The following is a 72,089-nucleotide window of genomic DNA, read 5'->3' on the forward strand; positions in this document are numbered from 1 at the left end:
TTTCCTCATCAATCTACACACAATAACCCATAATGACAACGTTTTTAGAAATGTTTGCAAAAATGTAAAAAAACAGAAATACCTTATTTACAGAAGTACTCAGACGCTTTGCTATGAGACTCGAAATTGAGCTCAGGTGCATCCTGCATCTTGAAAAGCGGTGATGTCGAGGTGCGTGAAATAAGTAATAGGGCAGATATATGTTTGGTGCTGTCAATAATTGATGCTGTGAAATTTGGGGAATAGCTCTCAGATTAGCAAATGCTGTCATGATCACTTGGTTGGTACAGGTGAGCACATCAGTGGTGGAGTTTGAATGTTTGCTCTCTGTCTCATGGCAATGGTTGCAGTTTTTAGCTGTATATAGTCAGCTAGCTAACTAGTTGGTTGTTTTGTCTTGTTTCTACCGATGTAATTCACGTGGAAACGGACCAAGCTGCTTGCTATAGCTAGCTAGCTAGTTAGTCTGTCAGGCATGAAAAGATGTGTGTAGCGGGAATTTGGGATGCACTCACGAAGCGTCAACCTCAGCTATCACTGGATACAGCCTCTTTCACAGTGAAAAGTCGTGTCCGCCTCGGTGCCATCCTTTTCAAGAAGCGAGTCTTTAAAAAAAAAAGAAAACGACTGCATACCCTGTTTCCGGTTTCTGGTTGATAACAACAGCTCTGCAAATACCACAACAGGTTGTTTGCAAGTAAATTTTGCCATATTGACAGATATTATTGTTTGAAAAACAAGGCTGTTCGCGGTGTCTACAGTAATTTTTTTAAAGGCTGTCGATGGCTGCTATGGGTTCTAAAGAGTTCAATTGTATCAGTTTTTTTAATCAAAGGTGGCAACATAACATTTTGAATTGTTTAGACAGTTTATTGCAACTATATGTTTTTTTACTTACATTTTTGAATGAATTTTTTTGATGGCCATAATGTCAACTACTATCAAAATCTCAATATATCAACCCTTTAGAGTTGACCTTACAGATGTACTTGATAATATGCACACCTATATAGAACCTTTTCGTTCTTTGGTTAAAATGGAAGACCCCTTTTCATAAAAAGGGACTAGCTACGTTGCCGCTGAGCCCAAATATCATTGCTACTGATGTCAGCAAATGCATGTAAGTTGGTCTTCTGCATCATAATAATTATGTCAGCACAGCATTTTTCCTTCATTCTTGCAGGTGTAAGATTGACTCATGTTTATGCTGCTATTTTCTTCTTCTCAGGAACCAGCCAGGAAATAACCCATACAGTACTGTCCACAAAGAATCTATAAACCCTCTGAAGGCATTCAGAGTTACCAAGATTGGCATGGGCCATCATTCAAACAAAGTGCCTCCCTGCCCACCAGTGCATATTTCCAAACAATGTTTGCATTCCCTAAACTGGTTGTTTGAGTGTGACTATAATGACAATAGCATATCAAAACTATGTTGGTATTCTTTTGTGCATTATTTTATTATTCAATATATATTTTTCTTATTAACATTACTATTCTATTAGTAGTAGCCATAATTCATAAATGGCACCGTAAAGGGTTCTATATGAAACCATTTGGTTTGGTGAAGAAGAACCCGCAGGGTTTTATTTGGGTCAGTGAAGAAGAACCCTACAAAAGAGTTCCATATATGATACCATTTCTGGTTCTATATGGAACTCCTTTTCTGCAAGTGTGCCATTCTGCCAATCAATGGCTCCAAATTCCTCCATTTATGATAACTGTCACGCCTGCTCCTGCTCCCCCTCTCTGGCCCTCGAGGGCACCAGGCTGCCCTTCATTACGCACACCTGTCACCATCATTACGCGCATCAGCGCTCATTGGACTCACCTGGACTCCTTCACGTTGTTGACTGCCCCCTCTATTTCTGTCTGTTCCTCAGCTTTGTTCCCCTTATCAGCATTATTGTCGGGATGTTGTTTTGTTCCCCCCGTCCAGACGCTGTTCTTGTTTTGTTTGATGTCCGTTTTCCATTAAATGTTCACTGCCTGTACTTGCTTCTCATCTCCAGCGTCGGTCCTTACAGAATTCTGATTCCACTATTTGAAGCATCAGGGAGTTCTTGTTTTTTTGTTTTTGGTGGTGACATCGGGTCTGGGTGCGGACGCCGATGGAACCGGGGGTGCTTCAGCTGGCTTGTCGGACTTCCGCGCCTGAGCTGGCTTCAGAGGTTTCCTTACATCGGTTGGCTCGGCAGGCTCCAATCCCATGTCATGCCTCAGCTGGCTCGTCGGGCTCCCAAGCCCCAGCTGGCCCATCAGACTCCCACGCCTCAGCGGGATCATCAGGCTCCCACGCCTCAGCCGGCTCGTACGGCTCCCACACCTCAGCCGTCTCGTCCGGCTTCTACGCCTCAGTGGGCTTGTCCAGCATCCATGCCTCGTCTGGCCCGTCAGGCTCGCCCAGGTGGGACGCAGGGTGGTGCCCCTAGAGGGGGAGGTAGTGTCATGCCTGCTCCCGCTCCCCCTCTCTGGCGCGTTCGAGGGTGCCAGGCTGCCCTTCATTACGCACACCTGTCACAATCATTATGCGCATCTGTGCTCATTGTACTCACCTGGACTCCTTCACATTTTTGATTGCCCCCTCTGTATCTGTCTGTTCCTCAGTTTTGTTCCCCGTGTCGACATTATTGTCGTAATGTTGTTTTGTTCCCCCTGTCCAGACACTGTCCTTCCTCTGTTTGATGTCTGTTTTCCATTAAATGTTCACTCCCTGTACTTTCTTCTTGTCTCCAGCATCAGTCCTTACAGATAACCATCAGTTGATTTGGTATTGCACACACTTACACCCATACAATCCAACATACATTGTCCTGAACTGAACATGCTAACATTTACATTACATTTTTGTCATTTAGCAGACACTGTTATTCAGAGCGACTTACAGTGAGTGCAATCATCTTAAGATAGCTAGGTGAGACAACCACATACTGAGAGTGTCTGACACACTTAAACTCAATTTTATCTCACTGTTGGTAAGGTAATGCTTTCCCTTTGAGTTCTAATCCTGTTTACCTTAAAGATTATGTCTCTGTCATAGCTCCCAGTCCTGAGACCAGCTTTATCAGTACTGAACCTTGACTATTCATGTGCATTAGCAGGCAAAGTAGCTTGTGCTATTTTGCAGATTGTGAGTGCTTGTGAGTGCTTTAACCTGGGTCTTCTGTACCCTGCATCTTTTGAAATCCACTACTTATTCTCTTGAATATATATATATTTTTTTTAAATCACAAATATTTGCTGACGTTTTGTGTGGACATGAGATCAGGACTTGGTTACTTCCATAATTCTAAGAGAGATTTAATGTTTTACCAATCACCGATTTCAACACATCTCAACCATTCCAAACTATTTTCAACAACCAACAACAGAATTTGACTCCGACAAACAATCTTTATCACCGACATTATTCCATATTGCATTTGCCTGGACTTCCTCCTCGAAACATTGAGTCTCATTTGTGTATATGCAGTGATCTTTCACCACTTCTGTGGTTATCTGTGAGAAATCTGGGCCAAATGTTCTCTGGTTCTTAATGCATAAGATTCATTACATGGCCTTAGGATGGGCTGTCTAATCTGTCCCTACTTGAATTAACTGATCTCCATCTAACAGCTATTTAAATATTGTCAAGAATAAGACTGCTATATGATTTAAGATTGACAGTGGATGGTGGTGGGGGAACTCCATTGAAATCCAAGAAAAGCATGACTGGGTCGTGAAGGCCAATATAAATGGTGCAATAATCAGTAATTGTCACAGATCATCATTTTTTATTGTGGCATCTGGGAATCTGGTCAATGGTCCTATTCTTAATATACTGTACAGTGCCTTCAGAAAGTATTCATACCCCTTATTCAACGTCTTGTGTTACAGGCTGAATTCCAAATGTATTGAATATATTTTTCTCACCCATGTACACACAATACCCCAAAATGACAAAGTGAAAACATGTTTTTAGAAAGTTTAGCAAATTTATTGAAAATGAAATACAGAAATATCAAATGTACATCAATATTCACACCCCTGAGTGTGACAATACATGTTAGAATCACCTTTGGTAGTGATTACTGCTTTGAGTCTTTCTGGGTAAGTCCTTAAGAGCGTGCACAGCTGGATTGTACAATATTTGCCCATTATTATTCTTAACATTCTTCAAGCTCTGTCAAATTGTTTGTTGATCATTGCTGTACCCCCCTTTCGACCCCTAATGTTTAATTGTCAAAGACTCCAGCCACCCTAGTCATAGACTGTTCTCTCTGCTACCACACGGCAAGCGGTACCGGAGCGCCAACTCTAGGTCCAAGAGGCTTCTAAAACAGCTTCTACCCCCAAGCCATAAGACTCCTGAACATATAATCAAATGGCTACCAATACTATTTGCATATCCCCGCCCCTTTTACACCACTGATACTCTCTGTTGTTATCGTCTATGCATGGTTACTTTAATAACTCTACCTACATGTACATATTAACTCAATTACCTTGACTAACCGATGCCCCCACACATTGACTGTACTGGTAGCCCCCTGTGTATAGTCTCACTATTGTTATTTTACTGCTGTTCCTTATTTACTTCTTACTTTTATTTCTTATTCTTATTTGTACTGCATTGTTGGTTATGGGCTCGTAAGTAACCATTTCACTGTAAGGTCTACCCCGGCACATGTGGCTAATACAATTTGATTTGACAACAATTTTCAAGACTTGTCATAGATTTTCAAAAATATTTCAGTCAAAACTGTAGCTCGGCCACTCAGGAACATTCACATAGAACTGATTTGGCCTTGTGTTTTAGGTTATTGTCCTGCTGAAAGGGGAATTTAAACTCCCTGGTCTTTGTGGTTGAATCTGTGCTTGCAATTCACCACTCGACTGAGGGACCTTAATTGTATGTGCAGGGTACAGAGATGGGGAAGTCATTAAAAAAATCATGGTTAACTACTATTATTGAACACAGAATGAGTCCATGCAAGTTACATGATTTGTTAAGCACATGTTTACTCCCAAACTTATTTAGGCTTGCCATAACAAAGGAGTTGAATACTTATTGACTCAAGACATTTCAGCTTTTCGTTTTTTATTAATTAAAAATATTTTACAAGCAAATATTCAACTTTAACATTATGTGGTATTGTGTGTACTGTAGATCAGAGACACAAAATCAAAATGTAATCCATTTTAAATTCAGGCCATAAGACAAAAATAAACTTGGTTAAAAGGCTTGTGTATTACACTCTATGACACTTATACTGTATACCTAAACTCTGTCAGTGAAGAACATAACCCCAACTGGAGGTCTGCATCATATCTCTTCACAGTGTTACTGTGACAACAACCTTTTTGAAGGTATAGTATTGTAATGTCCCTCTCAGGATATGAATAAGCAATAATCACGATAAGACGTCGGTACTATTAATTCAGTTCATGATCGACATGCAATACTGATGGTATACAGTGATGAAAAAATAATTAGTTAAGAGATCAAAAGATCAATTCTCTGTGTTATTTAAGACATACGGTACCTTTGTGCAACATAACGTGACAGAGGACATTTTAAGTACACTTCTACTTTCATTCCAGACCTGCTTCTATTTTCAGGCGGCCTAGCGTCTGCTATGAAATCCCTGGGTATTCCACAGAGTTAGAGCAGTTCTCAGGAGATTAATGTCCATATCCAGACACTTACCTGTCAGCCAGCCTGATACGATTATTCCAATGTGTGGCTGGCTGGAATGCACTTCCTCTACTATGGTGTAGTCTTCCTGTGTCATGCCTCGTCTTGAAAATGTCATCTGCCATGTGGTACACATAACTTCATGTATCGTTTGCTGACCTTAACATCATATTGAAAATGTTCCCCGGCACATTATGAAGTACATTCCTGTGTGTGCGCCGATCAATTTGTCTCTTGTCACGTTGACGTGCAATATGTCCTAAATAAATAAATACAATATCAGATATCAGCATGCCAATATCATGCATTCAACATGACATTGTTTGTCAGGAGGAAACAACAATTAGACAAATATTTAACTGGATTCAAAACGGTTCCGTGGATTTCCTTTGTCCCCCGCTATTCCGATTACTGAATGTTTACCTCTGAATTTACCATTCTAATTGCTTGTTGCAAGTCAATTTGTTTTCTGAGAAAGTTGTTCTAATTGGAAAAAAATTACGAGAGCCTTCAATCATATGGTAGCAGTGTAGTGTTCAACAGAGTTCATACAGGGGACCTGACCTCTGAAAAAATGGAACATTTTGAAGGTTGATTTTCCTGTATCTGAAAAATAATCAATCATTTCTGTATTCATGAGAGGTTAACCTTGAGTTATTGATAATTAACCATCATTGTGCACAAGACTTTGAATGGATTGTCTCCAGGCAACCATATAGATTGGAAGCAGGATATTTGTTTCATGTGGGGAAGGTATATCCACACAATACCCATACGTTCAGCAGTATTGAGCTGCTTACAAATACCACCCTGGGTTAGCATGAAGGGAGACATTATTTCCTCTTGATACTTCTCAATGTTTTGACATCAGTGCATCTGATAATAGGGCAATATTAGCAAGAGCATGAAGGTAAGCAATATGTTCTGGTCTAACCCAAGTAAGGTTCAGTGATATTCTCGATTGACATAGCAGTTAACCCTAATGTCCTCTAAACCATTATGTAATCATGACGTGTTGGGGGGGGGGGGGGGGGGGGAGCACTCTGGAAAGCACTGGACAACGTTTTGTGGGTGCAACTGCCACTTTCATTAGTAGGGTCAGTGTCCACTGCAAGTTGCAGTGCATCAAATCAAAATCAGGTAATTCAATTCTGATTAAACCAATCTAAATTGCATGCACGAACAGACACTGCAGGATTTGTATTTGTAAATGTTATGCTGAGCAAGGACCAAAGCATTCAGTTAAATGTTGATTGTGTTAAAAAAAAACTTGGCAAGGGAAAACACAGCAACCATTGCTGTCTGTCAGTGTTGTGAGCTACATGTTCATGGTAACTGAATGGTAACCATTAGTGCAGAAAAGGGTGTCACACTGACTCCTGTGAATGATGGTTGTCATTCTCCCTGGCACTTTCAAAAGGGCACACACACACCTGGAATGAAACACATTTAAAAATAGACATTTCAATTTGAAACATTTTATTCATTTTCAATTACATCTCACAGAGATACATTTCGTTTGTTAATACAATAGTATTAAAACAGTTATGCAACACCTATCAAGCACAACTCAGCCACAACTTGAACTATCTTGATTTAAGAACCATGGAGAAAGAGTTGAATTCATCGAAAATGTTTTGAGAAAATCTTCCCCAGGTACTGTATCAATGCACATGAACATGTTTTTCTGTATAGTTCTGCATATTGATCCAAGATGTCTGTGGTGGTCATATTTTTATTGAACCTTTATTTAACTAGTCAAGTCAGTTAAGAACAAATTCTTATTTACAATGACGGCCTACCCAAACCCTCCCCTGACCCGGGCGACGCTGGGCCAATTGTGCGCCGCCCTTCGATACTGTTAAATGTTGACGATAGCATATGTGGATGTTCTTCCCCGGAATCGGCGGAATGTTGATGGCCACCAGACGGATCATACTGTCACTGTGCTTCATTAAGGAATTAAAGGACAACCTCGGAGTGAACCATGGTCGTTCCCACCGTTGACTCATTCTTACAGAACATTTACAATAACAAACAAACAGGTCACAACAAAACACAGGGATGAGGCACACATAGGCAAGGTACTGTATCTCTACCATTAGAAAAGGACATCATGTCATTCTAAACAGAAGCTCGACACAGCCATGGGGGGGAACTAAACATTTTGATTTGTAATTACTGAGGGACATAACAAACATCATTAAGGGGTATGTTTGCGCTTTCATTTGATTACTTTCATATTTCCGCCATATAAATATCTCATGTAGATTGTTCTAAGGATTGACAATCTTCTCATATGTAAAAGCCTATCCTTTCGGCATAAAATCTAGACATAAAACACTCAAAAGCTTGGTTGACAAATGAATTTAAAAAAATGCATACAGTAAGGCAATGCAGCTGCGCTGAATACTCTAAATAGTTAGCTGTTGATTTCACATTCTTGAGAAGTGAAAAGTACACGTAAAACACATCCTTTGCTGAGTACTTGACTCTGAAAGCTAGAGTTCATGAAAGGCAATACATGTTTAAGTCTTATAAAGTCAACTTTGAAAGTATAAAAAACATAACTGCACAAATATTGCATGGAGCTGAGCTGAAATGGCCGTTTGAGTTAAGACCTGAAAAAGAGAAAAACACTCATCAACAAACACATAGTACCTGTGGGATTCATCGTTATGAGACAGAATTTTGTTGAAGGCACTCTGGAAACCTTGAATCGATTGTAGCAAAAGTGAATACTGTGAATGGTGAAAGACAAAAACAGTTCTCTCTTACTGGACATCTTTGGTATCCTGATGGGGCCACTGCTGCTGCCATCCCCTCCATCACTCAGGGCTTTGATCTCAATGAGGTAGTCCTCACCAGAGGGGACCTGCAGTGCCATGCTGGTCCTGTTGGTCTCCACAACGCTGGTCTTCCCAAGCCAGTTCTGACGGTACAGCACCTAGAGACGGGAGAGGGAATATCATGGTATCTGATATCAATAATACAAATTTAAGTGACACAGTAGTTTGACATAAATGAGAAATTAGTCGTTTTTGGATAATGCCACTGTATTGTTTTTGAGGAGCTATTTTTTTGGAAAAAATACAAAAGTATTTTTTTGTGCAGCCAAATAGTCTTAAGAAATTGTATTTGTATTTTTCAGAAGCCCCTTTCCAGAGGATGACATGAATTGCAAATTATAGTGTGAGGTGCTAGTGTGGCCCCCGTGGCGCTCCATGGAGGCTAGTGTCTGAGTGTGAAGCTTCACAGGCACTCAGCTGCTTCCTCACCTTCTCTTTCATATCTCTGAGCCATATCAGATCAATCAATTAGCGAAAGGTGCTCCATTGTAAATGAATACTTTAAAAGAAACCAGGACCTTTTCTGAGTCATAATCCTCTGCTGAATGCTCTCAGAGTTCAGATACTCAAGATGACATGAAACGCTTCCTGTTACGCAGGTTCAAACACTTTTTACTACTGAACATTCAGAGGGATCAAAAGGCAGGAAAGAATGGATCCTCCGGGCGTTCCACCATTAGGGACGCCATTAGGGAAAGTGTTGCCTCAACAGCTATCCACCAGGACACATTTTGTGTGTTTCCATATCAGAACTTGGCAGACCTTCAGTCAAACATACTCAGTGGAAACCCAGAACAATGGAGAAACAGATTTGTTTTGTGTCATAACACCAGGAACCGTCTTTTTAATTTTGCACGGATTGTCCACACAATTTTGCATGGACAATCCATATGTGACACTGGAAGTGCTGAGGTTTATACTTCCACTGCGACCAGGGAGACATTAATAGATAAGACAGCTGTTGAGGTAAACCAACAAACTGCATTTGTTTCCTAGTTTTCAAAGATCCTGCTATTACACTGACAACACTCACCTTGTATCCTGTCACCTCAGACTCATTTCCCATTGCCTTGACATGTTCCCAACTCAAAAAGATCTTGGAGTTTGTCAAGTTCCACTCAATATTCCCTGGAGGTTGACTTGGTGCTGAAAGATATGCAATCATAAAGCCACACAAATTAATCACGTACAATTCTGTCAATAGCTGAAATTACTTCAAAATTACTTTCTCACATTAAACATCCCCATAATCACTGCTGTTTGAAGGAACTACCCACTGGGCACACACTGGTTGAACCAATGTTGTTTCCATGTAGGGATGGGCGATATGGCCAAAATATCGTATCAAGGTATCTCTAAAAAAATGCACGGTATTTTATGTTTTGGAATAACAATAGTTCTATGTTTGCTTTATGGGTAGTGCAGGATCCTAGGGTGGCAACACATACATTCTAAGTGATTTCAATGGGTCTTTATCCATTCTACTTGTTTTATACTGTTCGATTAAACTTTTGCATTTCCTGCGCTCATTTGAGATGTTGCAATTGCGATTTGACTTGCGATTTTGTGCAAAACACTTGGGTGAACTGTTGGTTCCATGGAAATAGAATGATTATTCTAATTCTATAGGCACTTTGCATAGTGTTGTTTGACATGACGCTGAACGTAGATGCCAGGGAGGAGTTATTGTAACAGGGTAGGAACCAAACTGTTGATCATATGTCTCATAGGGGACCCTGTAATCTTTGGATTCATTGCATGTTCTCATATTCATGCTTTGCGTATTCCTCTTTGATTTGTAAGATACTGTTGCACAAACAACATGCTTTACATGATTTAAGTCTACACCATCACTGGTATTATCAGGCTGTTTAGCTAATTACGTTTGCTCTGACTCAGTACATTTATTAGCTAGCTAGCTAGATAGACAGCTAACTAGCGATTAGCAGCTAACAAGATGTAGGCCAAACTTGCTAAAAAAATACAAACTAGCTGTTTGCAGATGTAAGAAACATAAACTAACAATGTAATTATAGAATGCTAGTGTATTTATATTAAGAAGCAAAGTGAAAACGGCATCATAATCATCAACATTGTTGCATGTGCTGCATTGACCATGCAGACTGAACGCAAGTTTCTCGTGGTCGAGGAACAACATTTGCGCTCCTTGAGTAACGATCAGTGTTGCCAACTCCTCAGTAAGGAAAGTAGCTATTGGCTGTCCTAAAAGTCGCTATAAGTCGCTAAATGACATCATCACCTAATTTGCAAACATTTAAATCCCGTTATAGAAGGTAAAGTAAAAACCCAAACCGGTCTGTGCATCAATACCGGTATATAGTAAAATATGGTATACTGCCCAAGCCCTATTTCCACGTCACCAACGTGGAATAGATGTTGAACTGACGTCTGCGCCCAGTGGGTCTAGAAGATAGAAGATAACACAAGAAGGTGGGATAGCTGATTGCTTTGTGATAGAGTTAGTAGTTGAATAATTGCATCTTACTCTGATAAGCTCATAAACACGCCTCCTCTCCCTGAGTTGTCAAGGTAAACAGCATCTTATCACCCATTTTTTATTTATTAAAAAACCCCAGAAGTGACTCTTCTTATCAACTGTATGCAAGAATGTGCTCTGTGTTGCCTTAAAACTGTAGCATTCTCTGTGTTGGTCTTGCCAACCCCAATTGTCTCACCTCTAAGAAGCAGAGGCTACATCATGAAGGTCTGATATCTGATTGGAGGTTAACTTTACAGTAATACTATTGGTCAACAAATCAGGTTTTGAATCCAAACAACTCAGATGCTTATGGAAGATTAAATATTAATTTTTCTATCTCCTATTTGTTCCTGACCTGTGGTGAGACACATTCTTTCTTTCTCTCTCCACACCATGGACTTTTGGGGCATGGCCTTTCAGGCTATGATTTCTGTCTCTCTCACTGACCATGCTTAGAATAATGCCTTGTAATGCTTGTTAATGTCTTGTAACGTAAGCGTTATGCCTTGAATGTGAATCCATTCATTTTACAAAGTAGTTAAATACACTTGTATTTGGAATCCAGTCTCGGACCTTCCTTCATTTGCCTATTACTGTAACTCAACTCTCGCATATTGCTAATAATCTTTATGGAGTCAGATAAACATTTAAATAGGCCAATCGCATAGTCTTATTAGTCGCACGTGATGTATAATATACACATAAAAACATTTCTGGCCACTACACTGCTAATTCACATGTTTGTAGGTATGACATAATCCAATTCCATTCGCTAGTCTTGCAGTTAACATGCAGTCAAAGCTTTACCCAGATGATGATGTTTTGTCTCAGCAGTGCTGTTGATGTAGAGTATTCACAGAGGCTTTAAAGCCATGGAAGTTGTACTGTATACTGCTGCATTCCACCACAATGCCATTCATGTTAACCTCTGCTGGATATACAGGCTTCATATACGTGAAAGCAAACTTGTGGAGAGAAAAATGCTCAAATTGCATGTGACAACTGTTCCATCTTAGAGAATACTCACGTGGTTTCTTGGTGGTGACGTTGACTGCGGGGCTAGAAGGCCCTGCTCCAGCGCTGTTCTGGGCCCTGACTGAGATCAGATACACAGTACTGCCCTTGAGCCCAGAGAGAAGGGCTGCAGGGTCTGTGACCCTCACCATCTCAGCATCACTCTCTTGCATCCCCTCCTCCCAACAAAGGACCTGGAACCAAAGACATGAAGGTTATTCCAGACCTCCCGACAGCATTAAAACAGGATTAGAGACACGTCCAGCACCGTTGTTTGTGGACCTGATAACCAGGTTCACAATGGGGGTCAAGCAACCTGGGCCTTCTCTACAGCCAGACAGTTCTGGGCTATATACTATGGGGAAAATGGGCAAGGATCCTCAGGGTGTTCCGTCATTAGGGACAGTGTTGGTTGTGGAGGAAATTGATATATGATGTTCACACTTGTGAGGGGTGATTTATAGAACACTACTCAGGCAGGGAAGCAGCCAGCGTATTAGGCTCCTTGGGAGACTGGAATAGCTGTGGACAGACCTCTTCACTCTAGATTAGATGGTGAGAAATATACCTTTGTATCCCAAGGTATTTTTCGGGGGAGGGGAAATGTCACGTTTTTGCCATTGGCAGTTCTATTTAAATGCATGCCAACCTACTGCTGAGTCAATCATCGTGAGGATAATACTGTATCTATCATGCTGTTTTCTGCTCTCTACCAGCATCATGATTCTTTGGATATTTTTCATACCTCATATCCAATGATCTTCCAACTGATGGCTGTCTGGGTAATGGGTTCCCAGTACACCTCGATTTCAGAGGCTGACAGCGTCCGGGTCCACACTCTGGACGGGGGTTCAGAGGGCTCTAAGCATGACAAATTTAGACCAAGGACATTATCGAGAATGGTAAACATTCAAGTCAAACTAACCCAAAGCTTCCATTTCATCAGCATCTTGAGAAATAGTCAAAATAACTAACCTTCCTCTGCGGAATACACTACAACCACATGGCTAGACGGGCCTTCTCCTTTGTTGTTGTAGACTCCAACTTTCACCTCAAATTGGGAGAGGGGAGGGACGCTGTCGTTCCTGAAGGTGTATCTTGATGCATCAGGTGAAGCCAGCACAGTCTGCTTCCATGTGCTTGTACCAAGAGGACGAAAAGCCACAACGTATCCAAATTCCTCTCCACTCTGTAGCTCCTCTGGTATTGGCTATGAGACAGAGACAATTTGACTGCATAAATTGTAGCAATTCTTATCCCTTCCCATTGGTTGAACTGAATATCAAATTACTACCTCAACTGGAAGTGTCAAATTCTGAACAGTGAAATACCACAACCCCAACATAATGCATTATATCCAAAGATATACACAGTATATACACATTCTGCATGATAAGTTCATTCCCTTTAAGAAACCCACAGAAACATCCATTCTGAGACATCGTCCTAGATTTATGCACAAACAATTTCCACCATCTCTGCATCTGCATTTTGATTTACACACCAGGGGAGCCATTTGGAACAGGCAAATAGCTAGGCAAGACAGCTCTTCTTTTAATTTAAACCCATTTAATTGAAGTCGCATCGCCGTAGAGAATTCTGTCAAAACCCCATTCATGTCAGAAGAGTGATTTGAAATGTACACATTTGTAGGTATTGTATCTTGTAATTGTCCTTGACATACAAGGAAAAACAAATAAATAATTTTAAAAAGGAAAGAACACTGATCTGTCATAATAAAGATGTATTCTATAAGTCCGTGATGATCAGCAAGCTTACCTCCCATTGGATAACCAGTTCTCCCCGCCTTCCTCCTCCTCCACTCACATTACCTGGTGCTACTTCAGGAACTGGATGGACAAAAAACAACAACAGTGTCCAACATAAGTTTGTGTATTCCTCGGAGCAAAGGCATGTATTTGAATCCCTACTACTCCGAAACCCTACGGAAGCCTTGATGTCACTATCATAGTGCCCCTCATCCTTGTACGGTTTCAAAGCAAAGGCTTAGCTTTTTGATGTAATTAAATTAGGGTTGATACTGGCACGAGCGCCAGTGCACGCTACTGCTGTTACTACAGTGTATCGCACTGCAGGAATACTCTTCCCTTGTGATTCAGTGGGCCAGGCGGAAGCACTCTGCTAACCCACTCAGAATAGACACTTTCAAGTCATTGCCTTATGGCAGGCGTGGGTATTTCACACGGCTCCTGTTGATGTTGCTGACATGAATTAATCATGGCAGAAATTCCTGAGTGCTGATGTGAACAGCGTCGGAATGCTATAAAAGGTATGATGCCTCCTGCTCGAGTAGTTCTAATCTGACAAGCAAAAGTTTCGAGTGTCAATATCCACATGGATAGATAGGCCACGTGGCCTAAACACACAAATAAATTATCTCTCACTTTCTTTTCCTATTAGGTCAATTATTAACATCTGTCTCTGTGTCAGTCAAATTGGAACAGAAGCTGATTCTGTCTTCATTACACGTAATTAGCGATGAGAAAGGCACAATAACCAGTGGACTGGCGTGAAAAGTGTATGTGGGTTCTACATGGTGAAATTCATCAGGGGCTGAACGGAACACTCCATGCAAAATGAAACTAATCAGACCGTTAAATTACATTTCCACCGTGGGGTTGATAGATTCACCACAAGAGGAAAAAGAGAAATGAGAATGTACCTGCCGCTTTTGTTCGAATCTGCTTGGATTGCATGCTGGGCTCTCCAACACCCACATTGTTGCTAGCCACCACCCTGAATTCGTAATCCACCCAGGGGTTCAAATCTATCACCGTTGCATGAAACATCTGTCCAGGCACAGAATCAGGAACTAGGATTAAAGAATTTAGAATTTAAATACATATTGATTCTCATCCACCAACAAAACACATTCATGTTATCAAAGACTGCCTGTGATACAATTAATGTCAATATAACTTATCCAAGAAGGCCCCCAAGATAACGAATGATTAAAGATAAATACTCCTGTTCACATCATTCATCCCCAAAGATGACTATTCCCACAGTATTCTGATAGTACAGACATTTTAAAGGGGAAATTACAAACATCAGAAGCCTTTTTAAACCTTAAATACACTACACGTTCTACATTTCCTGCATTGCAAGAACGTTCTCCTGCAACAGGGTGATCAAATTAAGATCCTACATCTGTAAACAGTGTCTGTGAGGGATGGGCTGGCATTGTAGCTACCTGTCCTGACGGCCTGCCAGCCTATGGAGAAGGGGGTCCTGGCCTGGATGCTGTATGTGGTGACAGGGCTGTGGTGGTCAGGCCCAGACTCCCAGGAGAGCTGGGCAGTGGAGTCAGTGATTTCCCCCACAATAAGGCCCTCTGGGGCACCGGGAGGCCCTGAAATAACCAGCAGCACAGGCACAGAACAGGGAGACAAGGACAACCACTGTCAAATAGTTCTATTGTGTCAGCCAAAAAAAGGATGGCAAGGTTAGAGCAGTCTGCCCACAAAAGAGAGAGACATTTAATATTTCACACAGCAGAGATAAAGATCCTTCCGTTGATGAGGGGAAATACAAAAGGATTCAAAAACGAAGGAGAAGAGGAAAATTTATGCATTGATTTTCAGATGCTCCTGTAGTCATTATTTAACACTGAATGAATGTCACCCAGAATAGTTGGCTGAAGTAAAGGGAATTAATAGAACGGGTGATCATGTCTGAGGTTGTCTAATTCCTCTTTAGATGAGTGCTACCCTAGATATGGTATATCTCTATGGGTGCTACAGTATGCCAGTAAACCAAAGTATCATCACAGGGAGGAAGTGCGTGCATACCTCTAACAATCAGGTGGGCTGCTGCTGAGACACTGTCCACCACAGTGTGTACCATGCACACATACTTCCCAGAATGCTTTAGCTGAATATTCCTGACCATCAGATCACCAGCTGATCCCTGATGACAATAGAACAGAAAAAGTGTGCAATTTATCAACAATACTAGTGTCTCAAAATACAGTCATTCAATGTATATTGTTTTCCAGCTGTGTAGCACCTTTCGTACCACTTATACAGTATACATTATGATAGATTTTTTTTTTATCCCAAGTATGCTTTTGCAGTAAGCAGTGAGAGAAAAGAGCAGGTAGGAACATTGGAGTGACACTGATTTCAACACTCCTTGTGTTAAAAACAAAAAACACTTCCTGAAGTTTAAGAGCTCTGCCAAATGATGCTCACAGTGAAAATGTCAGTGTTATACAGGCCGTTTTAGTGCAGGGTCTTTGTGTGCTCAGCAGACCAGAGGATAAATCCTGTAGGCAGACAGATTTGTGTGCCTTTGTTCACTGGAGTGTCAGGTGATTTACTCATAAGATCAGCAACAGACTGGTTGTTTTAATCTTCATGTCCACAGGTTTTACCTGGCCAGGTCTCCATGTTAAATGCCTTAGTCTTGTCTGAGATGAACAGTGCCTTCAGAAAGTATTCATACCCCTTGACTTATTTCACATTCTGATGTGTTACAGTCGGGATTCAAAATGGATTAAATATTTGTTTTTCTCACCCATCTACACACAATACCCCATAATGACAAAGTGAAAACATGTTTTTAGAAATGTTTGCAAAATTTATTGAAAATGAAACACAAAAATATTCACCCCGCTAAGTCAATACATGTTACAATCACCTTTGGCAGCGATTACAGCTAGGAGTCTTTCTGGTAAGTCTCTAAGCTTCGCACACCTGGATTGTTTAATATTTGCACATTACAATTTTGTTTTATTCTTCAAGTTCTGTCAAATTGGTTTTTGATCATTACTATACAGCAATAGATTTTCAAGCCGATTTAATTCTAAATTGTAACTAGGCCACTTAGGAACAATTCAATGTTGTCTTGGTAAGCAACTCCAGTGTATGTTTGGCCTTGTGTTTTAGGTTATTGTCCTGCTGAAAGGTGAATTTGCCTCCCAGTGTCTGTTGGAAAGCAGTTTGAACCAGGTTTTCCTCTAGGATTTTTCCTGTTCTTACCTCTATTCTGTTTATTTTATCCTAAAAAACTCTAGTTCTAGCCAATAACAAGCATACCCATAACATGATTACCCATCTACCAATAGGTGCCCTTCTTTGCGAGGCACTGGAAAAACTCCCTGGTCTTTGTGGTTACATTTCTGTTTGAAATTCACTGCTCGACTGAGGGACCGTACAGATAATTGTATGTGTGAGGTACAGAGACGAGGTAGTCATTCAAAAAGAATGTTAAGCACTATTATTGCACACAGAGTGAGTCCGTGCAACTTATGTGACTTGTTAGGCAAATATTTACTCCTGAATGTATTAAGACTTGGCATAACAAAGAGGTGGAATACTTATTGACTCAAGACATTTCAGCTTTCCTTTTTTATTAATTTGTAAAAATGTGTGAAAACTTCATTCCACTTTGACATTATGGGGTATTGTGTGTTGGCCAGTGACACCAAATCTCAATTTAATACATTTGAAATGTAACACAAGAAAATGTGGAAAAAGTCAAGGGGTGTGAATACTTTCTGAACGTACTGTAGGTGTTGGTGTAATGATACTGTACAATTCAGGGTGCTTGTGTGCGGAGGTTGTAAATATTCTAACATGTTCATATAAGGTGTTGCTTTTTACTGTCCAAGCTATGAAGCTTGTGAGAAGAGACTACTGTGTGCTGTCTCCTGTACAGTACAGGTAGACGGTACATACCACTCCTATCATCTCAAAGTGGTCCTGTCTGTTGAAATCGATGAGCTTGCCGTTGAAGAACCACTTAAAGGTGGGATCCAGGGAGGAGTCTCCAGACACTTCACATGGCAACACGATGCTCTCTCCCACAGTGGCATCCACACTCAGCGGTGGAACTGTTATCTTGGTCGGCTCTATTTGAGAATACAGAAAAACAAACACACAGCATGTTTACCTTGAATATGAATATAAACCTGCTGCTGGACAAAATGTACTTTAGACAAGATGTTTCAATGCAGTGGCAGCCTCCCCTACTACTAATGTAACAAATTGATCTTAAATTGCTCCCATTGGGAAGTGTCTTCCTCTCAATCCTATTACATGTTTTTTTTCATGATGTTTTATTGATATAGTCTTGAGACTGAATAATTCAACTAAATGCAATCATGGTGTCAAATTAAGGGGAAAAAAATGAATAATCCATGTAGAACCATCAGTTATTAGAACAGCCACATTGAAATATGCCGCAGCAGTTCTTTTAAAATTAACATGCAATGTCTGACTTGGATGGAACAGAACATCTCTCTCCTCACTACTATAGATATAGGGATTTTCTACCCTCCGCTGTGTGACCAATAACTCACAGCTGACAAAACCAAGGATGAGTTATGTTTCTGTCAAACCAGCAGGAACATAAAACAACTATACATTTCATTATCAATTTCATGCTTGGCTTAGTATTTTTTCTTTCTTTCTCTAAACAGGTTTAAACCATCTGCTTAAAAGGTAGTGAAATCTGTGTCCGGAAAAGTACCTTTCACCACCAGAGTACCAGTACTGCTTGATGTCCCAAAGGGGTTCCTGGCCACACAGGTGTACCTCCCTCCGTCTGATTCGCTGATGTTGCTGATACGGAGAGTTCCATCCCCCATGATGGTCCGTCTGACAAGAATGAAAGAACAGACAGCTGTTGTTATCAGGATCAATAATGATTTGATAGCCCTCACTGGGTTATATAGGGATTCGAAATACTATATTAGTGATTGATAAATGAGGATAAGCATACAATTATATCAATACTTTCATATCACATCCATTCCGATATATCCATGCTGTAGTTTGAATGACAACTATTTCATGAATAAAAACGTAATTATCTGGAAGATTGAATTCTCTACAAGCACATTTGCAGAGAGCAATTATCTTAGTTGAAGCAGAACAGATTTGCTGTAGGGTCGCCATGCTATTGACAGCACAAAAGATTAAATGCGTATTTTAATAGGATACACAGCGGGACACTAAGGCCAAAATGAGGACAGGGGAAGGAGAAGAGAGCAGCATAACGGGGAGAGATGATTCACTAATGGGAATCTTTACCTGCTGCCTTATCGTTATACAACATGTGAGTGATTCCTCACGTAACCAGGACAAAAAAAGACCATGGTTTTAGAAATGCTCACAAAATACAATCCGTAGAATGGTCCGTTGGAGGGATGTTGGCGTACGCTGAGTGTACGAAACATTAGGAACACCTTCCTAATATTGAGTTGCACCCCCTTTTCCCGTCGGAACAGCCTCAATTCGTCAGGGCCATAGATTCTATAAGGTGTCGAAGGAATTCCACAGGGGATGCTGGCCTGTGTTGACCCCAATGCTTCCCACAGATTTGTCAAGTTGGCCAGACATTGTTCGGGTGGTGGACCATTCCTGATACACACAGGAAACTGTTGAGTGTGAAAAACCCAGGAGCGCTGCAGTTCTGGACACACTCATACCTAGTGCGCCAGGCACCTACTACCATACCCCGTGCAAAGCAACTTAAATATAAGGCTCCTGAGTGGCGCAGCGGTCTAAGGCACTGCATCTCCATGCTAGAGGTGTCACTACAGACTGTGGTTCGATCCCAAGCTGTATCTCAACCGGCTGTGATCGGGAGTTCCATAGGAAGGCGCACAATTAGCCCAGCGTTGCCCGGGTTAGAGGAGGGTTTGTCCTGGGTAGGCAGTCATTGTAAAATAGGAATTTGTTCATATTTGACTTGCCTAGTTAAATAAAGGTTATAAAAATAGATATATACACTTCATCTTACCCATTTACCCTCTGAATGGCACACATTCTCAATTGTCTCAAGGCTTAAAAACAAACTTTTTATAGTCCCGTACCCCTTCAAATATTCAACCTCCAGCTGCGTACCCCCTCTAGCACCCCCTCTAGCACCATCATTGTAAGCCTGCTTACACACACACACTATACGATACATTTATTAAACATAAGAATGAGTGTGAGTTTTTGTCACAACCCGGCTCATGGGAATAATAGTAATAACATAATAATAATCAATAATTTTGCTCTTTATTTAACTATCTTACATATAAACCTTATTTGTTCATCGAAAATTGTGAATAATTCACCACAGGTTAATGAGCAGGGTGTGCTTGAAAGGTTGCACATAACTCTGCAATGTTGGTTTGTATTGGAGAGAGTCTCAGTCTTAAATTATTTTCCACCGACAGTCTGTGTTTGTATTTAGTTTTTTTATGCTAGTGAGGGCCGAGAACTCCGAGACTCTCACATAGATACGTGGTTGCAAAGGGCATCAGTGTCTTAACAGTGCGATTTACCAAGGCAGGATACTCTGAGCGCAGCCCAATCCAGAAACCTGGCAGTGGCTTCTGATTAAATTCAATTTTTACAGAACCGCTTGTTGCAATTTCGCTGAGGCTCTCTTGTTCAGATATTGGTAAGTGGACTGGAGACAGGACATGAAAGGGATAATGAATCCAGTTGTTTGTGTCATCCTTTTCGGGAAAGTACCTGCTCACTCAGGTGCTTCGCTATATCACATTTGACATTGTCGGTAAGCTTGAGTTCATTTGCACACAAAAAATCATACAATAATGGAAAGACCAGTGTGTTGTCCTTGTTAATGCAGAGAGAGATGAGCTCCAACTTCTTAATCATAGCCTCAATTTTGTCCTGCACATTGAATATAGTGGCGGAGGGTCCCTGTAATCCCAGATTCAGATCATTCAGGCGAGAAAAAACATCAGCCGGATAGGCCAGTTGTGTGAGAAGCTTGTCATCATGCAAGCGGTCAGACAAGTGAAAATTCTGGTCAGTAAAGAACTTTAAGCTTGTCTCTCAATGAAAAAAAAACGTGTCAATACTTTGCCCCTTGATAACCAGCGCCACTTCTGGATGTAAAAGCGTTACATGGTCGCTGCCCATATCATTGCATAGCACAGAAAATACAGGAGAGTTCAGGGGCCTTGCTTTAACAAAGTGAACCATTTTCACTGTAGTGTCCAAAATGTCTTCCAAGCTGTACATCACCCAAATGTATAGCCCCGTTGGAAAATATAAATGGACTGTTTGAAAATGTGAATAAAAAAGTAATGTGAATCACATTTTTATTTGACGTACCCCCGAAGGCATTGCGCGTACCTCTGAAGTATGTGCAAATATTACTCATATTACAGAGTAGAGGTCGACCGATTAATCGGAATGGCCGATTAATTAGGGCCGATTTCAAGTTTTCATAACAATCGGAAATCGGTATTTTTGGGTGCCGATTTTTTAAATATATTTTTTTTACTGCACCTTTATTTAATTTTTATTTAACTAGGCAAGTCAGTTAAGAACACTTCTTATTTTCAATGAAGGCCTAGGAACGGTGGGTTTAACTGCCTCATTCAGGGGCAGAAAGCCAGATTTTCAACTTGTCAGCTCGGGGGATCCAATCTTGCAGCCTTACAGTTAACTAGTCCAACGCCATAATGACCTGCCTCTCTCTCGTTGCACTCAACAAGGAGACTGACTGCCTGTTACACAAATGCAGTAAGCCAAAGTAAGTTGCTAGCTAGCATTAAACTTATCTTATAAAATCATAATCACTAGTTAACTACACATGGTTGATGATATTACTAGATATTATCTAGCGTGTCCTGTCCTGTGTTGCATATAATCTGACTGAGCATACAAGCATACAAGTATCTAAGTATCTGACTGAACGGTGGTAGGCAGAAGCAGGCCCGTAAACATTCATTCAAACAGCACTTTCGTGCGTTTTGCCAGCAGCTCTTCGTTGTGCGTCAAGCATTGCGCTGTTTATGACTTCAAACCTATCAACTCCCGAGATGAGGCTGGTGTGACCGAAGTGAAATGGCTGGCTAGTTAGCGCGCGCTAATAGCGTTTCAAACTTCACTTGCTCTGAGCCTTGGGGTGGTGGTTTCCCTTGCTCTGCATGGGTAACGATGCTTCGATGTGGTGGCTGTTGTCGTTGTGTTGCTGGTTCGAGCCCTGTCAGGAGCTAAGACAGGGACGGAGGCTATACTGTTGCACTGGCAATACTAAAGTGCCTATAAGAACATCCAATAGTCAAAGATTAATGAAATACAAATGGTATAGAGGGAAATAGTCCTATAATTCCTATAATAACTACAACCTAAAACTTCTTACCTGGGAATATTGAAGACTCATGTTAAAAGGAACCACCAGCTTTCATATGTTCTCATGTTCTGAGCAAGGAACTGAAACATTAGCTTTCTTACATAGCACATATTGCACTTTTACGTTCCTCTCCAACACTTTGTTTTTGCATTATTTAAACCAAATTGAACATGTTTCATTATCTACTTGAGGCTAAATTGATTTTATTGATGTATTATATTAAGTTAAAATAAGTGTTAATTCAGTATTGTTGTACTTGTCATTATTACAAATACATTTTTTTTAATCAGCCGATTAATCGGTATCGGCTTTTTTGGTCCCCCAATATTCGGTATCGGTATCAGCGTTGAAAAATCATAATCGATCGACCTCTATTACAGAGCATGCAGTAAAGCTTTGTTTGCCACCAAATTCTGCTTTGTAGCACCTACAGATGAAACATTATGGACTTAAAGAAGGCCTGGGCGAGGCCAAAATGGCATAAATATGCCAAATTTGATTAATTATTTCTCAATTATGCTTTTAGATACAAATGTTTAAAAAAACATGTAAAAAATCCTTCCTCCAGAGGATCATTCTATGTAATCAATTTCATGAAAATCCATCATGTGTGAGATCCTATCAAAACACTAAAATACATTTCCAAAAGGTAATGAAAGCAGATAGGACTAGAGAGCCATCTCTCTTGTAGCTGGGTGTATGGACTGAGAAACCAAGGGAACTAGAGCAACAATGGTTGAAAGGCACATGACTGAAATACTAATCAGGGACCATTAAGAGCTCGGCAATTTTTTTCTCTCTCCATATTTCTATAAATTGACTGAAATATCACAATAACGATAAATGGAAGGATAAGTTTATAACAAATGTGCACCGGTTAGCCTACACTTTAAAGGGTGCTATCTAGAACCTAAAAGGGTTCTTCCTTCCTTCTTCCTCCCATTAGAAAGCACTTTGAAGAACCATTTTTGGTTCCAGGTAGATCTTTTTTGGGTTGCATGTAGAACCCCTTCCACAAAGGGTTCTACATGGATAAGCAGGTAGCTCAGTGGTTAGAGCATTGGACTAGTAACCGAAATGTTGCAAGATCGAATCCCTGAGCTGATAAGATGAAAATCTGTCGTCCTGCCCCTGAACAAGGCAGTTAACCCACTGTTCCTAGGCCGTCATTGAAAATAATAATTTGTTCTTAACTGACTTGCCTAGTTAAATAAAGGTTAAAAAAGGGGTTCTCCTATGGAGACAAACTCCTGTTGGAACCCTTTTTCCTAAGAGTGTACTTTTGAATTATTACCGTACCCTTAGAACTACTACTACTACTTTGAATGTTGTAACTATCCATTGTAGCTATCCATTGTAACTATCCATTGTAGCTATCCATTGTAACTATCCATTGTAACTATCTATTGTAACTATCCATTGTAACTATCCATTGTAGCCGATATAAGCAGACTTACAGTATTTCATTGAAAACTTCACATTTCACTAGTATAGGCTACTTATCATGACAGTAAAATGTCCTCGATAAATGGTTGGTACGGTCGGTGTCAATCATTTTTCTGTTTATCGTCCCAGCTCTAGGACCAGTGTTCTCTTTGATATTATTGACTTAATCTATTTGCGACATAATCCCCAACTATGTAAAGTGTTACAAACTAGATTAAAAAAGTGGCTTACGTCACATCACAAAAGCAACCGCATAACAAAGCAGTGGTTTCTATTCATTGTTTGCCATATTCCACAAACACCAGAGGCCACGGGGTGTCTAATGCTTGTACGTTATTTTAGAACGAACACAATGTAAACACATGCATAAATGATGCTGAGAACTCCTAGCTATCGTGACCTTCTGATACAGCAAATCAAACGCAGAGGCTGTGAGCTGCAAGCTCAGAAATCAAACAATTTCACTGCAGCTCTTAAAAATAAATACGTATTCACTCCAGCTGAGCTGAGACCCAGAGAGCATGTCTGACACAGGGTGCTTTGCGCTGATTTATTGACAAAAATATCAAACATTGAGTGATGGAGGCGCGTTGAGAACATGACCTGAGGGGCAATGAGCTGCAAAACAAATACAAAACGTAAAGAACTATCTGCTTTAAGAAAGAAACGCCGTTCCACGCCGTGCATTTTCTATTCTCGTCCAGATGCACAGCCTGTGTAATCACTTCTTTCTCCTTTTCTCCCATGACCGCTCCGTGGAATATGATACAGTAACTAATCAATCGCTCTGCTCACATGTTGAGGCAGGACCACTGAGTTACGGAAATACTATGGAAATGTGGCAGCACATATTGATTTGGGCCACAGCCCTAAAGCAGGAGACTAAGGAGAATAACAGAGCAGTATCACCAAGGCTCCTGTTCACAATCCGTCTGACTCAACCACACCACCCAAATTAAAGATGCAGAATTGGAGGGAGTATATGCAGGGGTGTGAGAGGAGTACAATAAACAGAATACTGCAGGTGAGAATAAGCTCTCACCTTTTCCCCTCTCCTTCTCTCAACCACTCACTCATGCACACACACACACACACACACACACACACACACACACACACACACACACACACACACACACACACACACACACACACACACACACACCAGTATATAGCTGCTGAGTAAGATTAGAGAGTAAATCATAACATGGGTGACTCATAAGGTAGGTAGTAGTATACTGGACATACACTGAGTATACCAAACATTAAGAACACCTTCCTAATATTGCGTGGCATGCCCTTTTGCCCTCAGAACAGTCTCAATTTGTCACGGCATGGACTCGAAAGCATTCCACAGTTTTCGAAAGCATTCCACAGTTGTCGAAAGCATTCCACAGGGATGCTGGCCCATGTTGACGTTAATGCTTCCCACAGTTGTGTCAAGTTGGCTGGGTGTCCTTTGGGTGGTGGACCACCCCTTGATACGTGAAACTGTTGAGCGTGAAAAATCCAGCAGCCTTGCAGTTCTTGACACAAACCGGTTTGCCTGGGACCTACTACCATAACACAAAGGCACTTCAAATCCTTTGTCTTGCCCATTCACCCTCTGAATGGCAAACATGCACAATTCATGTCTCATTTGTCTCAAGCCTTCAAAATCTTTAACCTGTCTCCTCCCCTTCATCTACAGTGATGGAAATGGATCAAACAAGTGACATCAATTATGGGATCACAACTTTCACCTGAATTCACCTGGTCAGTCTATGTCATGGAAAGAGCAGGTGTTCTTAATGTTTTGTATACTCAGTGTATTATTCTCCTGCCCAGGCCTCTCCAATCCTGTTCCTGGAGAGCTACCCTCCTGTAGGTGTTCACTTCAAACCCAGTTGTAACGAACCTGGTTCAGCTTATCAACCAGCTAACTACTAGAATCAGGTGCGCTATATTAGGGTTGGAGCGAAAACCTACAGGATGGTAGCTCTCCAGGAACAGGGTTGGAGAGGCCTGCTACAGCCATTGGTCCACAGCGTACTCTTGGCCGGAGTCTTTCTTCCAGACGACTGCAGGGCCACATTTAGTACAGTAATTCCCCTGAGGCTAGTGTAGCTTCAGCAGCAGGGCCATGCAGCAGTGACACCATCCACACAACCCTTCTGGTGCTATGACCAGTACCTCAAATATACTTGTGAGCTGTGAACCCGTGAAGCTGTTGAGGCTTACATGAGAGGTTACAAGGAAGCATCTATAGCCACTGCTGAATACAAGATTGAAAGACCAAGGTCATAATCAACATAAAGCCCCTACCATAACGGTCACAGAACATCCGTGAATTCAGAGACATACAGAGAGCGATACAGTTCGTTGACATCAGCAAAAAGAGAGGGTGTTAGCAAAAAAACGAACACTCGTCAACGTCAGTCCTCGTAAGTAGAGACACATAGGGTTGAGTCCTAGAGGCTAAGCACGGCCCCAGGAGAAGGGCCCTTTTACACGTGCCATCAATGGCATGAGCAGCGATGCGTACTGTTACTACGGCTGTTACTGTACCTCGTGCTGTCCTTCAGAAACTCTCCCCCTCTCCGCCAGGAGATGGATGCCCTAGGGGACGCATGGGGACGGCACTCCATGATCACCTCCCCCCCTCTCTGGATCAGCATGGACTTCTTCACAGGACTGCTGGAGAAGTCGGGTGGAGAGGCTGCATGGGGAACAGAACAAACCCTGTTGCTACCATTCTGTTCTCTTTGACAAGGCACAGCAGCTAGCTATCGCATGTACTGTGTGCATTAGCCAAACTGTCAAACGCATCCTAGTCAATTATATAAATTGGATTTCATGAAAAACCACTGGTTGGCTTTCTTTATCAAGTAAATATGCAAATGTGACTAAAAACCATGGCTCAGCTAATATTCACTGTTTTTGTTAATTTTCTTTTGGAGTTGGTTCTGACTACTGACAGTGATTCTACACAAATGTCTTGACCTTGCGGTGTTTCTGGCTTCAACTTTCTAAACAAGACATAACAAACACTCCAGACTAGTGTCCTCCAGACACGCTTACCTACAACTTTGAGTTCAGCGCTGGCATAGATGGCGCCGTGTTCGTTCTCTGCCAGACACTGGTACATACCAGAGTCCAACAGGTTGATCGTGGGGACGGCCAATCGTCCACCTTCTACCAGTATCCTGTCCTGGTGGCAAGACATACACACCCTCATTAACACACTTTAGTATGGGATGTGTGATAAAACTACGTTTAAATTGATACTTTTAGAAATGCATAACCTAGGAAGATTAGTATCTGAACAATACAAATGTTCATGCAAACTGTCAACAACAATTTAGATATTTTGGCCATGTAAGATTTAGCAAAAAAACAACAACTGTCAATCAGGATTTTTCTGCAGTGTAATATGGATATCATCTATCTTGTGATAGTGTGACCTTTGCAGCAAACCTTGTGACGGGTAGACTTTTGAAATACAAACCGGCTTAATGTTTGATCTCATGCCTTTGATCTGAGATGAAAAAGGGTCTTAAGATGGGTAGAGTAGTTCTTAATGGAGTATAACAATGACACATACAAAATGCTCAGTACAATGTTTAGCAAGCCATTCTCACCTCCAGCACCAAGGGCTCCCCGTTCTTCAGCCATCTGTACACAGGTTTAGGCTTGCCGCTCGCCTTGCACTCCCACTGGAGATTAGCCTCGATGGCCATATGAACATCTTTCAACGTCTGGACCCACTGCAGATGTTCAACACCTGGAGAATAAAGAACACGATTTAGTGACAAAATGTCAGCCTTTATATTGACAGTTCCAATGCAGAACTGTTTTGTTAAGTCGTCCTAAAATAAATAATGGCACAAACAATAGCTCTATGGAAGAGCTGGAAGCTGCCTTAAGCTTGGGATGCCATTTGTATTTTTCTCTAAGGACCAACTGGCTATTGGCTGTATTCAAGTTGGCAAGACAACGGCTTAGCTACTTCAGAATGACTAAACAGAAAGGTTAATTGGTACAAATTAATTCCAGATTATCCTGTCATTATAATGGCCTTTCATACAGAAAAAGGTTTTCCAGGCCTGACTCATTATCCATAATTTATCCATAATTTATGGACTCTAAATTTTAATTAGACTTGTTTAGCTAAACGTTGACAAAAGACAGATAAACCCATTACCATTCAAGGAATTGTTCATTTTTATTAGTTATATTTAGGGATTTAAAGTTGAAAACCACTTGTCGGTTTGAATTGTTTCATTATTAAACAAATAAGCATTTATGAGCCTGGGAAATAAAATGAGGAAATCCTCTGAACAGTTAAATGAATTATCGCCTATCACAAAAGCAACATACAACTGTTAATCTATATACGTTGTGATGTGATCATACTCTGGAATACGAGTTGTCCTTTGGCAACGTTCCTTCCTCTGGAGTTCTCTGCAACACACTCATATACACCAGCATCCTCCGGTCTGAAATATGGTATTTCCAGGACTCCGTTGGAATGATTGATTTTGATCTTGCCAGGGAGGGGATTCCCATCTGTTCTCCTCCATGTGATGGAAGGCACTGGGCTGGAGAGGTCAGGCAGGAAAGGTCACCACAGCCACATGCTTCATATTGACACTTAGTATTAATACATTAGCTGCCAGACATAGATATCTAACATTGTTGTGTGTCATGGGAGATGTCTGGCCAATGACTAATACAGTACATTCTCAGAATCTGAAATTCCATATGCAAAGACTATGTGATGCTGCTACAGTGTGCTTGCTAATGATCTCAGTTGATTAATGGTTACCCAAACTATCTGCACTGACCCTATCTTGCAATGACTCTATGCACACCTTCCTAATATTGAGTTGCACCCCCACACCCCGTTTTGCCCTCAGAACAGCCTCGATTATTTGGGGCACGGACTCTACAAGGTGTCGAAAGCATTCAACAGGGATGCTGGCCCATGTTGACTCCAATGCTTCCCACAGTTGTGTCAAGTTGTCTGGATGTCCTTTGGCTGGTGGATCATTCTTGATACACACGGGAAACTGTTGATTGTGAAAAACCCAGCAGCGTTGCAGTTCTTGACACAAACCGTTGCGCCTGGCACCTACTGCCATACCCCGTTCAAAAGAACATGAATCTTTTGTCTTGCCCATTCATCCTCTGAATGGCACACATACACAATCCATGTCTTAATAGTCTCAAGGTTTAAAAATCATTCTATATGGAATAAATCAATAAGGTATCATAGATTTCACCTCGATTCACATGGTCAGTCTATGCCATACACCCTATATACACACTCACACACAAAACCCGCACACACACACACATAACACACACATTTTTATACTCATCATTTGCTGCTGCTACTCGGTTCTTTGTTTTATTATTATCAATCCTGATGCCTAGTCACTTTACCCTGCCTTCATGTACATATCTACCTAAAATACCTTTTTATTATCTATCCTGATGTCTAGTCACTTTACCCTGCCTTCATGTACATATCTATCTCAATTTACCTTGTGCCTCTGCACATTGATCTGGTACTGGTACTCCCTGTATATAACGCCACATAGATCTGGTACTGGTACTCCCTGTATATAACTCCACATAGATCTGGTACTGGTACTCCCTGTATATAACTCCACATTGATCTGGTACTGGTACTCCCTGTATATAACTCCACATAGATCTGGTACTGGTACTCCCTGTATATAACTCCACATAGATCTGGTACTGGTACTCCCTGTATATAACTCCACATAGATCTGGTACTGGTACTCCCTGTATATAACTCCACATAGATCTGGTACTGGTACTCCCTGTATATAACTCCACATAGATCTGGTACTGGTACTCCCTGTATATAACTCCACATCTGGACTCTGGTACTCCCTGGTATATAACTCCACATAGATCTGGTACTGGTACTCCCTGTATATAACTCCACATTGATCTGGTACTGGTACTCCCTGTATATAACTCCACATTGATCTGGTACTGGTACTCCCTGTATATAACTCCACATTGATCTGGTACTGGTACTCCCTGTATATAACTCCACATTGATCTGGTACTGGTAATCCCTGTATATAGCTCAATTCTTGTGTATTTTATTCCTCTTGTGTTACCGTTTTTCTTTTTAGGTAATAAAAAAGCATTTCACGGTTAAGTCCACACCCGTTGTAAACGCTGCGTGTGACAAATCCAATTTGATTTGATTTGAGACCTACTTTCCTAAGGCGAAACATTCCAGTTTCACTGATGATCCTTTGGTGACATGAAGACTTTCGGGGAACTGAACTTCAATCTTTGGCTCATACTCTCCCATTACAGCTGTGTCAGGTGGAAGAACATCACATTAATTCAAACACAAAATGAACATTGCATTCTATAATTCAAATGAAATGCAAGAACTGTGGCACAGAGCAGGTTGGTAAAGGGCATGCCTGCGTGTTAATATGCTTTACAACATCTCTGCTCCAGCTCAAATCTTAAGTGGCACACACTGTATAATCACTGGTGATGGGGTTGGTGAGGTGAATCTCACTGTGCAGAAATGTGTTTGTGTGCACGTGTGTGAGTGTGTCTGTGTGTGTCTATGCACTCTACATTTCCGGATATGTAAATGTGTAAACATGTCTTTTCATGCAGAGGGAGAGATGGCTTTTCATGCCGCGTTCAAAACAACTGGGAACTCTGGAGAAAGAAAAACCGAGCTCCGACTGAGAAAAATCCCTTTCAACGGTCCTCCAACTCCGACCTCTTTCTTGGAGCTCCCAGTTGACCGACCTGAAGATCACTGGCGTCATGATTGAACCGCGTATTCTTTCGGAGTTCCCAGTTGTCTTGAACGCGGCATCAGACCTACGGCTCGGTAGCGTGAATACTGCACAACCCCGATCCTGAGCAGCAGCTAAACGAAACACCGTCGCGCTCAAGACGACTGATTTATCTCCCTAGCTTTCACTGCCCACAACTGTACAGGCGAGGTCAGCATGCAGGATAAGCAGTAGCCAGTGGAGCCAGTGGAAGCAGTGGAGCATGCTCACCGTCCCTGCGCAGCACCACGGGGGTGGGCGAGCTGTACGCGGTGGCGTTGGTCATCATGTTCCTCACCACACACGTGTAGTTCCCCACATCGGAGGCCTCCACTTTGGCGATGTACAGGTTGCCGGTCCTCTGGGAGACGAAGCGACGGGTATCCTGCAGCAGGAAACTTGGGCGTCCGTTGAAAACCCACGAGTATTTGATCTCTGCAGGGGGAAGAGCACAGACAGCGACCGCAGAGGATCGTGGGCATTGACAGAGGAAGAGATACTTGTGCCCAATGACATCCCAAAATCTGCCAGTGTGGCGAAACTAAGGATAAACAAGAGATCAGGTTAGACTCTTGTACCTGTACTGTAGCTATAAAAAGGATGGAGACATGCAGTAGTTGCATCTTATAATATCTAATAACATTGCACTTAGACAGTGTAATAAGACTTATGTGCAGGGGGCAGTTCACAAAACAGTCGCACTAACAGACGGTGGCACATCCATAGCAGTCATGGCATTCTAGTCTGTGCCCACTGTTGCCCATCGACATACTCAACAGCAGTATTTCAAACAAGTTTCTAATTGAATAACGCGTCATTCAATAATGTTATGTTTTTTGTTTGTTTTTTTTAGCTCGACAGCTTAACAAGGCTGAACCTTGCTCTTTTCACGTCTCCAAGCATTTCAGAGAGCAAGCAGGGATTTGGATACGCTATTGAATTCCATTTTCAGTTAGAGGAGATAGCAGCCTCCTCCCGCGCGTACTACGGGTCAGTGCCACCGGCTTATGCCGATCACACAGACAGTGGAGTAAATTCCAAGTTCAAAAACATTATCGTAATCTAGGCTGGGTCCTTTTTTGTCCTGACAGCCTTTAGACTCGGCGGCCATTTAATGAGAGAGAGAGGGAGTGAAAGAGAGACAGAGAGAGAAGAGAGATGGACAGAGCGAGAGAGAGGGGGGGGGGGGGCTGGAGCAGCGGGATCTGGAGACATCAGTGTCAAATTAAGAGCTTCTTAAGAGACAGGGAGGGTAGGGTGGGCTGGGGTATTAGAGCCCCTCTGATCAAGGAACACATTACATCCTGCAGTCAGACTTTTGACTGGGCAGACAGTAAAGATCCTATTGCTTCCTTCAGGGAAACAGTGAATTAAAATGATCATAGTGAAAGTCAGGGCATAGTGACAGACCTTTCATGATTAGAGAGTATTATGGAGTGGTTCTGCTTAAGGGTTGTGGTCTCACAGCAACAGAGGACTCGCAGAATTGAACACTGAACACAGACCATTTCAGAACACCTACTACTGATGGCTCAAGTTGCTTGAAATAACATTTATATGGCTCTGCATTTCTGTATCAGCAATAACTTTCACTACATTGGTTTGACATTACTACAAGTTATGACAGAAAACAAATATGTTTCCTTGGATCTAAAAATCCACAGCATTGTTCTCCAATTCAAAAATGTATGCCTTTCCTCTGAAATCCACCTGGAGACAGCAGCATTGTGAAACACAATCCCATCAAATGTCTGGAAGAAAAACTAGAAAATATCAAATGAAGAGATGAAGGCATTTTGGGGAAAAGGAAGAGAGATCGTAAAAAAGGTGCGGTTTGAATCCCTCGTGGCCATTGATTCAGTTGGAAACAGAGAGTGGAGAAATGCTGGTACGCTGGCGTGAAATTGTGGTAGTGGCGCGGAATGGCTTCAGGAGTGCGGGGCACTTTGAGGGTCTGCTAATCAGCAGCACACAGACACGGAACAGACTCGCAGCTGTGCCACGGGATAAACGCCCCCCCCCCCCCCCCCCCCCCGACACACCAGCCACCAGGAGCGAGCGCTGGAAGGAAGTGGAGCGCCGGAGGCTTACAAATGATAGCACGGTAGCGGGTCACACTGGGAAAGAGTGAGCTTTGAGGCCATGAAGTGTGAGGGTATGAACTGGGGATGTAACGGCATTTGGAGTTTGGGTTGAGTTCAGGTAGATGAGGGATCCTGCTCCAGTCCAGTAGGACTGATCATAAAAGCCAGTCCCACGGGAGAGGAAGAGAGAGAAAGTAGGATATGAAAGACTAGAAGTGAGAAGAAATAGTAGATATGAGAGCAGAGACGTGCAGCAGTGTTGGGGAAAGAAAGTGGGTGTGATTGTGAGGGGGCATAAGATAGCTGGGGCGTGTGTGAAAGAGAAGCAGCATAGAATCAGTAAGGGTTGAGGATACAAAGCGTTATACACTCTCAGGAAAAAAAAGGGTTCCAAAATGGTTCTTCAGCTGTCCCCATAGGAGCACCCTTTTGGGTTCCATGTAGAACCCTCCGCGGAAAGAGTTCTACATGGAACCCAAAAAGGCTCTACCTGGAACCAAAAAGGGTTCTTCAAATGGTTCTCCTATGGGGATAGCCCGAAGAACCCTTTAAGGTTCTAGATAGCACCTTTTTTTGTTGTAAGAGTGTGGTACCTCCATTATGGGGTGGAGGGCCACATAGCAGCACCACAGCCTGGCCTTCTCTCACTGACACTGTGTTCCTGGACTTTCTGCTGAAGTTCTGCAGATCTGTGGGGAGGCAAAGACAAAGTGGCTCTGATTACTTTCAGACGTCTATAGTTGAACCTCCCCTAAATTGCAGTGAGATTCTGGAGAGGGCATTTTCATTTTGAAGACCATGTTCCTCTCTATGCACATTGCTTGTACCTCATTTGCTTTACCTCCCTGCTAATACCACCAGTGACATGTGTGAACAGGGAGAGACATAAATACCTCTCTCTAAACCGGGGTTTTACGGATCACTTTCACTTTTCATGAAATGCTGCTGCATTACGAGGAAAAATAGACAGCTCCAGGGACCCCAAACCTTTGGAAATATCATTCAAATCCCAAGAGGGGGGCAGGCAAATATCAACAATAACAAAGTCTCATCTCATCCGGAGGCTTATCACCATTTAAATGAACATATCAAGTATGAGCACCCTTCCTGCATGAATAATACAAACCCCTACCCCCTGAGATTGGTTATAACTTCCCTAAACGTAATGTGGGATTGGTTTGGTTTGTTTAATTAGCTGGAGCCTGTCAGTAGGCCTGCATTGTAAAAAGAAACAACATTGACATATGAACACCCTACCAGGTCTACCAAGGCATATCACTCAGGTGGACCATTCCAACTGGGTTAGTCTTGGCACTATCTCCAGAGATGTAAATAAATGTGTTGTTGGACTCATGGGAGAACTTTAGTCTGGAATGATGTTTATCTTTTCACTGGCTACAGAGGGAGTGAATTTCACAGTGCATTTGAGTGAGAAGAAGAGAGGTAAACGTGCCCATCTGTTGTTGAAAGCGCTCCAGATGATGTGATTTAGTCAGGGTGTAACATTAAGCCAGAGTTAAAAACCATTCTAAGATTCCGACTTAACACTAATCACTAATGGAGCTGCAGGCTTAGTGCATGTCAACACGGCAATTACCCCAAAGTAACAGCTCTTCTCAAATTAAAACATGCTTCCGGAGTGAGAAGAAAAACCCTTTTGGGGTTCCTAACCTGAATGATTTGCTTGTGCTGTACTTAATCGTGCGTTAAATCGTGGCAAATCACATCTTCACTTGATGTGTCATGACTAGAGAAACAGACTCTCGAAGACGTGTCTCTAAAAAACACTTGAAAATGAACGTTTTTTGTTTAGGTAAATGTCTGAAATGGCAGTGTTTTGTTGTTCCTTCGTATTGAAGATAGGAGTCCAAATCTACTCACATGCAAACTGAACCTTGGCCTCCCTGCTGACGATGGTCCCAAAGACATTGGTAGCAATACACTGGTAAACGCCCCCGTGATGTGTTGCATGGGGGTGATTGATCAACAGGTTTCCCTCAACCAGGTTGTAGTTCAAATCCATGTCAATATATCCCCCATCAACCTTCCATCTGTAGAGCCGCACACACAAACACAAATGATTATTCCGACAGCACAAACCAACATGGCCACAGGACAACATAGTATTCTAAATGAAAATACTGACACGGGGAAAGGTATGAAAAGCTAAAGAGTTTAAAGGACAAGCACCTACTTATAATGCGGGACTGGGTTCCCCTTTGCTTTACAATTGATGAACACCTTGTTGTCCTCAGACCTCAGGGGGAAAACGCTGTCACTTGGTTCTTGAGTGAAGACAGGTCCATGGCGTGCGCTTCTCTCTGAGTGAAAAGAGCTCCGCCGCTTTAGTTTTACCTTGCTACCGACAACTACGCCTGAACGGTGAAAGCCAATCACTGAGGACAAAATGATACATTGTGTGAACCTATACCCAACTATGTACCCAACCTGTTTTACTGTACAGACAGTAGTCTTTAGGCTACAATGACAGCCTCGCCACAGTGTTGACATGAGAGAGAGAACAAATACGACACTGACAATTAGAGGCCAATGAACTGATCCCATTCTCTACACCCTGTAGCTCTGCAGGCATACTCGGACGCCGCATTTTACAGCGCACAAGGACATGTCATACAGGAAGTCCAGGGACATCTTCCACAGTATTCTCCTTCTTTCCATTTCAATTCCAACCAACGTGCAGTCTGTTGGCACACCCGTGACACGGATGGCAGCTCAGTCAGGTCTGCTGTTTTGGTAAGCTGCTGCCAACTTACCAATACACCAGAGTAATTACCCCATGTTACAGTAATTGACTCCGCTGAAATGCAGCTATTGTTCCCTTAATGCGTAACCCCCCTCCGTCAGAACTAATCGTCTTCTCTGTTCCGACACACAGTAGGCTACAGTATCCTGTCGGTGGCTCTCCACAGCTACAGTCCAAGTTCTAATGTCCCCTTTGGAAATCAACAGTCTTTCATATGAGATTATTTTTTTATATATATATATATATATATATATATATATATATATATTTTTTTACAGGTACCTAACCTTGAAGACTAGGACAAAGAGAAGTACTCCCTCCCGCATCATCATCATGCTAATGAGAGTGTGGGGGAGAAGCTTTGCCTGAGGTGAGGACCTCCTTTCCTTCCTCAGCCTCCAAGGGAGGTGCTTCATATCTCTGTCCTTTAAAGGAAATAAATGAATGAACCTTTTATAGCTGGTCTATTCAACCTGGGAAAAGCTTGTGCTTCGTGTAATTTGGAGAGATCTCACCCTGGCTAGCAGTCACCCTCCAACTTGTCATCAAACTACACATGCACACTGAATATCAATTATATATGTATTTATGTAAATGTGAGCTCAATGATGAGGAAAATACATCAACCCGCACCAAGTAGAAATCTTTGACATCTCCACATTCTGTGTCCCCCCCCCTCTGCCTTGATCTGTACGTGTCCCTGAGAAAGTGCTGACTGAAGATAAAATGCTAACTCAATGGAGATGGCAGCATAGATAACACAATAGCCACCTACTCCATACACTGTGTACATTTAAATACATTTTGTCTGACATTTTGTCTGATGGCTTGTAAATATCCGGGCTTGACTTCCATTTACATCTGTCAGCCAGGCGTGTCAACGTTAAAATCCCTCTCCATTCTGTAGATAGTTCATAATACCCAGACATAAAGTGTGGGAGATACACTGCTATATTGACACTCCAGATCTCTGCCTCTCGAAGGTCACTCCAGTGTACGGAAACAGAATTCAGGTTAGTAATTGGGACCTTGCAGGTGTTTGTTGAGTGGTATGGCTAAGAAGCTAAGGAAGTGTTATTGCCATGGAGATGAGCATAAAGCGAGACATATGACATGAAGAATGAGAAATACAAAATAGATTCGCACCATGGAAACCATTGTGTGGCGAGTTAATCACAAACCCTACATCTTTCACTCCAAGTTTGGTCAAGTTTGACACATGATCCTTTGTGGTGATATAGATCAAATGACGAGTGATGTCATACCGAAGGAAACCCCCTAACAGCATGCATCCTGGGTGAGAATGGCATGATACTCTTTGAAGAGATAAGGAAATTATAAAACAGACAGAGGGGTGTATCGCTTGCAGAGGGGTGTATGCAGATCAGGTGTGGTATCAAAGGCAACTTGGGGGACATCTTACCAGCAAGGCAGTCCGTGAGTGACAGAAGGATTAACAGTTCCCATGGCAACAACATTTTCATTTTCCAAGGTCAAAGGCTTTCTTTCTTCCCATCCAATTGCCAGTGAGAGGGGAAAATTTCCTGTGTAAACTCTGCTCCTTGTAGCTGCGGAAAGGAGAAAAGACAAAATGGGCAATGTGACAACAATCCTTTTGAAATAGGCTATACACTGAGCCTGTTGAAAAATGGAGCTGGAATTGAGGAAAATCAGTCAACCATGAATAATGAATTCATCAAAATAAGCAGGGTCAAGATCCCGTGCCTGAGGGACAAGCTAGTAGCTGATCTACAGGAGCTGATATTTGGTGTGTACATTCTGCTGCTACAATATCTCCCAGGAGCACAAGTCAAGGGAGCGAGAAAAAAGATTCAAGGCTTGCAGAAGCAGCAGATGAGTAGCACAACCGCCCTGCCAAAGGCCCTGTTTAGATTTCGCCCAAACTACTGGTTCAATACGGTTACACTGTGGAAAATAACGTGATACATACACAGATCTGCATGCATTTCTCTCTCCTCACAGCAGTGAAAAGGATGTGCCGGGGAGATGTCCGATGTGACTCTTGAAGGGCAGGGAATATGACGGTGAGACATTTCCATTTAACCTGGCCTCTATTGAGAGAGCTAGAGAGAGCAATCCGCCTCGAAACACGGAGCAGACACAGACGATATCCTCTAGGAAGCATCAGAGAGAACTATTATTGCTGTGAAGAGCAAAGAATTGCTGCTATACACATTCACAGGCTTTGATCAGCAGCTCCAGACAGAGAGGGTTAGGTATCAATAACATTAGCTCATTATGATGTGCTGCGATTGGTACATAAATACCTAGGCTATTAACACAGGCCCGAATGGGAGACGTTTGAATAGGTGCAATACATCTCCGATATAAATTGAGACGGGAACACAGTTTTCCTAGATTGTGATCACATTCCGCGTGAACAGAATTCCATACACGGATGGGAAAGTAAAGGAAAAGCTAAAAGGAAAGATAAATAATAGTAATTCTCTCTGACACGAGGTGTTAAAACCATGTCCTTTGTAAGTTACACAATGTGCCCAGCATGAAAAGCTCAGCATGAACTCCTACTGTACATAGGTAATGTCGGCTACTTCTTGACTCAGGTACTGCCCCTCCAGCTGTGGAGTTGAGCTAATGCCACGTTGTACAGTTATACAATGTTCTTCCAGGTGACGTTCTAATGTGAAAAACCAGCTCATTTACGTTCGATGGCGACAATATTTCTCCAAACTTTTACATCCTTTTCTTTTCCCTCTTTGCAATCAGTGCAGTCTCATTTCCTGTGGTGAGAAATAGCCATGTTGGAAACTTAATAGAAGAAAAGGGGAAGAGTAGTAATCAGGAAAGATAAAAGGGCTTAGATCTCAGTAGGGATGAGAAGAGATTCAATTAGATTCATTATCTTCTTTATCTTCGACTTTTTTTTTTTAACCTGCTGCCTTTTTTCCCCCTAGTCATTCTGCCCACAGTTTTGCCCTGAATCGCAATCAACTTCGGAGGAATAAGTCAGTAACAGGAAATTTGGCTGATGCCTTCCCTTATGGGTGATGTATCTGTCTCACGTAGGGGGAAACTGACGCTGAAACAGTACCCATATCACAATAGACAGAACTCACATTGGACCTATTTGAACACCTCATGGGAGAGCTAAATGCATTGACTATCCCCCCCCCCCCCCGCCCTTCTATCCATTGCAATACCATCCGTCTGAAATACCACCAGTCTGTAGTACCATCAATCTACAGTCCTTGGTAGGGGTATACAGTATGTACCATTTTGGTAATATTAAGTTTGTGTGCAATTTTCAACTCTCTGAATCCTTTTGGGAATATTTGCCAGCCAACTACCCAAAACGGCTATTTGCAATCAATAAATTATACATGCCAGCTACTGAGCTGAGTCATTCACAATCAATGTGATCTAAATTCAGGCAAGCTTGCCAAAACAAAATCTGAGAACACAATCCTCTGGCAGAGTGTGCGGTGCAAGGAAAAATAGACAGTAGAGATGTACATTGACCAAGAGGGGACATTCTTCCTTTTGGTCCAAGTAGATCCCACTGTGACGATGTAGAATCAGGGCTTTGAATACCGACCCCCCAATCATCATATTCGGGCCAATCCAAATCATTCCATTTTCCAACTCCAAGAACTGCTGCTGCATGCTGTAGGGATCCTCCTGGCACTCTTATCCACCCAGACAGGTGCTACACATTGTTCATGGCTGAGTTGATGTCAACTCAAACATACCGTAGAGCACCAAACTTGAATATGAATTGTGTAGTAGAGGAGTGGAATTAATCAAGCCATACCTGTGGCGACTAGGATCACTGAGGAGTTATCGCTATTTATGGGTACTTAGAGGATCGGGAGGGCAGGGGAACCATTGCAGTCCATTGCCGAGGTTGTCTAACAAGGCCCTGAAGCCTAAAGTCATTAGTGTCCCTGCTCTGCCAGATGATCGATGCTAATTTATGTTTGGTCTAGTCAGCTGTCCAGTTTCACTTTCAAGCTGATCAACTTTCTTTTGTCTCCTCGCTGTAGCACGTCCTCTCCCCCTGGCGCTCAAAGTCAAACTCATGGAGCTGTTTGCCTTTGCCCCATGGATGGAAGCTATGATTATGCTCAGCGTCAAGATGCAGAGCCTAGATTCCCGGAAGTGTACGGTACGACTGAGAGAGATGGCACTGTTCCTCTGTCAGATAGCACTGCTCTGTTTTTAACGATGCATACGTCCTGGGCATCCTTGGGGAGGATGTGTTTCTTGGTCACAGTCCAGAAATTTAAAGTAGTTGCTCATGATCCCCATGATTAATTTATATACCAGAGAAAAATACAATGGTAATAATTCTTGTGCCCAGCGGACGGTGGTCGCAGGTGTTGGAAACTCCAAGTGGGATGAATCCGAGCTAATGGTGCCTGCAAGGGAAAATATCTGTCAGGGATTAATCCCTAATAACACTGTGGTATAGATCACGTGCCTCTTCTCCCTCAATGGCCTCCCGAGATTAAGATAGCTAGCTGGAGAGAAATGATTCAATGAGGTATGGGTATCGACACGGCTGCATTTTGGTTTGACGCATTGGCTGGTTTAATGTTCATTACTGATGAGCAGCATCCCACAGTGGGATATGTAAACTAGGTGGAACTGAGAGGAGGATGCAGTTGAACTCTGTTGAGCAGAGTTCCACTTCATTAGTTCCTGAGTAATTGGCTATAACACGTGACCACGGAAAATTAACATCAGCGGCCTAGCCAGAGGTAATTAAGGCATGTTTTTGGAGCTTACCCCTGTAAATAAGACTAGTACACAAAATCCCACACTCGTGGTTTCAAAGGCCTCATTTTGTTAGGGTTAATCATGGCATAGAGTTCTTGGACCAGGCTGGACTACACACTTTCTCTGTGAAATTTGCAACGCCAAGGAGGGGAGGGGAAGGGTGCACTCAAGAGATACAATGTTGCAATGGACAGACCTTAATTATTGCTATGAAATATTATACCGGAGGTACAGAATGAATTAAGTCTTGTCCATCCCCTTCCATTTATGGCCTTATCATATCAAAGCTCGCCTCTCCAAAACACTCCTGTAATCTCCTTGATCTCAGATTACTGTCAACCCGTTTCCATTCATGGGAGAGCTGGAGCTAGGCAAACACTATGGCGGCAGGATGTCAATCAGCATTTACTGGCTAAGGGCTAAACACGTTGCTAGCTAGATGAGAGGAAGAGTAACATTGACGAGCACCATCCTGTTGTTCCCTGTCTTGCTCTTCAACATTCACGCCAACCCTAAAGTGACTTCGCAGAGTCAACAGGCAACGAAGAGTGAAGGACGAAGATACAGTAACTCAAATGAACCCACAGATGAATCTTTACACTCATACAAATGGCTGTTGTCCTTGAGGGGAAGAGAGCTTCTTTCAGTCAAAGTGTTACAAGGGGAAGGAAGTGGTAAGATAATGGTTATCTGGAGGGCAGTCATGCACAGAATTGAAAGTAACCCGTTCATTCTAGTCCTTACAGCTTGAAATCTGTGATAAGACGATACTGTAAGTGCCGTCCCCAATAACGTAGCTAACACCGATCAGCACCAGGGACAGCTGCAGATACTGTATGTTGAATATTCACAGCCCACTATTGCTAAATGTAATGTGGGCGTAAAGACATGAATACGCACAAATTCACACACACACATGCACACACGCGTGCACACACGCGCGCGCGCACACACGCACACACACGCACACACAACATAGAAAAATGGGATTACAGTAGCAACAGCAACAGCTCTTGTACCTTAAATAACACCCACAGTCGCAGTCTTTTACAGTATGAAATAAATCACCAGCTCCACTGACAACCATGTTTCCCACTGATTGAGTACTCACAGAGTAACTGGAGAGAGCCCTCTACTTCCCCAGGAGCTGAGACACAATCAGCCCCTTCCTTTGGTCTGCTAAGAGAGAGAGAGAGAGAGAGAGAGAGAGCTCAGAGACCGTGTGAGCTGAATCTGAAGCCGGACAGGAGCCACTGAAATGGTGGGAGCTCGGGAAGCTCTGTGCCTTGCTGCTGCTATCGGTCTGTAACACAGTGTGTATCCCTGATCACAGGGAACATTTCTTTGTGCCCTGCCCCTTCATGGCGCCGCACAATTATGGCACCACTGATGCCAGCAATCCACCACGGCAGGATTCAAGGATTGTCCTTGAATTCCTGAAGAAAAGAGTGTCTGGATGTGAAATAGTGATACAAACGTGACAAACAACACTGCAAGTTTAATCCATCTGATCGACCCCAGATCATAATTTGTTTGACAGAGTTTGTGTATTAACAGAGCCGAAAATCAATAAGATAAATATTGCCCTTTTAACTTTTCTACTATGTTGTGTAGTGGTAAAATTCTATAAAGATATTTTGTACAAGTGGTAGCTACTTCATAGGGTATGACCATTTCTAAGAGGCATTGGTGTGATACACAAACATACGCGCGCACGCACACACAGGCGCGCACGCACGCACACACACACACACACACACACACACACACACACACACACACACACACACACACACACACACACACACACACAGACCAATCACAATGACCTGAATTCCTGTGCTAGCACCACAGAAGCCATTTACTCATTGTAATTTGGTTTCCAGCATGGCAGACACCAGCAGAGCTATCACAAAAAGACAGATTGTTTCTGCAGGTGGATAGAGCTTCGCTTGCAGTGGCCTTAATAAAAAGCACTCTGCATACGTACTCTACAGTGCAACATCTGAAAAAGGGCATTTATTATCCCAAAATAAGCTAACAATTTCACAACAGTCTTAAAGAGGAGCATTGAGCAAGTTGCTGTGAAATGCCTGAAACACGCAAAAGGTAATACAACTGGTGAGAATTAATATGATTTCATTTCCAACCAAATTAGTGTATGTGTATGTTTGCTAGGCAATTTGACATTCAGCGAAAAAATCCAAGACTCAACAATAATAAGAAAAGATTACTTAACACAAACCTTGTGTCCTTCTGATGAATGTTTGTTGTTCATTTTTTTTATTGTTTATTTCTCTTTTGTTTATTATCTATTTCACTTGCTTTGGCCCCTTGAATTGAATAGAGAGAGAGAGAGAGAGAGAGAGAGAGAGAGAGAGAGAGAGAGAGAGAGAGAGAGAGAGAGAGAGAGGACAAGAAAGGAGATAGAGAAGGGAGACAGACAGACAGACAGACAGACAGACAGACAGACAGACAGACAGACAGACAGACAGACAGACAGACAGACAGACAGACAGACAGACAGACAGACAGACAGACAGACAAAGGAGATAGAGACAGAGAGGCAGACAGACAGAGAGAGAAAGGAGATAGAGAGAGACAGGAGATAGAGACAGACAGAGAGAGAAAGGAGATAGAGACAGACAGACAGAGAGAGAGAAATGAGATAGAGATAGAGACAGACAGAGAGAGAGAAAGGAGATAGAGATAGAGACAGACAGAGACAGAGAAAGGAGATAGATATAGAGAGAGAGAGAAAAGGAGATAGATATAGATATAGACAGAGAAAGGAGAGAGATAGAGACAGACAAAGACAGACAGAGAGATAGAGAGAGACAGACAGAGAGATAGAGAGAGACAGACAGAGAGAGAGATAGAGACAGATAGAGAGAGAGAAAGGAGATAGAGACAGAGAGAGAAAAAGGAGATAGAGACAGAGAGAGACAGAGAGAGAGAAAGGTGATGGAGACCGACACAGACAGAGAGAGGAGAGAGAGAATGCACGTCAGAAATCAGCTCAATGTAATTGAAGAATCCATAGACTCTAACCACTTCTGGAAAACACTAAACAAACAACAACACGAAGAATATCTATCCAAAATGGAGATGTATGGGTAAACCACTTCTCCAATCTTTTTGGCTCTATAACAACGAATAAAGAGCAAAAACATATACATGATCAAATACAAATCTTAGAATCAACTATTAAAGACTACCAGAACCCACTGGATTATCCAATTACCTGAATGAGTTACAGGACAAAATAAAAACCCTCCAACCCAAAAAGTCCTGTGGTGTTGATGGTATCCTTAATGAAATGATCAAATATACAGACAACAAATTCCAATTGGCTATACTAAAACTCTTTAACATCATTCTTAGCTCTGGCATCGTCCCCAATATTTGGAACCAAGGACTGATCACCCCAATCCACAAAAGTGGAGACAAATTTGACCCCAATAACTACCGTGGAATATGCGTCAACAGTAACCTTGGGAAAATCCTCTCCACTATCATTAACAGCAGACTCGTACATTTCCTCAATGAAAACAATGTACTGAGCAAATGTCAAATTGGCTTTTTACCAAATTACCGTACAACAGACCATGTATTCACCCTACACACCCTAATTGACAACCAAACAAACCAAAACAAAGGCAAAGTCTTCTCATGCTTTGTTGATTTCAAAAAAGCCTTCGACTCAATTTGGCATGAGGGTCTGCTATACAAATTGATGGAAAGTGGCATAGGGGGTAAAACATACGACATTATAAAATCCATGTACACAAACAACAAGTGTGTGGTTAAAATTGGCAAAAAACACACTTCTCTTCACACAGGGACAGGGATGCAGCTTAAGCCCCACCCTCTTCAACATATATATCAATGAATTGGCGCGGACACTAGAAAAGTCTGCAGCACCCGGACTCACCCTACTAGAATCTGAAGTCAAATGTCTACTGTTTGCTGATGATCTGGTGCTTCTGTCACCAACCAAGGAGGGCCTACAGCAGCACCTAGATCTTCTGCACAGATTCTGTCAGACCTGGGCCCTGACAGTAAATCTCAGTAAGACCAAAATAATGGTGTTCCAAAAAAGGTCCAGTCGCCAGGACCACAAATACAAATTCCATCTAGACACCGTTGCCTTAGAGCACACAAAAAACTATACATACCTTGGCCTAAACATCAGCGCCACAGGTAACTTCCACAAAGCTGTGAACGATCTCAGAGACAAGGCAAGAAGGGCATTCTATGCCATCAAAATGAACATAAAATTCAACATACCAATTAGGATCTGGCTAAAAATACTTGAATCAGTCATATTGCCCTTTATGGTTGTGAGGTCTGGGGTCCGGTCACCAACCAAGATTTCACAAATTGGGACAAACACCAAATTGAGACTCTGCATGCAGAATTCTGCAAAACCATCCTCCGTGTACAACGTAGAACACCAAATAATTGCATGCAGAGCAGAATTAGGCCGATACCCACTAATGATCAAAATCCTGAAAAGAGCCGTTAAATTCTACAACCACCTAAAAGGAAGCGATTCCCAAACCTTCCATAATAAAGCCATCACCTACAGAGAGATGAACCTGGAGAAGAGTCCCCTAAGCAAGCTGGTCCTGGGCCTCTGTTCACAAACACAAACACACCCCACAGAGCCCCAGGACAGCAGCACAATTAGACCCAACCAAATCATGAGAAAACAAAAAGATAATTACTTGACACATTGGAAAGAATTAACAAAAAAATAAAGAGCAAACTAGAATGCTATTTGGCCCTAAACAGAGAGTACACAGTGGCAGAATACCTGACCATTGTGACTGACCCAAACTTAAGGAAAGCTTTGACTATGTACAGACTCAGTGAGCATAGCCTTGCTATTGAAAAAGGCCACCATAGGCAGACATGGCTCTCAAGAGAAGACAGGCTATGTGCTCACTGCCCACAAAATGAGGTGGAAACTGAGTTGCACTTCCTAACCTCCTGCCCAATATATATCTATATTAGAGAGACAAATTTCCCTCAGATTACACAGATCCACAAAGAATTCGAAAACAAATCCAATTTTGATAAACTCCCATATCTACTGGGTGAAATGCCACAGTGTGCCATCACAGCAGCAAGATTTGTGACCTGTTACCACAAGAAAAGGGCAACCAGTGAAGAACAAACACCATTGTAAATACAACCCATATTTATTCTTATTTATTTTCCCTTGTGTACCCTTAATCATTTGTACATCATTGCAACACTGTAAATATACGTAATATGACATTTGTAATGTCTTTATTGTTTTGAAACTTCTGTTTGTGTAATGTTTACTGTTAATATTTATTGTTTATTGTTTATTTCACTTTTGTATATTATCTACCTCACTTGCTTTGGCAATGTTAACACATGTTTCCCATGCCAATAAAGCCCCTTGAATTGAATTGAAAGGAGATAGAGACAGACACAGACAGAGAGAGGAGAGAGAGGAGATAGAGACAGTGAGAGAGAGAGAGAGAGAGAGAGAGAGAGAGAGAGAGAGAGAGAGAGAGAGACAGTGTGAGAGAGAGAGAGAGAGAGGAGACAGTGACAGAGAGAGAGGAGACAGTGACAGAGAGAGAGGAGACAGTGACAGAGAGAAGAGACCGAGAGCAGGAGAAAGAGAAAGGAGAGCGAGAGAGACAGAGAGAAAGTAGAGAGAGACAGAGACAGACAGACAGACAGACAGACAGACAGACAGACAGACAGACAGACAGACAGACAGACAGACAGACAGACAGACAGACAGACAGACAGACAGACAGACAGACAGACAGACAGACAGACAGACAGACAGACAGACAGACAGACAGACAGACAGACAGAGTCTAAGACCTAGTTTACAGCCCTGCATTATATTTCTATTATGAAAAATCCCAATAAATTTAAGCAGCAGCAGTGATATTCAAGATCTCATTTTACCGGAATGGCTGTATCTCAATAGGAGCGTAATGAGGAGGGGAACAAGGCAAGGCCATTCTTTATTAAATTAACATGATTTACCATAACGTGGGGCTGCTGATTACTATGCATAATCCTGCCTGTGACTGGTGGATATTTAATCCACCTTACATCAATGTCCTCTCTCTAGTTCCAGTAGGGAATGGATATGGTATGCTGTTCCCAGTTGGGTGCTATATAAAACCACCCATAACAAGTCCCATCTATATTCCTTCCCTGTTGAGTTAAGAGGACGAGTGTTAGAGTATGGTGTTATGCTGCTCTGGACTAATATAAATGACTTTATATTTTAAGGGGTGACAGGTAATCAGGTTCATGCCATTGTTTCCAGTGAGTTGCTTTCGACATGCTATTTTTCACAGCTTGTTTTTTTGTTGTAGCCTACTGTATCTTACTCAGTAACAAGTAAGTTGATAATGAGCACACATATGCCTATGTTAAGCACAGTGAAAAGTTTCAAGGAGAATATGATTTCTTAGATTGAACTTTTAACGTGTAGTCTAGACACAGTAATTATCAGCTATATAAAAGGGAAATGTCAAAGACCTTGGTGAAATGTTGCTGGTCTTAGGAACAGCGCTGGTTTTACACTATGTTAATAATGTGAAATGGTGCTGGTCTTTATGAACAGCACTGGTTTTACAGTATGTTAATAATGTGAAATGGTGCTGGTCTTTATGAACAGCTCTGGTTTTACACTATGTTAATAATGTGAAATGGTGCTGGTCTTTATGAACAGCACTGGTTTTACACTATGTTAATAATGTGAAATGGTGCTGGTCTTTATGAACAGCGCTGGTTTTACACTATGTTAATAATGTGAAATGGTGCTGGTCTTTATGAACAGCACTGGTTGTACACTATGTTAATAATGTGAAATGGTGCTGGTCTTTATGAACAGCTCTGGTTTTACACTATGCTAATAATGTGAAATGGTGCTGGTCTTATGAACAGCTCTGGTTTTACACTATGTTAATAATGTGAAATGGTGCTGGTCTTTATGAACAGCGCTGGTTGTACACTATGTTAATAATGTGAAATGGTGCTGGTCTTTATGAACAGCGCTGGATGTACACTATGTTAATAATGTGAAATGGTGCTGGTCTTTATGAACAGCGCTGGTTTTACACTATGTTAATAATGTGAAATGGTGCTGGTCTTTATGAACAGCACTGGTTTTACACTATGTTAATAATGTGAAATGGTGCTGGTCTTTATGAACAGCTCTGGTTTTACACTATGTTAATAATGTGAAAGGGTGCTGGTCTTTATGAACAGCGCTGGTTTTACACTATGTTAATAATGTGAAATGGTGCTGGTCTTTATGAACAGCACTGGTTTTACACTATGTTAATAATGTGAAAGGGTGCTGGTCTTTATGAACAGCGCTGGTTGTACACTATGTTAATAATGTGAAATGGTGCTGGTCTTTATGAACAGCGCTGGTTTTACACTATGTTAATAATGTGAAATGGTCATAGAAGCAGATTCTACAATAGCGAACCAGACAAATACACTCAGACATTCATCGTATTGTATTCTTTATCCAAAATCCTCATCCTGAGTACAGAGTTGTTCCTATTTATTCCATAATCCTCAGCCATAGTTTCTGTGTTAACATTTGAATCTTTCTCACCATACATTTAAAATTGCTCTAGTTCCACAACTTCCTTCCATGCTCAGCAGCCTTTTGGCAACGCCACTAAGTGCCCGAAGCAAGAGAGTCACATTACTGCAGCCCCGGAGATTATGAATGATAGGGAAACTCTTTTTACATTCATTACAGGACCTCCCATGAATAATTCATTGAATCAAATTACAGGCCCCAGAAATATTCAACTGTGTTGTATCAGGCCTTTCCTCTCCAATTGATCACTTCTTATATAAGTGATGTATTTGCCGACAAGGGAGCTGCAGCCCCATTCACCAGCTAGCCAGATAGGAAATAACTGTTACTGCAGGGCGAAGGGACATTAGGAGCAATTCCAAACTGATATAAAAAGGTGAGATCAAGAGAAATCTAACAGCAATGCTTATCTACGTCGGTGGAACCCTTTCATTCGTACTGTCAGACAAAATGTACGTTTCTGTAAATACTACTTTGCCCCCGAGTCAAATATTACGTCCCTTTGAAAATAGATGGTGAGAAAAAGTGAGAAAAAAATCAACTTCAATTTACAACTGCTCATACTGTAACACACGCATCATCACCGTGTATAATATCGCCAGGACTGCTCGGGGTTCTGTCAACACAGCCTGGTTGTGGGTCCCACTGGGGAATTGTAGCTGTCATTCACCTGAATAATGTGGGAGACAGCAGTGGTATTTCGGAGAAAGAAGAAGGAGTCCATCATCTCTGCTAGGTCACAGAGTGAGTGACTAATTCTGCTAAAGGTTAGGCATGAACTGTGACCGCTTTCCTTGACAGGGGCTCTGACAAAGCACCCACACCCAACAAAACAGGTCAATGCCGCTCCGATTATTCCTCCTACATCCATAAGAATAGGAGAGATGATAAACTAGGTGGTGGGCTCAGAGGTCGGCAGTGAAGGACATCAAACATAAATGCACCTCGAGGGAAAAAAAGCCCAACAATAAAGTTACAATCTAAAAAATTAATGGCCGTTTTTGTTGCATCTGCTGGATGAATCTGTTCAGAGGTTCCGAAGGGTGCAATCTGCGTAGTAGAGCTCCGAACAGCTTTGCTCAGGAGAAGCGTCCCTCAGTTCATAGTCTTCAGATTACAGCCCCTGTAAAAGCTGCAGATACGATTCCATTGGACTGAAAGTGTAACAAGTATCTGAAACCCCTATCGACTGATCTACTGTACTCACCTCACCATAGAAATAATCTATGGTAATGCAGAGTTTGTAAAATAATTTTTATAGATAACATTTTCATAATTTATAGATTTTAATATTGCACATTTTATTGTTATGTCCATGGCTCATATATAAAATGAAAGTGGTGTTCTCATAATCATATAATGAAATGTACTTTCAAAGTCAAGATATACCCTTGCTTTAGTGTTAACCAGCGAATGAACCTACTAGCGAATCTTTAAGGCGAGATCAAAAGGGCACGGCTGCACAACAAGATGGAGTCAAAAGGCAATTTCTCAAGGTCAAGAGTTGAGTGATTAAAGCTAGGTTTGGGAAAAAGATCACACAGATTGAAGTCCAAGAGTTGAGATGAGGGGGGGGGATCCTCCAACTCCTCAAGCGTGAAATGATACAGATCATTTAAAGTGGTCTTCCTACAAATGGGTTAGGTCATTGAAATCATTAGTATTTGAGCAAGTAATACAGCTGCTAAATACTGCATGTCATTTTTCAATATTTTTCTTCCTCAGGGGTAGTCTACTTGTTCCAGTGAAACCAAGGCTGCGCCATTGCCTGCTGCCGATGCACCCTAAACTCTCTGCAACCCCAATTTCAGAGGTCTCAATTAGGCTGTGTTTCAGTCTCCTTCAACTAGAGACCTCTAGTAACACACAGCCCCAGAGACATAAAGCCCATTAACACTAGTTCTCCAATTCCATTTGGAATCTAGCTCAGCCAAGAGAGGATTTTTTTCTGACTTACCACCATGTATTTTAACCTCCTGCCTGACACTACCATACACACATCAAATAAGGGTGATAGAGTGCTAAGCAGGAGTGTGATTTAATCAAATTGTGTTAGTGGAGGTGTTTTGAAACCTATTTTTGAGATGTGAAACTTTATCAATTTGATGTTATTCACACCATTACCATAATGATTCAAAATACAGCCTTGCAGTATAGGAAGTGGTAGTTCTTCAATTATTTATATTCCACCAGTTATTAAGTTATTACATTATTTTGTATTATTAATGAATTTTCATTTTGGAAAAATGTTATCTATCAGTGTAAACTTAAATTACCAAAACTAAAACTAGATGTAGAAAATACACCTACATATATACATTTTTTTGAGAACTAACAACCACCAGAGTCAGAGAGAATTGAAAATTCCCAAAACAATACATTTAGCAGTATTGATTTTATTATTATGTTTGCACAAAATGCATAGAATTTAGGGAAATAGGCTTAAAAACAGAAAATGTTCTGTCAGCTGCATGGCAGAATATGGACAATCACATTAAATTAGCTTAAGCCCAGGCACCACAGGCTAAAATTATATTTTTGCATCTAATTTGGGTTATTTTGGTCCATCAATATTAGTATTAATAATACAAATAAAAATGTCAAAAAGCTGGTGGAAATGATTGTTTTTATTAGTTGATCATACTATCACGATCAAAATATAATAATTTGTAACCACTTTAAAATGGACATACCTTCAAAGCTCACTAGATTTAATCACACATAATTTACAGTCGAAGTCGGAAGTTTACATACACTTAGCCAAATACATTTAAACTAAGTTTTTCACAATTCCTGACATTTAATCCTAGTAAGAATTCCTGTCTTAGGTCAGTTAGGATCACCACTTTATTTTAAGAATGTAAAATGTCAGAATAATAGTAGAGAGAATGATTTATTTCAGCTTTTATTTCTTCCATCACATTCCCAGTGGGTCAGAAGTTTACATACACTAGTACTCAATTAGTATTTGGTAGCATTGCCTTTACATTGTTTAACATGGGTCAAACGTTTTAGGTAGCCTCCCACAAGCTTCCCAAAATAAGTTGGGGGAATTTTAAACCATTCCTCCTGACAGAGTTGGTGTAACTGAGTCAGGTTTGTAGGCCTCCTTGCTCGCACACGCTTTTCAGTTCGGCCCACAAATTTTCTATGGGATTGAGGTCAGGGCATTGTAATGGCCACTCCAACACCTTGACTTTGTTGTCCTTAAGCCATTTTGCCACATCTTTGGAAGTATGCTTGGGGTCATTGTTCATTTGGAAGACCAATTTGCGACCAAGCTTTAACTTCCTGACTGATGCCTTGAGATGTTGCTTCAATATATCCACATAATTTTCCAACCTCAAGATGCCATCTATTTTGTGAAGTGCACCAGTCCCTCTTGGAGCAAAGCAACCCCACCCCCGTGCTTCACGCTTGGTATGGTGTTATATGGCTTGCAAGCATACCCCTTTTTCCTCCAAACATAACGATGGTCATTATGGCCAAACAGTTCTATTTTTGTTTCATGAGACCAGAGGACATTTCTTCAAAAAGTATGATATTTGTCCCCATGTGCAGTTGCAAACCATAGTCTGGATTTTTTTATGGTGGTTTTAGAGCAGTGGCTGCTTCCTTGCTGAGCGGCATTTCAGGTTATGTCGATATAGGACTCGTTTTACTGTGGATATAGATACTTTTGTACCTGTTTCCTCCAACATCTTCACAAGGTCCTTTGCTGTTGTTCTGGGATTGATTTTCACTTTTCGCACCAAAGTATGTTCATCTCTAGGAGACAGAACGCATCTCCTTTCTCAGCGGTATGGCGGCTGCGTAGTCCCATGGTGTTTATACTTGCGTACTATTCGACTTGTCAAAACTATAGTTTGTTTACAATAAATTTGTGGAGTGGTTGAAAAACTAGTTTCAATGACTCCAACCTAAGTGTATGTAAACTTCCGACTTCATCTGTAAAGCCCATTTCATAGAGAATGTAAAAAACGGAACTATGTGTAGTAACTTACTTTGAAGATGGTGATTGGGTCTAAATAGGTGTTTGGTGTTCGGTAGTCTAAATTCAGTGTCCTTGTCTTTAAACTGCCATTTCCCTAAAGTAAAATTCTTCCCACACACCAACTAATTTTTTTCAGCCTCAGAAGAATCTGCATTCACCAAATTGTGTGTGTTTATCCTTAGATGTTTTTCTCAGACTTATACACAGGGAATTGTTGATATGTTGTCACATTTTTATTCTACATAACATTTTCTTTAACAAAAAATGTCGCCAAAAATGCATTTTACGTACCTTTCTTTAGTATTTTACACATAGAAAGATGAAAAGGGTATTTATCCACCACTTGCTATGCAGACCTCCAGTCCTGGAGTGTCTTAACAAAATGAAACCAAAACACTTAGGCTGACTTCATCCAGTGTTGATAAAAATGAATTTGCATGATATGCAAATATGCGCATATTTAGTGAGATATCACCTCATTCGCATATTTTCAACACAATATTACAGGAAAATAATTATACAAAAAATACTTATATTTGTGTCCACATTCAACAGTTAAAAGTTGACTGTGATATGATTAATGGGAAACAATTACTGTATTAGGGTGTGGTGGCCTTAAACCTGCAACATTTTCTCTCAGCTCCATGGAAAAATGTGTAGAAATTAGGAAATTAGCTTTAAAACGAGAAAAAATGTATCTCAGCTCCATGAAGAACATGTTAGAATTGCAGGAAATTGACTTAAAAATGAATTGGCAGTTTACATGTGCAGTGCACCAATCCACAGCATGTCCTGGATATTGTTATAAACTGCAACAGTGTAAGCTGTTCAAAGCTCAGAAACCACTGAGGAGACAGAATGGATTGTCTCAGTGACTGAGAGTGCGTGCCAGCCCCTCAAAGCCCAATGTGTACTGCTCCTCTGGACTCCTGCCCTGAACTCCAGCGTTACCCAAATCATCACGGCTTTGCCCTTTATCCTCAAGTCCTGTAACTTTCATCTCCTTGCCATCAATTAAGACATGGTTTACTCTGACTAAGTCCATTTGAAGCCTGCGGCAGTGCATGGTACTTCCGCTGAGCCCTTCACACTGGTGGCCTCGAAATATTCCTCAAGTTGTCACCCCATTAGACAGGCCTGCTCCTAATTGCAGTGACACTATCTTGCATGTACAGGGGGATGGTGTTGCTGCAGTCAGCAGTCCACAAGGCTCATTTGCACTTCTCCCTGTGCTTTAGCACCGTGGACCATAGAATTCCTCTGGAGACACAACTCACATCGTCGTGTCACTTTAATTGATGGCAAACTTGCTGTCAATGATCATTAACAACATGAAGGGCTTCTGACTGAAGGTGTCTCTATTTTAAAAGGGGGACTCACCTCATTTATCATCCAGAAAGCCTGTGCTACTGTATTGGACTAATCTGGATTCCTTCAGTAAATTATGCCATATACAAAGTAGATGTTCCATATGACATAACTAATTACAGGTCCATTTACCACCTCAGAGTCAACACATTTTCATTTCTGAGGATGGGACACAAATTGACCACCACAACCTTCAGTACACCTTATTTCTCGTCTGTCTTGTTTGATCATGCCGACAAATTACATCGAGAGCCTCGCTCCTCTGCAGTTCAGCGGGAACATTTATGATTGCAAATAACCTTACATGTCTGACATTTCCTAAGAAAAGGCTGCTTGGATGGGGTAGGGGACTGACAGAACCCTGGATTGTGTCTGAAATGGCACCCTATTATCTACATAGTGCACTGCTCCGGGCAAATGTAGTGCAATATATCGGGAATAGGTTGCCATTTTGGGACACAGTCCTGGTTAGGTGCCATGACGCTCAGGGCTCCTGGGTTTGACCATGCCACATCACACCTGGCTGGGCTGCTGTTGCCTGGTGACTCAATCACTAGGCCTGAGGATTAGTATGCAAAGCATTCGGGCCTTGAACATGGTGTCTGCTGCCTGTGACAAACTGTAATGAACCCAGCGGTAGCATATCAACGCTGCAGAAAGCAGCAATGATCACACCGGAACAGTCAGCTGTGACTCGGACCTGAAGTGAAAATGCAGTGCGAGAAAAGGAACTTGGAACAGTGGGTTCACTTCTTGCGTTATTTACACAAAACCTCTACTATTCGGTCATATACAATGGGATACTAGTGCACCGTCCTTGCCACTGCACTACTACTATCCTTTTTTTGCTACTGCCAAATCCTTACCACATGCTCGTGTGCCCCAGTTGTATCGTTGCTGCCAGAGGCACCACACACTGTAAGCCGTTTCTTCAGAGAAAATCTAAGCAAATAGGCAAACAAGCAATCATTTTGTTGGTAATAGTATTCAATAATAACCATACAGTACACTCTTAGGGGGGAAAAAAGGTACCCTCTCGAACCTAAAAGTGTTCTTCGGCTGTCCTCCTAGGAGAAACCTTAGAAGAACCCTTTTGGGTTCCATGTAGAACCCTTTCCACTGAGGGTTTTTACATGGAACCCAAAGGGGTTCTACTATGGGAACAGTCGAAGAACCCTTTTGGAACTGTCCAACGTCCATTTATTTAGGTGGCGTTGTAATGTGGTTTCTTGGTCATAATCGGCTGAATCTGGTGGGCCTGTTAGAAACAGACTTTATTACCACCAGGCAGCATGACATGTGGAATGTCAATGTACCTTTGATACACGCCTTCAATAAAAGATAATAAAAGTGACAATGAGATGAACTCCATTCATTCTAACAGGGCCAAGGTTTGATACAGGCCAAACAATCGTTCTCGATCCAATTATAGTATGCAAAGCTGGACAGTTCCCCTCTCATAGTCTCAATGATGAATGGCACAGTAGAGAAAATCTAGATACGATCTTCCATTATAATGCTTGTGCTCATACACAGAGCCTATCAAGACACCTTTTGTGAATATGCCTGATATCATGTGTGTTTGAAAACTAACAAAATCCCTATCAGGGAAAATTAAACTGGGCATGTATATTTTTTTAAATAAGGCAATTTCCTGTTTTTGCAAACGTTTAGGGTAATGTACATATCTTTTTTAAATGATTGATCGAAATGTTGTTTACTTAGCAAATCTCCAAAAACAATGACTCCCTGATATTGGATCAAGACCACAGGCATGATTCAAGCACAGACTTTTGACCAAAGTGATGTCCCTTAATGGGAGACAGAATGTTTATGAAACGTTTGAATGTGGCAAGTGAAGTGGTTTCATGACAACGAGGCCATACTGAGGTGTCACATCAGTCGTACAAAGAAACGCAAGGCTGTATCCACTCTAAAATCATATTCTACTTTTACAACTAAGCAGAATGACAGCTGCAAGAAAGAAAGGGAGAGAAAAGGAAAGAAAGGACAGTGAGTCATTTACATTCATAGCCCAAAAAACGGATAGCAATAAACTCCATATACATGTTTAGAACAGTAGGCATGCAGCTGCACCAATCAGTGGTTTGCCTAGCTTGTCAGAGCCTGCTGAAAAAAAGAAATGTTTTCACACTAAGGCCAATTAGTTCGGAGGCAGAGCTCATTGGAATGGAACAGCTAAGATGCAGAACATTATCCAAACCGTTCCTGGTAAAAGGGATGCCAATCAAAAGCATGTCCCACTATGTCTGACAGGAGGAAGTGGAACAAGAACAACGCTCACCACTGAATTTGAGTCGGAAACTCTCTACTGTTGAATAGTAAACCTGTTCACAATGCCAGAATAGCAAATAGATAATTCCCCAAGCCTACAATCACAGGAATATGCAATACATATTCAGGAAAGTAACAATTGCCATGTTTACCACAAATTTGAATCTGTCCTAGATGCCACCTAACAATGAGGTATGTTCGACCTTAGCCTTCAAGTCAGCAAAAAAATAAAAAATAAAAAATAAATATGGGTGTATTTCTGTCAGGTGAAATTGTACAGAGCCCCTAAACTTCAGAGCGGTACCATGAAAAGCTGTAATAACTACACATTATCTCACACTGTGAGTTCATTTCAATGTGGCTGAGGTGTTTAAAAAAAAAGAAGAAGACACGAGTTCAGCTGACTCACAGCTAAACTGTCAACAGTTTGGTAATCTCGTCTGGGCCATGTCTGACTTTGCTCGAAAACCTGGAGAACACAGCCTTCCTTTTCCATGAATCTCAATCTGACACGTAATAGAATAGTGCAGTACTTCAAGGATGGAAGGATGTATCTTTCAAGCACTTGAAGAAGGCTTATTATGTTGTCTAACCCTGCCACCCCCCAGCCAGTTTAAAACAACGTACCACAGAGAAAGGAAACCCCTTCAGATAGGTCTTTCCATATTCACCAGACTAACATCTTAGTCCTCATTCTCCCAGGGATGATTTTGTGTCTCTATTCTAATGTGTGTTTATCTGTATGAATTGTTTACAAGGCGCCACTTGAATACAAGCAAGGGTAGCTGGGTTCTCCAAAACTCCTTAGCTGCTAGAGTCATACTGGGTAATTGGTTTTGATAGCGTCGAGGGGTCTCGAATGTTCCTTGACCTTTGCTGTGAGGGCGAGGAGTAGCTTGTTTTAACTGGATAGCTTTTAACCCCTCAACATATTTGATCCTCAAACTGTCAAGAGTGATTTCTGGACCAAATTGAAGGAATGATCTGTAGTTAAACAGCTTGAGCCCACAATGAGGATTTTAAATAAATTAAATGCAGACCCACCATAGCCCAGCAACAAACAACTGATATACAGTGAGTGTACAAAACATTAGAAACACCTTCCTAATATTGAGTGGCATGCCCTTTTGCCCTCAGAACAGCCTCACTTTGTCATGTCCTGGGCTCTACAAGGTGTCGAAAGCATTCCACAAGGATGCTGGCCCATGTTGACTCCAATGCTTCCCACACTGTCAGTTGTGCCTGGATGTCCTTTGGGTGGTGGACCATTCTTGATAGACACAGGAAACAAAACCCAGCAGCGTTGCAGTTCTTGACACACTCAAACCGGTGCGCATGGCACCTACACCAGGCACCCACTACCATACCCCGTTCAAAGGCACTTCAATCTTTTCTCTTGCCCATTCACCCTCTAAATGGCACACAATACATGTCTCAATTTTCTCAAGGCTTAAAAGTCCTTTCTCCTCCCCTTCATCTACAGTTATTGAAGTGGATTTAACATCAATAAGGGATCATATATTTACCTGGATTCACCTTGTCAGTCTATGTCATGAAAAGAGCAGGTGTCCTTAATGTTTTGTACACTCAGTGTATTTGGACGGCTGCCGTTTCTTCATTAGACCACTGAGAAGTGAAGGACACTTTCATTTTCAAATTCTGAATTTACTTGCATTCACATACTGTAGATACTGTATGTAATAAGTTTGACAAAACAGGTGACTGTTGCATTTTGTAACTACTAATCTTCTAGTATATAAACATCACATCACTAAAAAATACAACACATGGGAAAAGGTGGTTTCATTTTACTGACTTGTTTCCTGCGTTGGGTTTATGCTATTGTCATAACAGTGTCAAAACAAACCAAAACAATAGGCTATCTAGATAAAATACATCATCTAAACCCTAATCAAAATCAAGACATTTTTCAGTTTCTTTGCAATTGTATTTTAGTATTCCCTTTTAACTGCGCACTCTGTCAAAATAAAATACATATTTTATTCATTATACAAAGTTGGGAATTTTAGAAATCAAACATGTGCATTCTCTGAGGTCTATGTCTGGGTATAAACTTGCTGAATATTTATACTGGAATAATTGAATGACTATATGAAAATGAATGATTAAAATGTCTGCTCCATAGTCAAGTCAACTCCTTCACTACTTTGAACAAATCTCCAGACCCCCGGAGAATTTAACAGGCTCCTGAGTAAATGGCGGCCACATAAACACCCGCCTCAGGTTTGACTTTTGAGTAGGTTGTGTGCCCCGCGGGGGTGAAAGCTCCACCTCTTAGTTGGGGTCCTACTGCGGCAGCTGCAGTGCTCTAGTTTGTGTGCCCGACTGCAATGAAAGGTTTTTTATTTACCACTTCTATATATTCAATCATCCTGCAGACAACTGCCACTGACACTAAAAATACCCCTGCCCTGGGTTGCCTGCTACTTTGAGCTTTCAGCACAGACCAGCATTCCAGAAATCACATTCAGTCAGTTCAATGTTCAATGGCGGCTTGTGGGGGGCAACCGGAGTGCTCTGAACTCAACTGACTGTGTGGACACTAGCTCAGATCTCAGACCACTTTTCTTTTAGTTTAAATCAAACCACAAAGTTTTTCCCAAAGCCCTCTATGATATCTTCCCTCTGCAAGCAGGAGAAGGAAGAGAGCTTCGGGAAACCTTTCCTTGTGTGCCTGGACCACTGGAATCCTACCACGAGGACAGTATCTACAGTTGAAGTCGGAAGTTTACATACACTTAGGATGGAGTCATTAAAACTCATTTTTCAACCACTCCACATTGCGAACAAACTATAGTTTTGGCAAGTCGGTTAAGACATCTACTTTGTAATTTTTTCAGATTATTTCACTTATAATTCACTATATCACAATTCCAGTGGTTCAGAAGTTTACATACACTAAGTTGACTGTGCCTTTAAACAGCTTGAAAAATTCCAGAAAATTATGTCTAGGCTTTAGAAGCTTCTGTTAGGCTAATTGACATCATTTGAGGCCTACCTTCAAACTCTGTGCCTCTTTGCTTGACATCATGGGAAAATCAAAAGAAATTAGCAAAGACCTCAGAAAAAGATTGTGGACCTCCACAAGTCTGTTTCATCCTTGGGAGAATTTTCCAAATGCCTGAAGGTACCACGTTAATCTGTACAAACAATAGTACGCAAGTATAAACACCATGGGATTACGCAGCCGTCATACCGCTCAGTAAGGAGATGCATTCTGTCACCTAGAGATGAACGTACTTTAGTGCGAAAAGTGAAAATCAATCCCAGAACAACAGCAAAGGACCTTGTGAAGACGCTGGAGGAAATCGGTACAAAAGTATCTATATCCACAGTAAAGCGAGTCCTATATCGAAATATCCTGATAGGCCGCTCAGCAAGGAAGAAGCCACTGCTCTAAAACCGCCATAAAAAAAAAAGCCAGACTACGGTTTGCAACTGCACATGGGGACAAATATGGTACTTTTTGGAGAAATGTCCTCTGGTCTGATGAAACAAATAATGACCATCGTTTAAGTTTGGAGGAAAAAGGGGGAGGCTTGCACGCCGAAGAACACCATCCCAACCTTGAAGCACAGGGGTGGCAGCATCCTGTTGTGGGGGTGCTTTGCTGGAGTAGGGACTGGTGCACTTCACAAAATAGATGGCTCCATGAGGAAAATTATGTGGATATATTGAAGCAACATCTCAAGACATCAGTCAGGAAGTTAAAGCTTGGTCGTAAATGGACAATGACCCCAAGCATACTTCCAAAATTGTGGCAAAAGGACAACAAAGTCAAGGTATTGGAGTGGCCATCACAAAGCCCTGACCTCAATCCTATAGAACATTTGTGGGCAGAACTGAAAGTGTGTGCGAGGAAGGAGGCCTACAAACCTGACTCAGTTATACCAGCTCTGTCGGGAAGAATGAGCCAAAATTCACCCAACTTATTGTGGGAAGCTTGTAGAAGGCTACCTGAAACGTTTGACCCAAATTAAACAATGTAAAGGCAATGCTACCACATACTATTTGAGTATGTAAAATTCTGACCCACTGGGAATGTGATGAAAGAAATAAAAGCTGAAATAAACCATTCTCTCTACTCTTATTCTGACATTTCACATTCTTAAAATAAAGTGGTGATCCTAACTAACCTAAGACAGGGAATGTTTACTAGGATTAAATATCAGGAATTGTGAAAAACTGAGTTCAAATTAAATGTATTTGGCTAATGTGTATGTAAACTTCCGACTTCAACTGTATCTAACCTAGGATACATTGTTCTTTATTTAAAAGCAACACAAATTCATCCCTCATAGTACTAATGGTCGACAGATATGTATACTGAACAAAAATATAAACGCAACATGTAAAATGAAATTGTCCATATACACAAAAAGCTTATTTCTCTTACATTTTGTGCACAAATTTGTTTATGAACATTTCTCCTTTGCCAAAATAATCCATTCACCTATCAGGTGTGGCATATCAAGAAGCTGATTAAACAGGGCTCCCGAGTGGCGCAGCGGTCTAATGCACTGCACTGGTTCGATTCCAGGCTGTATCACGTCCGGACATGAGTGGGAGTTCCATAGGGCGGTGCACTATTGGCCCAGCATTGTAAATTGTAAATAAGAATTTATTCTTAACTGACTTGTCTAGTTAAATAAATATAAAATAAAAAACAGCATGATCATTACACAGGTGCACCTTGTGCTGGGTACACTACAAGGCCACTTTAAAATGTGCAGTTTTGTCACACAACACAATGCCACAGATGTCTCAAGTTTCTAGGGAGCGTGCAATTGACATGCTGACTGCAGCTCCACCAGAGCTGTTGCCAGATAATTTCATGTTAATTTCTCTACCATAAGCTGCCTTCAACGTTGTTTAAGAGAATTTGACAGTACGTCCAACCGACCTCACAACAGCAGACCACATGTAGCCACACCAGCCCAGGGCCTTCAGATCCGGCTTCGTCACCTGCGGGATCCTCTGAAACCAGCCACCTGGACAACAGATGAAACTGTGGGTTTGCACAACCAAAGAATTTCGGCACAAACTGTCAGAAATTGTCTCAGGGAAGCTCCCCTGCGTGCTCATCGTCCTCACCAGGGTCTTGACCTGACTGCAGTTTGGTGTCGTAACCGACTTCAGTGGGCAAATACTCGCCTTTGATGGCCACTGGCACATTGGAGAAGTGTGCTCTTCACAGATGAATCCCAGTTTCCACTGTACCAGGCAGATGGCAGACAGCGTGTACGGCATCGTGTGGGTGAGCAGTTTGTTTATGTCAATGTTTTGAACAGAGTGCCACCGTTCACCAGACATTGAACATGTTTGGGATGATCTTGATCGACATGTACGGCAGCATGCTCCTGTTCAACTTCGCACAGCCATTAAAGAGGAGTGGGACAACCTTCCACAGGCCATAATCAACAGGCTGATCAACTCTATGCAAAAGAGATGTGTCGCGCTGCATGAGGCAAATGGTGGTCACACCAGATACTGACTGGTTTTCTGATCCACGCTCCTACCTTTTTTAAGGTATCTGTGACCAACAGATGCATATCTGTATTTCCAGTCATGTGAAATCCATAGATTGGCTCAGTGAATTCTGGAAATTCGTCACGCTGGTATGAATAATTCGGGAGACAGGCGCAGGAATGCGTAACAGTTTTTTTTATTACACCCAAATTACGGCGTGCCGTGTAAAGGCACAGGGAAAAAGACCAAACAAACACTATACAAAACACAGGGTAGAAACCCAAACAAAAGAGTGAGGATTACCTTGAATAAATAACACAAGCGCACAATGATTAACACACAGGACGAGACCGTAATCATCTGCGTAATCCACAATGGCACGAAAGTCAAAACATAGCAAAGGTACTCACACGCACCAATGGAAAATGTAACAATAATCGACAGGACACACTTTAGTAATACAATTACTAATCACTGGGAATAGAGGCCAGGTGTGCGTAATGAAAGTTCCAGAGGGATCTGTGACAAAATGGAAATAACTTAGAAAACTGACCATAAATTACAGCTCAAAAATGGGAGACTGTAAATGATCCATAATTCCGAAATGTATCTCAAAATAAATTGAAAAGATACCCAATTCACTTTCAAAACCAAGTAACAAGTAAACAATATCTCACGTAATGCTCATTGTTGCTTGGAACGAGTATCATTCAAAGAAACATAGCGAGTTTTAGCAGAGAAATTCTCATGAGACATGCCAGGCTTTCAAAGCAATTATGACACTCTTATCTATATAAGCATGCACAACTTTCCGTATTCCTTCTGCAAGAAATAAGTGTTGGTTCTACTGTCTGGACATTTGAGATAGTCATATATTTGAGCTAGTCAAATGCTTAGTATATTTCCCGCAGGAAATAAGCTATTTAAGAGCACCTGCCAACTTGGAAAGAGTTGAGCTATGAGAAATCGAGGTTCACATGAACATAAAGCCGATGTTCATATAATAAAACATTCATGATCAGTGACTTGCTTGAGCATATGTTAATATACAACCTATTATCTCACAATTCAATATGACATATTCCAGCCTGTAGCAATAGAATAATTGTTCTTGGTTGAAATGTGATGCATTGTTTGTCAACATACTGATTACACATCTGGTAGTGATGGAAAACAATGACATAATGAATAGTGAATGATGAAACTATGATTCTAATGGTTTTGGAATATGCAAACAGAACTGTGACTTCATCTGTCCATATTAAGATAAGCATGAGTGAAGAGTGAGGAGCTTAGGGGAAGGGAAGGGGAGCCTTTCAGTGGGATGCTGCTGATTTGAATATGATTAATGGAGGGCCAGCTCCTGGAGTTCCATCCAGCACACACAGCCAGTCAGCCGCTGATAGAGTATAACCCAACATTTTCTCTGCCATTACCAGATACACTGCTTCTATTTACCCAGCACTCAGGACCGTAGACGCCTGTGCTCAGTCTTAAGCCCATAATAAGACAGTGAGGAGTCTGTACAGCTGGAAGAGGAGCTGAAGACCACTGGCACCAACGCCACATCCAGGGCTCAGTCCAGGGGAGGCCAGGCCATCTCTATCACACAGGGGACAGGACAGTGATGTGACAACAGCAGTCCCTTCCCCTCTGTGTCACTTCAAAGTGCTGGAATCGAAAGCCATGTCAGAGGCATGCATGTCATCATCACCATCAGGACAGGAAGCACTACAGGCATCAAGGTCAGCCCTGACAAAGTCCCCATTCTTCAGGCACTGCAGTGACGCACAACATGAGCTCAGTCAGTGACCTGCGTGGAACTGGGTTTTAAATTGCCCTCACAAAAAAAATATGAAAGACAGGAGCATCACTTACAAAAACGGAATTGAATGCCTCATAGGCCTGTAGGCTATATCTAAGATTGAGCAAGCTGTTGTGCTAAGAGGTGTTCAAACAAGTAGAGTACTGTAAAAAATGTAATAAAAAATTGCCATCACATACTAGGACTTACTGTCATTCAAGCCTTTATGTATCTTACTATACGTATGAGAAACACCATTTGGTGCCCTGATCCAAAACCAGCTGAAATAAATGAAATATTATTACTGTACTTTCACTTTTATCTTCATCCCGCGACAACAACAACAACAAAAACTCCCTGTCGTCTCATACATCATTCCAGCCTTGCCATGTCTACGGCACCATGTGGACAAGGTCTCAAAGAGCTCTGACCTTCCGTGTGTTGATTTCACTTAACCATCTGGCTGCTTGAGACCAACAAGGTCACTTCTCATTCCCATTCACCGGCTCAGCTTGGCCTCCTCTCCGTACAGGCTGCACTACAGTACCTGGAATAATCATGGAAGTTGTGCTTGCTCCCAAACTCTACAAAGTTATTACAGTAGGAAAAGGTGTAGCACAACTATGAAGTTCAATTGTAATGCAATTTCTAGCATTAAATGCTGGGTATTACTCTGCCTATATGATCATGAAGTGTGTCTGGTTGACCACATGATGTGCCAAAGCAATATCCTACACAGGAAAAGCTGAAGCCAAACTTGAACCAGGAATGTTAAAGTAAGGGTGCAAATGTTATGGATACAAGAGCCTCTTGGGGCAGAAGCCGGATGAGTGAAGACGATTCAGATAACAGCACTTAAAGGGCCAATCTGCAGTTGCTGTTGAAGTCGGAAGTTTACATACACTTAGGTTGGAGTCATTAAAACTCATTTTTCAACCACTCCACAAATGTCTTGCTAACAAACCATAGATTTGACAAGTTGGTTAGGACATCTACTATGTGCATGACACAAGTACATTTTCCAACAATTGTTTACAGACATATTATTTCACTTATAATTCACTGTATCACAATTCCAGTGGGTCAGAAGTTCACATACACTAAGTTGACTGTGCCTTTAAAACAGTCCAAACCTGAAAGGCCACTCAGCAAGGAAGAGGCCACTGCTCCAAAACCGCCATAAAAAAGCCAGACTACAGTTTGCAACTGCACATGGGGATAAAGATCGTACTTTTTGAAGAAATGTCCTCTGGTCTGATGAAACAAAAATAGAACTGTTTGGCCATATTGACCATCGTTATGTTTGGAGGAAAAAGGGGGATGCTTGCAAGCCGAACAACACCATCCCAACCGTGAAGCACAGGGGTGGCAGCATCATGTTGTGGGGGTGCTTTGCTGTAGGAGGGACTGGTACTTTTCACAAAATGGGAATGTGATGAAAGAAATAAAAGCTGAAATAAATCATTATCTCTACTATTATTCTGACATTTCACATTCTTAAAATAAAGTGGTGATCCTAACTGACCCAAGACAGGGAATTTTTACTAGGATTAAATGTCAGGAAAACTGAGTTTGAATGTATTTGGCTAAGATGTATGTAAACTTCCGACTTCAACTGTACCTCCATTTTTGGACTTACACATGAATGATTGATTCTTAAAGATTTTAAGTTCTACATGCCTCATGAGCTTAGTTTAACTCTTGTACCCCATCAGAACCCCAAATATAAGCTTTTTAAAAATGTCAATGTGTGTAAAGTACATGTAAACAAACACTGTATAGCCTCAAAACACGGTTAAAACTATAATTTCTTGCATCCATAGCTCTGTCTATGAATTTCAAATTGGTTCCATTTTGCCAGATCCATCCCTTTCTACAGAAACCATGCCAGGGAGGCCACTTTGTCATTGCATTCAACGGTAGATTGCCCTTTTAAGCACTCTCTCCCTCATTAAGCAGTGGAAATGTTGAGATGTTGAGTGGGCTATTTAAGGCTACTCAGAAATCCATAACTGTTTACTGTATGTTGCCAGAAATTAGGGACTAAGCAATTTAAAGTTGTCTTACCAATGACTTTGAGGTTAATAGCTGCAGTCGTGTCTAAGCTCACATTATTTTTTATATGAGAAATGTATTGGAGTGTGTCTGAGGACTGAGGAGTCCTCATAAAAAAAAATTATTATACTGTGGGCCAGCTGAGGGTGACAGGTGAGTATCTTTAATTTGGTATATCTTGCTTCCCACTCAAATAGCCTCCCTGTCTTCATATTTTACATCATAAAAAAAATGACAAGCAGTCACAGGTGGGTCAAGTGTGAATGACATCAACGCAAATAAACATTCCAACCTCTTAATATGCAAAATCCCAATTTATAATTCATCATACTGTATGTCATTCGCACCAAGGAGTAACATATGATAGCATACCGTATGAGTTATGAATATGTCAATCATTCCTATTTTAATTAAACTGTTTGATTATTTAAGAAAAGGTGTGTACAATTGATTGGTAGGCTATCAAACTGCCCTATCACACCGTGATCATAAACACTAGCTCTGAGGAGAGGAGAAAGGTTATCTAATGGCTTTATAAGCACCAGCATTATGAAAGGCAGCAGTATTATGTAAATAATAGCAGGAAGAGAAGCATATATATATTTATTTTATAGACAACTATTGATGCACAGTAAGAGCCAAACCTTTTAGCTCATAAGCATTATATGTGCGTCATAAAACACATAATGCATGTTCAGACAGAATGTGGGGATATAAAACAGAATAAATAAGTAAATAACAAGGTCAATGAAACTAAATCAGTGTAATTGTGCATGTAAAAGTGACAGGGTATGGATTATTACTGAGATTCCTGAACCCACGGTGTTGTGGAACGATACGTCTTTAAGGTGGACAGGGGAGTTGAGGGAGACATTGCGTCAAAGGCTGCTACAGGCTCGGCATAAACAACCCTCATTCAACATCCACCCAGGAGGCATTTTCTGTTCATCCTAACAAAAACAACACCTGTATACTGGCATGGGGAGTGAATGGAGGATAAGAATGTGTGTTTTTATACAGTATTTTCTATCCACTCTTACTGCATACCACAAAATACTCAAGGAATATATGAAATATTTGTTCACCAGGGAAGAAATATATGAATATCTGGGGGGGGAATGTGTCATTGGAAGCTATCTATCTTGGGAATGGGTACACTAATGGATTCTGCAGCCCACATCGAACTGCTGAGAGGATACAGTGAGCATACGCAATATGTCCTTCAAGACATCTAGGTACTGTAGGTTGGGCGTTGGACCAACAAACATCAGAGGAGCATGTAATGTCTCTGGTCATCATAGGACACGTCTGTCAGGGTAGTGGCATGGAGCCAGAGAGTGCTCTCTCATCTCTGGAACTGACCACGAGCACAAAGTAATGAGATCATCCTGGGCAAAGTGATGCTGAGAATCATCTCCTCTCCATCCCTCCATAGCACGGTGGCCACATTTCTCCAGGCCCTTCTGCCGATAGTCCATCCATCCTCTAGCAGAGGCCAGTGGCACCGGAGTGATCACTGCCTGGAATAGCCCAGCCCCCAACACAACATCTGACTAGTCAAATCATAGCAGAAACATAGGAAGGATGGAGTTCAATCATCTTGACAAAATGAGACATCTGAACCCCCCTTTGGAGGAGCATTTTTCTTTTCTCACTCCCCACTGTCATCTAAATGACCATTGTCTGACCTAAGTAAGGCCAGGTAATGATATTTGCTGGTTGAGATAGGTATGGCAGGATTGTCGATCTACAGTATTGCCAGTGCATCTCCGGGAAATGTTTTCTACTAAGAGGGCAAAGAAAGGAAATGGTTATTCCAAATCTATTTTGCTTTTGGCAAAAAAAAAGAATGAGAGAGCATTTGTGGGTAAATCACAACGCAGAACCAGTGATGAGGCTGAGGGATGGCAGAGGTCTTAATCCATTAGGCCTGGCAGCCATTGAGAGACTGACTAAAGCCTTCTTTATGCTGCCCCTATATTTGGGGACACATTATTGATAAATCCCTGCAAAGAGGGGCTTTTGAAGACAGACACAAACCTATACAATCCAGAGAATGTAAAAAAGGGCCACAATGTGGCCCTGAAGATAAAGATAAATCTATCACAGGCCAGTAAGTGTAACGGTAAAAAGACTGTTTAAAGGTTTAGAATAATGACAGATGTCAGGAGTTATTTTTCACCGTGTGAGGATGTAAGTTGTCTTAGAAATATAGAGTCAACTAACGGTGAGGTGCTGTGATGTCTGGGAGAGTTCTGTTGATGGATGGGCTGGGCCAGCGCCCACAGTAGCCTCACAAAGCCAGAGTGAAATGGCACAGGGCATAGGGCAGAATGACAGACCATGACACAAGCAGACAAAATCAGTAGAGCCAAGCTATAGGGACAGACAGACAGCACACACTGCCACAGACAAATAGGCCTTTGACCCACTCTGTCTGCCCAAGAGAGTTGTAGCCACACAGTGGACTGAGCCAGTCACAGTCACATGCTTCACAGAGAAGAATCACATGCCAAAGCAATTACTTCTCTGACTGATGACTTATTCTCCTCACGTTCACACTCACGGACCTAGTTGTTTGGTTTGCAAATTCCAAGATAAAAAAGACTGGGAGGGAGGCCCTAAACTGGAGGCAGGCATGTGCTGGTTTATTGCAAGTGTAAGCAGCTCATCAGAAGATTGGTTCATTGCAAATCCATGTAGTGTGCAGTGCATTAATCATGCTGCAGCCTGCACTGCCTCAGTATTTATGTTGTGGTGTAGTTTCTAGCAAACAGCAGTGAAGAAAATGCTGCCCAACAGCAAGGAAACTCTCATTATGTTTGTCACATCATTCATTGTCCCAATATCGTTAATTTTGTTACACATACTGATTTACTTGTCGTGTTTGAATAGCGCATATTAATAGACTTCAAAATATGCACCCAAACTGCTCGGCAATCCAGTCTGTTACAGTAGATGTTATTCACAAACAGTACCTTCGGAAAGTATTCAGACCCCTTGACTTAATAAAAATTTAAGAAAATACATTTTTATTTATTTATTTAACTAGGCAAGTCAGTTAAGAACAAATTCTTATTGTCACAACTTCCGCTGAAGTCGGATCCTCTCCTTGTTCAGCGGTCGGCGTCACCGGCTTTCTAGCCATCCATTTTTCATTTATCCATTTGTTTTGTCTTGTTCCCTGCCCACTTGGTTTTCATTCCCCAATCACTCTACATGTATGTATTCCTATGTTCCCCCTCATGCCTTTGTGTGAGATTGTTTTGTGTTACGTGTCTATTTTGACGCGCTATACTGGTAGGCATTTATTCCGTGTTTTATTTCACGAGGTATGTTTATTTGTTTGTACACAATTATTGTGACTGTTTGCACTTTTGCCAATTGGCTGGAGGTGTTGACGCAGTGGTGTCCGTCTGTTGGTTTCTCCTGTCTAAATAAAGTGTGCGCCTGTTCACAACTCTCTGCTCTCCTGCACCTGACTCCGCACACCATTGACACTTATTTTCAATGAAGACATAGGAACAGCAACTGCCTTGCTCAGGGGCAGAACGACAGATCTTTACCTTGCCAGCTCAGGGATTCAATCTTGCAAATTTTCAGTTACTAGTCCAAAGCTCTAACCACTAGGCTACCTGCCGCCTTTTTCTAAAATGTAATAAATAGCTTTTTTTCCCTCATCAATCTACACACAACGACAAAAAACAAAGCAAAAACAGTTATTTTTTGTGTGCTAATTTATACAAAAATATATAAAAACATATAATATTTACATTATTATTCAGACCCTTTACTCAGTACTTTGTTGGTGCACCTTTGGCAGCAATTACAACCTTGAGTCTTCTTGGGTATGATGCTACAAGCTTGGAAAACCTGTATTTGGGGAGTTTTTCCTATTCTTCTCTGCAGATCCTTTCAAGCTTTGTGAAGTTGGATGAGTTGCTGCACAGCTTTTTTCAGGTCTCTCCAGAGAGGTTCGATCAGGTTCAAGTCCTGGGTCTGGCTGGGCCATACAAGGACATTCAGAGACTTGTATGAAAAACAATGAAAAACACCCCCACAGCTTGATGCTGCCACCACCATGCTTCACTGTAGGGATGGTGCAAGGGTTCCTCCAGACGTGACGCTTGGCATTCAGGCCAAAGAGTTCAATCTTGGTTTCATCAGACCAGAGAATCTTGTTTCTCATAGTCTGAGAGTCTTTAGTTTCTCATAGTCTGAGGTGCCTTTTGGCAAACTCCAAGCCGGTTGTCATGTGCCTTTTACTGAGGAGCGGCTTCCGTCTGGCCGCTTTAGCATAAAGTCTTAATTGGTGGAGTGCTGCAGAGATGGTTGTCCTTCTGGAAGGTTCTCCCATCTCCACAGAGGAACTCTAGAGCCCTATCAGAGTGACTATCGGGTTCTTGGTCACCTCCCTGACCAAGGCCATTCTCCCCCTATTGCTCAGTTTGGCTGGGCGGGCGGCCAGCTCTAGGAACAGTCTTGGTGGTTACAAACTACTTCCATTTAAGAATGATGGAGGCCACTCTGTTTTTGGGGGCTTTCAATGCTGCCAAAATGTTTTGTTACCCTTCCCCAGCTCTGTGCCTAGACACAATCCTTTCTCAGAGTTCTACGGACAATTCCTTCAAACTCCTGGATTGGTTTTTGCTCTGACATGCACTGTCAACTGTAGGACCTTATATACACAGGTGTGTGCCTTTCCAAATCATGTCCAATCAATTGAAATTACCACAGGTGGACTCCAATCTAGTTGTAGAAACATCTCAAGGATGATCAATGGAAACAGGATGTACCTGAATTCAATTTCGAGAGTCATAGCAAAGTGTTTAAATAATAATAAATGTGCAAACATTTCTAAAAATATGTTTTTGCTTTGTCATTATGGGGTATTGCGTGTAGATTCATGAGGCATTTTTTATGTATTTAATACATTTTTGAATTAAGGCTGTAACATAACAAAATGTGGCACAAGTCAAGTATTCTTCCACATTTTGTTGAATTACAGCCTTAATTCAAAATGGACTAAATAAATATTTTTTTCTCACCCATCTACACACAATACCCCATTATGACAAAGCACATTTTTATTGAAAATTAAATACAAAAATATCTAATTTACAGTACTAGTCAAAAGTTTGGACATGCTACTCATTCCAGGGTTTTTCTTTATCTTTACTCTTTTCTATATTGCAGGATAATAGTGAAGACATCAAATCTATGAAATAACACATAGAGTCATGTAGTAACCAATAAAGTAGTAAACAAATCAAAATGTATTTTATATTTGAGATTCTTCAAAGTAGCTACTCTTTGCCTTGAAGACAGCTTTGCACACTCTTGGCATTCTCTCAACCAGCTTCCTGAGGTAGTCACCTGGAATGCATTGCCATTAACAGGTGCCTTGTTAAAAGTTATTTTGTGGAATTACTTTCCATCTTAATGCATTTGAGCCAATCAGTTGTGTTGTGACAAGGTAGGGGTAGTATATAGAAGATAGCCCTATTTGGTAAAAGACCAAGTCCATATTATGGCAAGAACAGCTCAAATAAGCTATAATAGAAACAACAGTCCATCCTTACTTTAAGACCTGAAGATCAGTCAATCTGGAAAATTTCAAGAACTTTGAAAGTTTCTTCAAGTGCAGTCAGATGAAACTGGCAATGATGAAACTGGCTCTCATGAGAACCGCCACTGGAAAGGAAGACCCATAGTTACATCTGATGCAGAGGATAAATTCATTAGAGTTAACTGCACCTCAGAATGCAGCCCAAATAAATGCTTCACAGAATTCATGTAACAGACATCTTAACATCAACTGTTCAGAGACTGCTTGAATCAGGCCTTCATAGCCGAATTGCTGCAAATAAACCACTACTAATGGACACCAATAATAAGAAGAGACTTATTTGGGCCAAGAAAAACGAGCAATGGATATTAGACATTAAATCTGTTGTTTTTGTCTGTTGAGTCCAAATTTGAGATATTCGGTTCCACCCTCCGTGTCTGTGAGATGCAGAGTAGGTGAACAGATGATCTCCGCATGTGTTTCCCACCGTGAAGCATGGAGAACGAGGTGTGATGGTGTGGGGGTGCTTTGCTGTCACTGTCCGTGGTTTATTTAGAATTCAAGGCACACTTAACCAGCATGGCTACCACAGCATTCTGCAGCGATACACCATCCCATCTGGTTTGCGCTTAGTGGGACAATTATGGACAATGACCGAAAACACATCTCCAGGCTGTGTAAGGGCTATTTGACCAGGGAGTGTGATGGAGTGCTGCATCACCCGATCTCAACCCAAGTGAGATGGTTTGGGATGAGTTGGACCGCAAAGTGAAGGAAAAGCAGCCAACAAGTGATCAGCATATGTGGGAACTCCTTCAAGACTGTTGGAAAAGCATTCCTTGTGAAGCTGGTTGAGAGAATGCCAAGAGTGTGCAAAGCTGTCATTCTACTTTGAAGAATCTAAAATCTAAAATATTTTGACTGTCTGTCTAGGTAAGTCTCTAAGAGCTTTTCACACCTGGATTGTGCAACATTTGCCCATTATTCTTTTCAAAATTCTTCAAGCTCTTTCAAATTGGTTGATTGTTTGTTGAACCTTGGTGGACAACCATTTTCACATCTTTCCATAGATTTTCAAGTAGATTTAAGTCAAAACTGTAACTCGGCCACACAGGAACATACAATGTCTTCTTGGTAAACATCTCCAGTGTAGATTTGGCCTTGTGTTTTCGGTTATTGTCCTGCTGAAAGGTGAACTCATCTCTCAGTGTCTGTTGGAAAGCTGACTGAACCAGGTTTTCCTGTGAGATATAGCTTGTGCTTAGTTTTATTCCATTTATTTTTAATCCTGAAAAACTCACCAGTCCTTAACGATTACAAGCATACCCATAACATGATGCAGCCACTACTATGCTTGAATATATGGAGTGTGGTACTCATTAACATCTTGTATTGGATTTGCCCCAAACATAAAGCTTTGTATTCTGGACAAAAAGTGAATTGTTTTGACACATTTTCTGCAGAATTACTTTAGTACCTTATTGCAAACAGGATGCATATTTTGTAATATTTGTATTATGTATAGGCTTCCCTCTTTTCATTCTGTCAAGTAGGTTAATATTGTGGAGTAACTACAATGTTGTTGATCCATCCTCAGTTCTCCGATCACAGCCATTAAACTCTGTAAACTGTTTTAAAGGCACCATTAGCCTCATGGTGAAATCCCTGAGTGGTTTCCTTCCTCTCCGGCAACTGAGTTAGGAAGGACGCCTGTATCTTTGTAGTGATTGGGTGTATTGATGCACCATTCAAAGTGTAATTAATAGCGTCGCCATGCTCAAAGGGATATTCAATGTCAGAATTTTTTTCTTCTCCAATCTACCAATAGGTG

General features: G+C 41.5%; 1 protein-coding gene across 1 annotated transcript; it reads right to left on the reverse strand.

Moving 5' to 3' along the window:
- Positions 1–7,154: 7,154 nt before the first annotated feature.
- LOC115136975 (contactin-4-like) lies at positions 7,155–36,849 on the reverse strand. The gene is made up of 22 exons (XM_029672929.2): positions 36,719–36,849; positions 34,726–34,852; positions 34,413–34,582; positions 33,125–33,220; positions 30,679–30,882; positions 29,860–29,962; positions 28,013–28,197; positions 27,238–27,380; positions 26,678–26,807; positions 26,165–26,315; positions 18,536–18,663; positions 17,743–17,915; positions 15,853–15,970; positions 15,255–15,413; positions 14,724–14,873; positions 13,820–13,890; positions 13,016–13,250; positions 12,786–12,901; positions 12,054–12,234; positions 9,560–9,672; positions 8,456–8,624; positions 7,155–8,298 (listed from the first exon to the last, which is right to left on the reverse strand). Exons 1-22 carry the CDS (start codon positions 36,777–36,779, stop codon positions 8,213–8,215), a joined length of 3,069 nt encoding a protein of 1,022 aa, XP_029528789.1. The 5' UTR covers positions 36,780–36,849; the 3' UTR covers positions 7,155–8,212.
- Between the last annotated feature and the right edge of the window lie 35,240 nt (positions 36,850–72,089).

This window comes from Oncorhynchus nerka, linkage group LG2 (assembly GCF_034236695.1).
Source record: "Oncorhynchus nerka isolate Pitt River linkage group LG2, Oner_Uvic_2.0, whole genome shotgun sequence".
In the NCBI taxonomy this organism is placed as follows: Eukaryota; Metazoa; Chordata; class Actinopteri; order Salmoniformes; family Salmonidae; genus Oncorhynchus; species Oncorhynchus nerka.

Bases quoted from the DNA above. Each gene is read 5' to 3' on its own strand.
- LOC115136975 (XM_029672929.2), bottom strand. From the start codon at position 36,779: ATGAAAATGTTGTTGCCATGGGAACTGTTAATCCTTCTGTCACTCACG. The intron at 14,874-15,254 runs GTAGCTACAATG...CTTTAATCCTAG, and splicing joins CTGGCAGGCCGTCAGGACAG to TTCCTGATTCTGTGCCTGGA. The intron at 8,299-8,455 runs GTAAGAGAGAAC...TCTCTTTTTCAG, and splicing joins CAGGATACCAAAGATGTCCA to GTCTTAACTCAAACGGCCAT.